General features: G+C 42.3%; 1 protein-coding gene across 2 annotated transcripts; it reads left to right on the forward strand.

The window, feature by feature from the left end:
- The first annotated feature begins 18,746 nt into the window (after nucleotides 1-18,746).
- SLC22A15 (solute carrier family 22 member 15) lies at nucleotides 18,747-60,054 on the forward strand. Of its 2 annotated transcripts, XM_055808271.1 has the most exons (12): nucleotides 18,747-18,945; nucleotides 33,354-33,566; nucleotides 36,687-36,819; nucleotides 37,830-37,994; nucleotides 38,988-39,117; nucleotides 40,899-41,114; nucleotides 42,432-42,572; nucleotides 43,343-43,428; nucleotides 45,519-45,639; nucleotides 46,595-46,667; nucleotides 47,639-47,827; nucleotides 50,823-60,054. In XM_055808271.1, exons 1-12 carry the CDS (start codon nucleotides 18,859-18,861, stop codon nucleotides 50,907-50,909), a joined length of 1,641 nt encoding a protein of 546 aa, XP_055664246.1. In that variant the 5' UTR covers nucleotides 18,747-18,858; the 3' UTR covers nucleotides 50,910-60,054. The 2 variants fall into 2 exon arrangements, with proteins under 2 accessions (XP_055664246.1, XP_055664247.1); XM_055808272.1 differs by lacking the exons at nucleotides 47,639-47,827; nucleotides 50,823-60,054 and adding an exon at nucleotides 46,779-47,615.
- Nucleotides 60,055-70,936: the final 10,882 nt, after the last annotated feature.

The raw sequence follows: 70,936 nt of genomic DNA on the forward strand, positions 1-70,936 counted from the left end.
CACATGCTTCATTTTCACTATACAACCAGGGCTTGCTTTGCCACTGGCTGTTCCTCTTCACATTGTCATAAAAAGTCTATAGATAGCTATAGATGCAGACCTTCATTGTTTCCTAGCTTGACAGTCAAGGCCAGCATAACTTTATACTTCAGTAGTCTCACAGATGGCACAAAGGGATCAATATCGAACTTTATCTTAGCCTCACAGGACTTTCACCTTCTTGAAATATTTTTCTACAGTGCTGGATAAGATTTACAATAACTTCTTCATCCTTACACATGGCGAGTATGTTCTGGCATTCCATCATGATCCTAGATCACAAAATAAGCAATAGCATCTCTTGTTCCCTGAGGTTTTCAAGCTGAAAGTTTTAAATAATCACTACTTGAAAAGAGTGTTTCCAGGTGCTACTAGGACCTGAGGGCACGAATTAGACTTTAATTGCCCTGCCCAGCTTTTATTAGGCTCTCCACCAACACACTCTCTGCCTGTAGGGCTAAGGAATCTGTATAAGCTCAGGGTGCAGGTGCCCAGGTCTAGCCTGAGCAGTGCCCTAGGTGTACCTCTGCCTCATCTGGCCTTACTGGAGGATTTTCCAGGCTGAATGCCAGACCTATGTTGCGAACAGCTTTGTTCCAACTCTTGGCTCTTACCCTGGCTCCTACTGCTCCTGATCAGGCTTCCTACCTGACATATCACTTCACATTATCTGGGACTGTCAGTGCACTGTAGCTGCTCTGTCCTGCTCAGGTACTGTGTTGAGGTCATCCCCAGTTCCCTGCCTCCCCTCTGCAGAGTAGCCTTTATCATGCTGCTCCTGGACAGGTATCATGTTGGTAGTCACGCACGTCCTGTCTGGTCGACTCTATGGCAATAAAAAGCAGTCAGTTTTCTGGCTGTTGTCAGGAGAAATAGCCCAATGTTGTTGTGGAAGATCCAAAGAGACAAGGATGTCATCATGCCTATAACCTTCAGGGAGATGTTGGCATCTAGATAAGCTTGCTTTAGTACACTGCACACATCAATACTGAAATTCTTTCCGCCGTTGTGGTTTTGCTCCTGACTTTTCTGAGGAAAACTTCCTTTGAATCCTTCCTGAGAGCAAGATGTGTTTAACCGTTTCAAGCACATAATAGGTTGTCATTTCTTGTACAGAATAATGCATTTCCTCCTATGAATTGCATTTGCCCTACACTGGCCAATGCATATCATCAGCACACGGATGTATTTCTCCCAGCTCATTTTCCTCCTTATCATTTTTGTTAGTACTACACAGCAGCTGGGTCTGCAGTCCAGCAGAAATCAAATTGGTGATTGATCTTAGAGCAGAGTTAGTACAATGGTAGCTGAACGGCACTGTTCAGAGATGTGCTTAGCATGTCTGAATCTCCCTGGCTCTGTTATTGCAGTACAGAAATCCTCTTCACTGGAAGTCTGTGTCATGTACCTTACCATCCATTACACAGCTGTGCTTTCCTTCTGCAGAAGGTACCCCACCGGGAGGTGAAATGGTGCCGTTTCTCCAACATCTTCCACACCTACTCGTGACCTGTGTATTATCCTCCTTGTCTCTTGAATTGATTCTGTGGGGTGTGCACTGGATTATGATTTATTAGTCAGCTTTCCTGCTTCATGAAAACTGTTAGCTCTGGCATTCTACTGTTGCAGACGGGTTTTTTTGGTGCTGTCTGTGGTTCGGTTCAGCAGCCCTTGCGACTCCCTGTGTCTGGGTCTGTGTTTCTGGGCAAAGTGGAGTTCTCTTGTTTCAGAGGTGGGTCACTTTTAGGGATCTTTAGTGAGTCTCCAAGCCAGTTTTGTTGTTATTGTTGCTTTAAGTATATGTTTCTTCTGCATTATGTTTGTATAATCATCAATGCATTGTAACTTCCCCAAAAGTAGCTCTCTGAACTCTGATTGCACTGGGGTCACTGTACTCACCAAATACATTGCAGGCTTCCCTACATCATGTGGGTGTGGGCATGTTTACCCACAACAAGTGTATCTCACTCCCTACTTAAACTTTTCTTCCAGTGAGATACGAAAGGGATAGCTTTAGCTTTGGTGTCCATGTGCCCCTTGACCAATGGTGTTAGCACCAAAGCAGGAACACTCCTTTCCAGGTTTGGGCACATGGTTTTGAGATTGTAAATAGAGTATCCCTGCAGCATTTCTGCAAGTTGCTTTATTTCTGTGTAGTCTCCTCCTTGCTGTGGATCTTCCATTTTGCCACATGCTCACTGGGTAAGAACCAGGAAGGGCTCCATCTATAAAAGAGAAGCCTCCTTAGAGATGAAGATGTCTTTTTGCAATGATATGGCAGCCAGCATTAAAATACACATGTGCACTGACTTACCAGTTCCTCCAGTGGTTCCTTCCCCCTTCAGCAGACTGCTACATCAGAAAAGATACCTTTTGTTGGATCCTCAAAATCACAGCAAAAATGGCCCAAGAAGCTGTGAGCTTTGAGCCCCAAACAGATGGATAGGTTTCAATGGCTGAAGCCTCCACTTTGTGTAGTTGTTACTTTGTTAGTGCTAAGCAGATGTGTGTGCAAATCCCTCCTGCTGGAAGCAATGTCTTTGATGCTTGATATCTAAACTATCCACTGGAGAAGGAGTCAATAGCCCAGGTCTAATAATGAACTATTGTCACCCATTTCTTCCGTGGTCTCTGGGTCCTCTGAGATGAAGCAATGGCTTTGGTATATTACCTGGCAGATAGAAATAAGATGTTGGCAGCTTCTCAAAGATGCCCTAGGCTACAGAAATAAAAATCTTCAACCTCTGCCCCTCAAGGACAACCCCTGAGGTTGAATGCTACAGCACATTTTGTAACAGGATCTAAAGACAAACTTGCTTATTAACAGATCATAGAAACATGCCTTGAAACCTGCTGATTCCTGACTTTTATCTGACCATAAATGCCACCCCTCTTGCTCAGCCCTGGGAAGCAGCTTGTGAGAAGTGGTGTGATTGACCTTCCCTGTTTACCCATCTGACTCTGTGCACTTGCATGACAGGCACCACCGAAAGCTTACAGGGGATGTGGCACCTCTTCTAGGCTAGAAAGAAATGTCTGTCATGGCTGGTGTGACTCCAGGGTGGCAATTCAAACGCAGGGACTACTACCCCTGTCCTGCTTTGACAAGCAACATTACAGGGTGTATGATCCAAAGAGCTGGCTGAGTCTCACATATAGGTCAGTGCCTTTGTTTAGACATTCAGCACACTTCTTCCAACTGCCTGGCAAAAGGAATGCGTTTGGAGGTGTAAATGATTTTGACAATTCAAGTGTTGCGTGTTAATACACTGATCAAAATGCTGAGAATTTTCAGGTCAGGGTGCATCTGTTCATCTCTGCAATCTTGTTAAGAGGTAAACTCTTACAGCCTGGGAGACACTGAGGAAACATGCAGGATTTTTCTGTTTGACAAGATTCTTTTCCAGTATTAACTAGTGCTGGATCTTCACCTCGGAAAGATTCCTGTCAGGGTCTTAAGCACTAAGCGGAGACCTGAGCAGATCAGTGTTAAATCGAATGGGACCTAAAAGGTCAGAAGTGCCTCCACACTTTCCCAGCACCAGCACTGATGAACGGCCAAAGCAGACAACCATTCATCAACACGACTAAATGAACGCAAGGAGTTTAGCCAACACTGAAAGAAAAGGCAGAGTCGCAGAGCCAATCTGCAGAGCTGCTGTTGCTTGTGAGGTTTGGGTCAGTTCCCTGCCTGTGCTACCAATTCCTTAGATAAACCTGGGTACTTCTGAGGCCAATGTGAAGTTTCCTGTTTTCTGCCAGTAACTTGGCTTTAAACTGTCATTGCCTCTTCTTCCCTTCTTAGGAAATAAGAATATTTCTCCTCACTAGGGAGGCTCTCTTTGGGCTTGTGCTGCCTAGGATGTAACAAAAAGCTAGATCTCCCCACCTGAGTGCAAGGCATCTTGCCTATCAAGAAATGTCCCTGGGAATAAACACTTCTGGTGAGTTGCTACACTTCATTCCTAACAAAGCAGAACAATTTGCATTACAAGTCAGTTGTTTTAGAAGACAATGGGCGAAATCTGGAGCTTGACACTTGGCTTTCACTCAGTCTGTCTTCTGTGGGAATTCTGTTGGTCTCCAGCCAAAGAACTGACTGAAGACAGCATAAGATGCACTAGTACTAGCAATGCATTTCTGCAGTGCTATTTGTCAAAAGACCTCAGAGTATATTTATTAACTAAGGTAGAGCCCAGGAAAATCAGTTGAAATCTTTGCATTGAGAGCCTTAAGTAGCTCTCAGATCAGTGACAAAATATGGAAATATGCAGGTTCTGGAAAATCATGACATGTAGGCAAGAAGAATAATCTATTTCCTTTGAGGGGTGGTGGGTGGGGATGGAGGCACAGAGGTGAAACAGCTTGTCTTGGTGCTGCTTGGATGATCTGAGACTGACACTAGGTAAATATGTATGTTTTAGGAAGTACTGACCATGGGGTGAGGATGTGCAGTTGATGTGAAATTGGCTAAAGTGCAAATTCTAATTGCTTCAAGAAATTTTTCAATCTAAAAGAAACCCCAAAACCTCATATGAATTTGGTATAGCATGAATTAACGACAAATTTCTTTTAATTGTATCCAAAAAGCTCTCTTGACTATTCTCTCTTCCATTTCTGCCTTCCTGCTCCTTTGGTGCCTGTGTAGCTGTTACGTTTTATTTACAGAGAATTGAAAATGGAATATAAACTCTTTCAGTGAGTCCAACTGGAACTCCAAAGAAATCAGAAATTGAGTGTGTACTTAAAACAGTCTTGCTTAGAGGCAATAATAATGGATGGACGGATGGGGTGGCAGCAGGTACATTCTGGCATGTGGGGTGGAAATACATTAGGCTACCCAAATGTGGCCCCAGCTTTTCCTGGCTTAGGGAAAAGTTTGATCCCCCAACCTGAAACCTAGGAACTGACTTCAAGTGCTGTGCTTTCTGCACAGGACTGACCTAGCTCTGATCACAGCTCTCAATTGACTCAGTTGACAAGTCTCTATTGACTTCCAAATAGCTGAAAAACTAGATCCCCATCTGAATCATGGAGCGTGGTTCCCCTTTTTGTATTAGAAATACAACTTAACTAGTGGCCAAGATGGGCCAGAACATGCCAGAGGGGAACATAGGACTCTGCTCAGACTACTAAAATCACAGCCAGTTTTGAAGAAGGGGCTGTTCAACTCCACCTCTAGTGTTGCATTCCCTTTCCCAGGATCTGTGCCATCCACACTGGCTGATGGTTGTTCTTCTGTCTGCCCCATGGTCAAATCTGGGCCCAGTTCCACCTCTTGACTGTTTGCTTGTTAGTCTAGCTGTGCATCCCTGTCAAAAATAGACCCACTATTTCCATTTTGACTTCTTCTCTTCCAATCTACATAGACATATATACAATATTTTCCACTTAACTTCTTTCTGCTTCTTTCTTTATTAGCAAATATGAAACTGGTCAGAAGTTTGGGTTGCAGTCCATATGGCACATATGATAAAGTTGTGCTAAGTGGCACTGTGGACTAATCGCTTCCCAACCACTCTACACTCATAAGGAGCAAAGACAGCTCTGCCTGTTTCCTTTCCTTGCAAATCTTTCCTTGCTTTTATTGGCAATGCTTCTGTTTTGGCAGCAACCGTTAAGTTTAGAGCTGGCAATCACAGGGCTTTTTGCATTCTCAGATGAAATGTAGGCAACATGTTTTCTAGGAAAACATCCTTCCTACACTTCATTAGTGCTTCTAACATTATTGTTCTTGGTACAGAAAGCAAACATTGGTAGCTTTCCCTCTTCCACCACTGTAACTGTAACTTGACAGGGTTGAACTGACATGAAGATTTTGACCAGGAAAAAAACGTCCAGTGAGGAAGTAACAAGCAAAGTCCCTCTCAGCGAGCCCAGAATGGCTGAGTCTTACACAAATGGACATCAAGGCTAAGAGCTGTAAGCTGGTTTTGAATGAGCTGGTAGGTCCACACTGTGCCATACAGAGATACTTGATTCAGGGTACTGGAAATGCTATGGTGTGTTAGCATCACTCTGTTCATGTCCCATGCATCCCTTTTAGCTCTGCAAACTGGTCCTTAGAAACACATTACACTGGAAGCAAAGCATGTCAAGTCCAAGAAGTTTGGTTTCTCTTTCCACTCAGTATAAAAAAATGTGGTGTGCATCTGAGGCATCAACTGGATCAGGATTCTTTGCTTAAGCACAGAGGCTTGTCCCTACAATCCCTGTTTAAAACCCTTCTGGCTTCCTGTGAATCTCACAAATAATTTAAAATCCAAATCCCTGAAGAGGCCTTATTTTTATCCTCCTAAATCTCTGTTGTCCTACCTTGTCTATCTTTATTGGGAGTCTTCTACTGCTGGCCCCCTCCCTGCCGGAAGGTTGCCAGCCCAGAGCATGCTATGCTCCAGTCCTTCCTCATCAAATATCCTGTTTCTCTGTTGACTACACTCTCTCACTTGCAGCAAGACCAGGGATAGTGTCAGTCCACAGCTATATGTGGAAAAAGATCTTTTAACTTCTTCGAGCATTGTTCCTGACTCCCCATGCATCTCATAGAGCTTACAAAGTCAGTTTAGCTCATGGTCTCCGCTCCCCTAAGCCTCCTACACTGATTTGTGAATTCTTGCTCCACGCCGACCCTTGGGAGATGTGGTAATCTAGGGTGGGATTCAATTCCAAATACCCCCACACAAGAATTTAAAAATAAACTGTAAGGCAATGAGGAAGTTAATCTCTGCTGAGAAGCTTGGAGCCCTTACTCTTGCCCACCCTGGGGTTAGGATGGATATCCCAGCCCCAGCGAAGAGTAACACAGCTGTTCACACTTGTGCTTCCTTCATCCCTCATAACACAGCCTCTGCCCCCATGACACAACGCACTTCAGTGATTGCAATCATTAAAGGCGTTGGAAATAGGGTCTCAGACTTATGCAAACTCCTGCCTCAGGTGTCATGACCAATGAACCGATCAAAAATGCCAGCTCGTTTTAGAATGCCATCCCTGAATTCATACCCGATGGCAGATCTGTCACACAGTAGCCAAACATGTTAATACAGCTGAAGCCTTTAGGTGCACTTGTACCCTCAAAACTCAGTGGAGTTGCTGTCATCCTCCAACTGTTCAGTGGCCTAGAAATTAGTTAGAAGTCTAAATGCAGCTGCTAATAAAGATACTGTCTTTCCATCTCAGAAAAAGCACCAGCTCCCTTTGCTACCAGATGTCCTCTTTGGCAGTTCGAGTTAACGGGGAGCTAAGTGATGGGGAATGAACCTGGTCTCCAAAAGGAGGCCTCAGGCCCCAAATGGCAGTAGTGCAAACAGCAGAAGGGAAGTTCTTCATTGCTACTGCCTACTGGGGCTTGGAGTTGATGTCAGTTCCTACTAACGTTGCTTGTCACCAGAATCCAGTAGGGCTGCTTGTGTGAACTGTCTCCTGCTCAGGAAACTTCTTCCCTTAGCTCCACACCGGTCTCCTGCAGACGGGTTTGGGGGTGGATGGGCAGAGTGATCCCAGGAAGAACTGCAGCGTCTGAGGCCAGCTGACAAATACAGCTTGTCGATGTCCAGATTTTTGGGGGGAGAAACGTATATCCTACCTTCTCTGCCTGCTTGCTACTATCAGAAAGAATTAGACTGGGAAACCAAACTCAGCTGGATGACTAGCCTCACCTTCACTGAGAAGTCTGTAGATATGAAGGCTATGTGTAGCTTGAATTCAGCACCGCCACCACCTTTGGCAGCAGAAGTGCTCTCCAGCTTTCATTTCATTTCGAGCAACAGTCCTAAATCAGATTGCTCCAAATGGACAGCTCTGGACTGAGCAAAGTGTTTTGGGAGATGTCCACAGAAAATCACACATCTGAATGTTTTATGCACTCTTTCCCTGTGTTTCCAGCTAAGGAGCTTTCCTCAGGAAGTTCTTCCCCTGTGCACTGTCCCAGAAGGACAGCAGGAGATCTAACAGTGCCTATCAAAGTTTATAAAACTTCAAGTGGCGTGGAGGATGTGAACTCTCTTCCACTTCACCAAATGAAGAACATGGCATTGACAGATGGTGGGTCGCAGGATAACAAAAGGAGGTCCTCTTTCAGAGAACATGCAGTTAGGCAGTGGAAATCCTTGCCACAGGGCACAGTGAACAAGAGTTGGCAGGACTTCCAGAGGGACCTGGGCAATGGATGCGAGCCTGTCCAGACCCACTAAGCATAAAGGCATTAGCTGTGGCTGAACCAGCTACACATTGCAAGAAGACTGGGCAAGAGGTCTGGGAAGTCTTGGGATACGTTTTCCCTCTTCCCTGTACTCTTCCCTTGATATCTGCAACTGGTCAGTGTTGGAGACACTACTGATCTTCGATCTTTTATCAGGCCCAGTATAGCTACGTGTATATGAAGTGCATATTAATGATACAGGTTAATGGGACTAGGTAGATCCCAGAATAAGCTCATTTCAAAGCTCAATAGCCCACCATGGCTAACATGGGTAAAGTACACCTTCCCTGTGGCCATAAAACGAATAATCATGAGAACAGAAGTGCAGACATTCATGGCCTTTGACTCTGGATCAAGGGGGACATCCAAACCCTCCCATGGAGCTGTGTAAGAACTGTGTAAGAGTCAAATCCACCCAGAACAGCAACACTAAGTTTTGGAGAGACCATCCACATTTTCAGCAGACCTACAAAGAACAGAATCTGGCCTGGAATGCATGCAGCAGGGTTGCCAAGTTCATTCAGGGAATCACCCACGATTTTCCGGGATAAACATATTAGGGGAATTAAGATCTCCCTTTACCATACAAATCCAGAAATACCAGAGATTTGGAATGTATTTTAAATTCCCCTGGAATGCATTGTGTCAGAAGAGCATGTATTTTTAACGTGGAGACATTCTTCTCCATTTTGGAGGACAAGGGTGACTTTCTTAGATTTTAGCATCATCCAGATTTTTTAAAAAGTCTTTGAATTTGCTGCACACAACACTTGGATTCTACCATTTATATTTTCTGGAAGCATTTCTCCCATTCAGCCTAAGCTAACTGGAGACAAATTTGCTTCTGTGCTACCGTCCAGAGACTTAACTAGGTATAAAAACACCGCATGCATTTACCTCCAGGAATACAGCTATGTGATTTAGACTTGGAATGGCTGCATTCTTTCTGCCCCTCTCTCGGGTTTTGCCATCATAAACAAATTTTGCAGCTATTCTGTACTGTTATGGCAATTTAATACTCCCCAGCAGTCTAGAAAATGTGACCATCATGGCTAAGTGACCAATATGCTGGTAAGCTTGGTACTTAGCATTGTCATGTGAAGGCAGTCCTCTATAGAGCAGCTGCTTCCCTCACCTCTGGTAGAAAAACATTCTTTGGCTTTGGTGGTATATTATAGCTCCATGCCTGTATATAGCATGGTACAGTGATGCGCGCAGTGATTGATAGCAATAGCAACTAAGAACTAGATCTTTACAAGTCTGAATGGCAAATTTGCGTATCTTTTGCTGGAAACATCTGACAAGTCTGCCTTCATATCCTGACAAAGATTAATCTAGGCTACAGCATTCAAATTTCAGACATGCGAGTGCAGTCATATTTAAATAGCATATTTAAGCAGGAAGATGTGCAAGTTGTAATGCTCTGTGCGATCCATGCTTCAGGAGCCTGATGCTTGAGTGCCGCTCTGTGTACGCACTTTGCAACCCACACTCGCCTAGCCACAGAACTAATTTGCAGCAATTAAATAAAATGCACGGTGAACTGGGGTTCTCCCTTGCTCCCCACCGCATTTTCCTGTTTCAGGGCTGAACTCGAGCAGACGCAGAGAATGCGCTGGGTGAGGGAGAAAACTCGCCACAGCCACATATGGGGGACATTTACACTCGCAACGATCCGCTCCCGACCGACACAAGGCCGGGGCCGGCTGCAAGCACACAGCCCCGCTCCCCGCCCCGTGGGGAGCCCACCGGCGCCGCGGGGAGACCCCGGCCCCGGCCCCGGCCCCGCGGGCGCGGCAGCGCTCGGCCGCTCCCTGCTGGCCCCGACCGGCGCCGCAGGCGCTCTTTGTTCCCGGGGCAGAGGGAACCACGGGCCGCTGTGGATTGATTATTGCCCCTCCCCCGCCCCTACCCGCCCTGGAAAGTGATTTCGGCAACTCCCTCGGTTCCCCCTTTTGCTGGTGGAGGGAATCCGCACTCCCGCGTTTGTTTCATCTGCGTTGGGACGCGGAGGGAGCCTCCCCCCAGCTCAGCGGGGCACGCTTTGCTTTCCTTCCACCCCGTTCTTCTTCCAGAAGTGCGAATTGCTGAGGATACTGAGCAGGAACGTGAGAAACTGTGCCCTGTACAAAAGATTACGCTAATCCCACCCAGCTGAGTTGCAAAACCCTGGTTTTGGGCCTATTTTAAGAATTATATCAATGGTTATGCTCAACTTTGGTGTCTGGGTGATTTAAGCTGGTGTTAAAGCTGGTTGTTAACTGCACAGTGAAAATGAGGTGAGACTGAAGTGTTTTGAACCTGTAAATTCCTTCCCTGACTCACCCGACAGCTACAAATGTTCAGACTATGAGCAGTGGGACAGCCAGCCTCCGTACAGATCCGACCTTCTCCAAAATCCAGATGTAGCCATGTTGTTTCCTTGTACAGCCAGCTGAACATTTTGAGCCCAGCTGGATGTCCATCCTTTTCTAGTCATTTGCAGGTTGTTCTGAACCAAATGTATAGGGAGGTCCCAGGTAAGACCTCGAGGCTTCCTGAGGTCCTTAGCACATAGGCAGTCAAGCATCTTTCCTGCTGTTAGGGCACTGTAATAGCACCAGCTATGACACCGTCTGCACTTTCACATGCAGGATACGTAACATCCTTTGCTATCACCTCTGCTGGAGAAAGTCCAAATCCACTCCATTTGAAAGCCTTCCTCAGGACCTCTTTCTACCTGAATGCCTGTGGAAATCTGCCAGCACGTATCAGCTGTAACAGGCAGTTCAGTGCCGGTGTATTTATCTCATTTCTATCATACCATTTGCCTCAGTGGCAAAACTTGTCTCCATGTGTTCTGCATCCAGCTAACTTGTGTATTCATTCGGATTCACATTCCTGCCTCCCTGTTTCACTGTCCCTCATTGCTCTCATTGACTCATGTCTTGCACCAGACTGTAAATTTCTGAGGCCAACAATCAACTCGGGAAAATAAATAGTATCGTGGATGGCTGAGAGATCCTTCTGAATGTAGGTGGGCAGGAGCTGCAGGGCAAAGGCAGCTGTTTTCTCTGGGATCCTGGGCTGGGTAGGGGGTTTGGTGTCTTTCTTTTCCCACTTATCAACTGGAATGTCTGAACACAAGGATAACTTGAAACCTCCCATTTCCTTGGGTAACGGAAAGTACTGAAATTCTCCGTTCCCACTGTGTAGCTAGCTGCACAAGCTTCAAAAGCATTCTTTGCTGTGAAACTCTGATTGTATGCACTATCCCTTCCTGTTATTATTGAGTGAGGGTCTTTCCTTGCTTACATTCTTTTGTAAATGCTCTTGCAGGATCCCAAGTTCACTTTGAGAACTACGGCTCTTTGGAGACACAAAGTCCACAAGACCTTTGCGTCTTGGGAACTCCCCCAAGCTGCAAACCTGTTTGCTGGAGAAATGCTGTACTGCTACCTATAGAAAACCACTCTGTGGCATCCTGATTATTGACATAATGAGTGTCCCCTGCCTCCCACATCTAAAGGTAAAAATACAGAATCCCATTACCCATGGATGCTTTCTCTTTTCTGTGCAGATGCCTAAGTTATGTTCAGTTCAGTAGATCACACTTCGGATAGCCCTGAGCTAGTGCCAGCCACTGCCCGGCAATCCATATAGTCTGTGCCAACCCATCAGGTCAGACAAGTAGGGCCTCATGAGACTTTCCATGTTGCTGCCACAGTGACCTTAGGTCTCCAAACTTCCGTTAATTTTGACTGTGAGCTTCTACCTGACACTTGGCAGCACCTGTCTGATGTCTGGCTGTCTTTGCACCTTCGTTTTTGATGGGTTTTCCTAAGTTATCTCACTTTTGCAAGGGCAGGAGAGAACCAAAAGCCTTATTTTGCAGTTTGGAGTTGCCGTTGAAGGACAGGTTACTCCTGTGATAATTTCGTGGGACCAAACATACTGAGCAGAATACCAGTATTGCACTACATGACACACCTCAGGTAGGAATAGCTGCTGAAATCCATGAAGTTGTCCTTTCTAAGGGCTTTTCATGTTTGGAGGGCTTAATGAGGAAGCTACCACCTGCCAAGCGCCTTCTCTGCCTCCAAACCCAGAGCACTGTTGCTTCTGCCAGAAAAACACCTTTAAGTGCTTTTGTGTACTTCTGTGGGATCTTCAGCAGTCTGCAGAATGAGAGAGGCAGTCCAAACAAATCATCTGTACACTGGTGATAAGGCAGAGAATGAAGGGTGTAAATGTCAAGATTATGAACACTACTCCAGCCAAATGATAACTGCTTGAAAGGAAAAGAGCCTATGAAGAACACATGGGTTCTCTCAATGGCAGTGTGGCACAACCGTTCAAGAGAACCATTCTGAGATACAAGCACTCACCTTTATGTTCAACATCGTTATCTCTGTGTCAGTCACTGCTGGGAGACCACAATGGCCAATGCTGCCTCTTAGGACTAATCTAGGTTTTTTGTATGTCTAGGCTTTTAGTATGTTTAAGCACAAAGTGTGGTTCCTAAACTCCTTTTCTCAGCCTGAAACCCCTGAAGGTGTTCGTGGTGAAACTGGAGCTCCCACTCCATGGGGGACACTGCAAGTAATGTCTAAGTGACGGGAAACTGAGCAGGGTCAGGACAGTAGTTACAGATGCTGTTGGCCAAGAAGGGTGTTGTCTGCAGATGTGCACCTTGGGGCATGACCAGGGGAGACATCTTGAGAGCAACTGTCCACTGTCAGAGATACGTAATGTGTGAGGACGCTCAGATCTCTGAACCTGAATCAGAGCTGGTTTCAACAGGGAACTGTCCATCTAGCAAGGGATAGGGAATCAGCTTGTAGCATCATTCACAGCACAGCCAGAAATTCAGCATCCTCAAGCCTCATTTAAAATTGAAAAGTGCCTCCAAAGGAATTGTTTGTTGCTTTGTTTGCAAAAAGTGCAAACGGCACATCAGAGAAGCAAAAATGCCTTGGTGGCTTGTTTGGCTGAACACTTAGTCAGGGTGTATTGTAATGAGCCATATGCTAGCTTTGCATAGTATTATGGAGTAAGCCAGCTGCAATGCGCAGCTGACTAATCTGGCTGGAAAAATCTTCATTTTCCATAACAGAAGGCCAGCAAAGGCAAGCATTCTGGCAGGTACCGTCAACCCCTCTCACTGCTCCTGTCATCTTGCTGTGGATCAGATGAAGCTAAGAGAGCAAGAAACCTCTGCTTCATTTTTGTCCTAAAGGAGAGACCCTCTTCAGCTCTAAGCTGGTTTAATGGTAACTTCTTTTATGAACCATAAGCACTTTGTACTCTTACGGAAGAGGTTCCCACCACTTCTTCTCGCAGCTGCCATTCTCATTGCCTCAGTCAGAGCTCCATCATTTGCCATTCAGCATTCAGCTCAGTTGATGCAGTGGAAACCTCCTGTGAGTTAAAGGGAAGGAAGTCAGGAGGGGATGAGAACCTGATGAAGTGCAAGATCACAAACATGGCTGTGCAGCAAGAGAGCAAATGTCCTTTTTGACCCAAATCCCATCTCCTGCTGTGGCCAAAACCTAATGCCTAGGCAGAAGTATAAGAAGAGAGGATAAATATTTCCTCCAGATATCAACTTTGAGCAATTTATCTTTCAGGGACTTTCTGGAGCCAGAGGTGTTTCCTCTTTGCATTAGATAAACCTCAGTGGACTTTTCTTCTGTGTATTTGTCGAGCTCTCACTTGAACCCACTTGATCTTCCGGCATCCATGGCAGCCTGGGCTAAAACGTTTCACAGCTTACAATGTCCACTGTTGGACAAGCTGTACCTTCCTGCACCAGAAACAGATCTTCAGACTTCAGCTGTGCTAAGTGCTGATCCAAGGATTTGTCTGGCCACCCTCTGAATAGGTGAGAAATCCCCACCTAGAAGGTGGGAACATCAATAGTCCTTTTAAGTTCTTTTTTCAAACTATTATTGGTTGTGTTTCCAAGGCAAAATTAACAGCCATGTCAGAATCTACTACAAATGAATACAGCAAATCAGGAAACAATGCTGATGAACCAGAATTAGGTTAGCTCTGATTTATTTTTTTAAAGAGAAGAACTTAGCTTAGGGTTACCCCTCTGCATTTACATGTATCTAGAGCTTTGAATGCTCTGGGCCATCATTACATACAGACAGAAAGGGGCTGATCATGTATAGAACTATTATTTCAGAAAGGCTGAAAAAGAAGCCATGAAGCTGTCTCACTTTTGGAGTGCCCATGTAAATGTGACATCTAAGCCTCTCAAGTGCAACAAAACCATGACGTGGTAGTAATGGGAGGTGGGGGGGTGGGGGGGATGTGGGAAAACCTCAGGGATACCATATTTGTGTCTGAGTTAGAAGCCTGAATCACTCTCATTAAAAGAAAAATTCCCCACAGACAGGATTGTTAAGACTATTCTTATTTGACATGGTTATTAATGAGGAGGAGGAGGGAGAAAATTGCACATTAATGAACTTCTCAGACAATAATACTCTGGGAAGATCTGAGGGCTCCAGTGAGGAAAGATCATTGGCCAAGTGGAGTGCAGTGCTATCATTATGTTGACAAAATGCTGAAACCTCTGAACATTGCATCCAATCCTTTCCAAAACTGCCAGCCTCACAGGGCAAATACTTTTCATTGTCAGTGAAAATCAGGAAGATGAAAAAGCCTGTTTTCTTCTAAATTCACCGTATGGTCATTGCAGAATGTGACATGAGGTACCTGCATGTTTGGAGTGTAGGGTGGCAGTTAGTGGTATTTTACTTCACTCAGCCACTTCTACCTCTCCTCCCCCTACGCTCCACCTGGGTTCCTTGCTTTATACCTCTGGTCAGTGTCCCATAGATACACTCCTGCCAAGTCCTATCCTTCAGGCTGACTCTGAAACAACACCCTTTCTGCCCAACACTCAGGTTTCACTGCAAAAAATGAAAAGCCAAATCCCTGCTAAAATCAGGCATTTTTGGTGGTGTGACCAAAATCTGTAAGAACGAAGTGGGAATGTGAGAGGCTCAGTCATAGCTGGGACGTGCTAACTACAGAATCATAAAATGGTTGAGGTTGGAAATGAGCTCTGGAGATCATCTAGATCATCACCTCTTCTGCTCACGCCTGGACCGTGTCCAGTTGGGTGCTGAGTTATCTCCACAGATGGGACACTCCATAGCCTATGTAGGCAACCTGTTCCAGTGTTTGACCACACCCACAGTAAAAATAAATAAATAAAATTATTGTATTCAAATCAAGTTTGTTGGTGGTTGTTTTCTTTTAAATGTGTGCCCATTGCCTCTGGCCCTGTTGGTAGGCACCACTGAGAAGAGTCTGGGCTCCTCTCTTCATTCCTTCCCATCAGACATTATTTACAGGTTGGGAAGTTCTTCCCTGAACCTTCCCTGCTGCAGGCTGAACACTCCTGGCTCTCTCAGCCTCTCCTCACATGACAGATACTCCAGTCCATCATCTTCATGGTCCTCCACTGGACTTTGCTTGGGAAGCACCTGCACAAGAGGAGACAGCTCCCCAGTAGCTGTTTTCCCCAGACGCAGGGCATTGCTGCATGCTACAGATATGCCTAAAGCCAACCCAGTAACCTCGGTACAGTCAGGACTGGAGGCTACGGGAGTCAGAAGTGTTATCTCAGCAGAGTGATGGCAGGGGCAGAGCAAGAGCATCATCTGGAAGGCAGCAACATGTGGAGATGAATACAGCAGAGCACTGCCAGTCCTAATTGCTGCGCACGCAGCAGGCAGAGCCTGTAGCTTGGGTGGCTGTAAGGAAGCAGGGAACATTGGAAGGAAAACTCCCAGGCAGGTGTGCTGGAGGTCCCAAGCAAGAGCAAGGACAGAAGTGCCAAGGGGCTGAAGGGAGCACGGGGATTTGGAGTCAGCACCCTCCCTGACAGGGAGTAAGTGCTATCACCTTCCCCTGCCTCTGCTCACTTTGACTCCAGAGCCGCAGGGGGGCTGGGAGCTGGTGTCAACAGCAGCAGCTCTGCCTGGTGCTGGGCAAGATGGAATAAAGCTGTGGTTGCCCTCGAGTGTGGCTGAACTGACTGGGTGGGAAGGGTGCAGGGGAGAGGAATGCTGGGCTCCTGAGCACCAGGACACCTCCTCTGCGTCTTAGCCGAGTAATAAAATAAGTGCGGTTGGGTGAACACCAGAAAGGTCCTGACATTTCAGAAATCCTTCGCTGTTTTGCCTTTAATCAATCTGTACTAAGCCTCAAATACAAAAAGAAGTGCTTAGGGCAAAGGTGAATTTCATATTAAGAGTAAATTGCTTTGATGCTTGTCAATTTGCTGAGATTTTTACAGCAAGGAAATAGTATTATTTCCCAGGCTCCTGGCATGGTCCTAAAGGTCACATCTTGTCATATAACCCTCTTCCTTTCTCTCCAGCTGTTGTTCACATGATAAAAGCTGCAAGTATAAAGATGTTGCTGCTGCTTTTTGGTACCACCAGGTAAAAAAAAAAAAAAAAAAAAAGTCTCAGTTGTTTCATGTTCTTGGAGCTTTATTGTAAAGTGGAATGAAAATGGACCGTGAAAAGCTCATTGCCACTTTGCATTGATATTATTTCACACATGTATTTATCTTCCTTCCTACTCAGCTGAGTTCACATTTCTTCACAAACCAGTCCCATTACTTCTAAGTGAGAACTTCTACCACATGTTCACAATGAAGGCTCTCCAAATAAATGGCAAATGCTTTTCATAAAACACATTACAACTACAGTTTCATGAAGACTGCTGTAACAGAGAGGCATGTCCTCACTAGGCATTAAATCAAGAACAGTGAGATCTGCATAGGTCCAGAACTGAACTCGTGACACCTACGTGTCTCACATCAAATCTGGTTTTTTTCAGCTACCAGCAGGTATGCTATTAAGTATAATTACAGAATATTCCACAGTTGAGATATGACAGCATTTAGGGCCCTGTGTGAATTTATAGAACTTAAGCGACATGTACTACATGGGTACAGCCTCTCAGGCACAGGGCTAACACTATTCAATGCAGGTGCAAACCCACTGAGCACAGACTGTAACTTAGCGTGCTCTTACGATGAAATTGGATTTGAGTTACGCTGCTGCATGGAGAGTGCCATAAAACCCAGAACCACCTTGCTTGCAGGTACCCAGAGAAGCCTTCTTGCCAAGCCTGTGGGGCCAGTGCGCTGCCTTGGCGTAACCAAGGGTCCAGGGGTAATGCCTCTTTCCCCTTCCCATTTCCAACTATGACCAGAGGTGCTGCACCTCATGAGGAAGACCACTCCCCTCCACCTAGGGCCCATCTCCCCAGTCATGTGCTTGCTTGCTGTAAGCAGCCCAGCCATCCAAGCCACCTCCACGCCTCACACACCCTTGGCAAACTCCCTCAGTCCTCTCACCCGTCCTTCATAGCCACCACATCCCACTTCACCTCACACACCCCTCAGACACCCCTCACAAAGAGAAAGCACAAGACCCTTCACAGAGAGTGACAAAGACCCCTCACAGCGAAAGCACAGGCACAAGAGATCCCTCACAGATGGCGAGCCCTCACAGCATAAGACCCCTCACAGACAGCATGATCCCTCAGAGAGCGAGAGCAAGTGCAAACCCTCGCAGTGAGACCCCTCACACAGACACCCCTCAGAGTGTGACCCTCAGAGCACAAGCAACACATCAGAGCACACAAGCGGGTGCAAGAGACCCCTCACAGAAAGCGAGTGTGTGAGAGACCCCTCACAGAAAGTGCGAGCCCTCACAGAGAGTAAGCACAACCCCTCACAGAGACACTCCTCATAGAGCGTGACCCCTCAGAGCACGCGAGCGGGTGCAAGAGACCCCTCACAGAGCACGCGTGCCCTCAGATAGCAAGAGCAAGCGTGACCCCTCAGAGACACCCTTCATAGAGTGCGATCCCTTAAGTGCATAAGTGGCCCCTCACAAAGCATGACGGACCCCTCACAGATTGAATCTTCAGTGAGAGATCCCTCACAGAGAGGGCGTGGGTGCAAGAGACCCCTCACAGAGGGCGAGCTCTTACAGAGCAAGAGCGAGCACGACCCCTCACAGTGAGTGTGCAAGAGACCCCTCACAGATAGCACAAGCCCTGAGAAAGTGAGAGCAAGCGCAACCCCTCACAGAGTGAGACCCCTAACAGAGACATCCCTCAGAGAGCGTGAGCGACCCCTCAGAGACAGCACGGATGCAAGAGACCCCTCACTGAGAGGGCGCGGGCTCAAGATCCCCCACAGAGAGCGCGACCCCTCACGGACAGTGAGTGCGTGAGAGACCTCTCAGAGAGCCTGACCCCTCACAGAGCTGCCTCGCCCCCCCGCCTCTCCCCGCGCCGGCAGCCGGCAGCAGCCCCAACCGCGCGCGAGCCGCCTAACTCGGGAGACGCGCGCGGGCGCCACACGCCCCCACCGGCACCGCGGCGGCCGCTGCACTTCCGCTTCCCCCGGCGCGCGCCCGGGAAGGAGGGGGGCTGCGCGTGCGCTCTGGGCGGGCCGCTTCCCGGGCGCCTGCGCGTGAGCGCCGCCTCGCGCCTCCCGCCCTTTCCTCCTCCACCTCCTCGGCGAGGGCCCGGCCGCTGCTCCGCGCCCCGCCCCGGGCCGGGGATGCGCTGCGTGGCGGGCGAGGAGCGGGATGGAGGTGGAGGAGGCGTTCCCGTTGGTGGGGCAGATGGGGCCCTACCAGGTGTATCTGTGCGTCCTGCTGGCCGTGCTTCTCCAGGTGAGCCCCCCCCCCCCCCCCCCCCCTTCCGTGGGGTGCAGCGCCCGGCTTGCATGAGGGAGGCAGTGGCGGCGGGGGATGCTCCCACCCGCTCAGTGTGGGTGCTTTGGGCAGGTGGTGGCTCGGGTGGCTGGGTGGGTGTGCCTGGGGTGGGTGCTGCCTGGGGTGCAGATTGGTGCTGGAGGTTTTCTGCTGAGGGCTGCTGGTGGCAGGAACTGGTTTTCTGCGGTTTGCTGTGCCGCTGGCGCGGAGGTGACCTCTGTGCAAAGGCACGGTGAACTTCTGCAGGGTGAATTTGGGGCAGACGGCTGGTGCTGTCTGTGCCGTGGTGCCTGGGGAGTCGTGTGCCTCGTGTCACTGGGTGAGCAAACTGGGAGTATTCAGTCTGTCAGGTGAAGGGCTTGTTGAAGTGAAATTAAACAGATTTCCATGAGCTGGGTTGGAAGACAGTGACTTCTGTCAGAGACTGTGCTGGGAATCTGACACAACCTAGGGTTAATGGCCTAGGCTAGTCATTTCTAGATTGCGTGGCTTGTTTGTGGTGGAAATGTTTGAATAGGTACAGGTGGTCACTGATACCTCTGTGTGCAGAAGCTGTCATCTAATCAGCTGATAGGCTATGGTTGCTTATGGTACTTTGATTTGCCTTAACTCTTGGAATGTAGGGGCAGTGGCTCTGCATTAGGTATTTGAACGAGGCTTTACATTTTGGGTAGTCAGGTTTGTATTCTGTGAGATAAAAAACTGGACTGCCCTTAAGTTTCATGATTAAAATGGAGCTCAAAGTAACAGCGGTATGCTCTAGTATTAGAGGCTGCATGACCAGGTGATGTGCTCTGCAACCAGGTGTGTTGTCTTCACTCCAGCTTTGCTTCATCTTTGTGCCTATTCCTGTGGAGGTGGAGAGGAGAGATGAGGTTAATATGTGCACCTTCACAGTCAGGCCTAGACATAAAGTATAGTTTGAATCTGACAGAACTTTGGTTTACTCTATGCTAACTTCAGAAATTTAATTTTAGTGAATTCAGCTAGGCTGACAAATGCTGGGTTACAGCCACTGTGGAAACTTAGCAGCTGCAGGAGGGGAGAGGAGAACTTAAGTATCCTCCTGCCTCTGCTGCCCAGTATTTTATAGTGATCAAGAACTTCTAGTCATGAGCTGTGAGACTGAAGATGTCTTCTCCTGGCAGCTAGGGGACTGGCAGAAGTGTCAAGAAGCTGTATGAGAGGACCAAAGAAAATTCAAATGCCCGGTCCTGTCAGCTGGGATATCTGTACTTGGTTGCAAAGCTATGATGATGAACAGCAAAAAATTTGCAGGTCTCTGTTCTTTGTGTTGTTTCTCTTTGACTGATTTAGTTTATTAATCCTTTAAAGTTAGACATTGCTCAGAGTTTGTTCTGCTGGCTGACCAGCTTTGTATGCTCACTGAAGATCAGGAATTTAGGAAGAAATAGTTATTTTTTTCTTCTGGTGCCAGTCATGCTCTGGAACAATCTACAAGTGGTCTGTATTCCTACAGTTTTGAGTAGTATAGGTCAGCTGTTCTGTAATGCTTTTGTTTGTTTGTTTTCTTTTTAATGAATTAACTTGCATTTCTCATGGGAGAAGTAAACAAAGATTTTACAAATCTGGAAGCTAATCAGAATAACTAAAGAAAAAAGGTAGCTGGTTTGCAGGACTTGTTTTTTGTTTTTGTTTTTTTTTTTTTTCTTCTCATATTATTGTTAATTCTTGAACTTTACCAATGAGGATCGTCCCCTGACTGGTATGTTTTCTTTGCTTCCTATCATGCCAGGCACAGGAGTTTGTAAGGGATTTAGATGTGAAGCTTGTTGTCTTTCAATCCATAAATTGATTCAGACTTGTACAACTGGTTCCTGCTTGGGTGGTTGATTGCTTTCTGTGTTCCTTTACTGATGCCAAGTTATGTAATGTGTCACTGGGATGTGCAAGAGCAAGACTGAAGGCAGGTTCCACGGCCACTGTTAGTCGTTTGTCTGGTTTATCGTCAAGTCTTTGGAGGATGGACTCAAGGGTAAGTAATGTAGAGGGTGTGTGATGTAGATTTAGGCAATCATGGGCTCCTTTAGTGGATTTGCTGCAGCATCAGGCTGCAGAATGAGAACTCCTGCTAGTCTATGTCACTGGCTCTGCCATGGACTGAGTATGCCATTTTATTGCTTGTTTCCCTGTCCCTTCCCATGTGCTCCCTCAGTTGGCTTGTATTTTTGCATTGGCCTATTGATATAAAAAATAATTTTACATTCTTAAAGATAAGACTACCACATGGGTGAAAAATATTTTTGTCTTTGCTGTGTCAAGTCCCTTAATCTCTGATGCTAATATACTGAAATTAAACTCTTGTTTTTCCTGCCCCATAAGATGCCCAGCAGATGTTCGTGCTTTCCTTATAGGCATTTGTGCTTTTTTATGTCTGCATGTTTCTTATCTCTTGAGTTTTCTACTTATATTTTTTGTCATCATAGTGCTTTTGTCATATAAATTTCTACAGTGGACTGTTTCTACCATGCAGCCTTACTGACATGCCAATGTATCTGGTCTCTGAATTCTAATTACAACCATAGTTTAGTCAGAGAACTTTTTTGAGGCAAGCTGTACCAAATATTTGTGTCTGTATGGATGAGACTTTCCACATGATAGTAAACTTCCCTGTGGGCTTGAGCGAACTGGTAACTCAACCTGTGTAACGCACTTACTGACACTCTTGGGAAAAAACCTCCAGGCTGCTTGTAGTTGAAAAAATATTTTTGTATGTCATCAGTGTAAAACTAGATTAAGTGTAAGTCTTGTGGGCTGCTTCTTTCATTTTCTTCACTGATCTGTATTATTTCTCTGCTACCTGCTGCTGTTACTCATTACCTTGTTGAGCTGTTACTGTATTAAGATATGCCTGGCTTATTCCCTACCAACTTCATAGGACTTTGCAAGATTTTTTAGGAATGTTTTATAGCAGTGGCTGGTAACTTTATAATGGAGTGACAACAGCTAATGTAGAGAAACATTTTCTTTTTTTTCCAAAATCTGTGGAATTACGCAAAGACCAAACTTACCCAACGAGTGTGGGGATAGTCTAATGATGTGACTTTGAGTCTTGCGTTTTCAGTGAACCTTTAAGAGAATGAGGGAGGAATAGAGGGAGCTGATGACTCTTAAAATACTTAGGGCTCTGAACTAAAAGCAATTGCTTGACACTTACTGATTACTAAAAAGGTGCTCACTACCTTTTGAAGAGTTTATATTGAAGCATTATTAAAGAATGATGTCTTCTGATGTTTGTTCAGTGTGTGTAGCAATGTTAGATAAAATCTCACATCTTGATCCGATGCTTGAAAGCATGCAAGCATATTTTAAAAAAAAGTTTCTTGGTCCCTTGTGACCCAAAATACATGGTTGGAAGAGGCTCTGTCTTTGTTGGTGAATCTGAGCTATGTGATAGCCCAAGTCCAAACTGAATTTGCAGAAATCTGAGAACAGGAGTGTGTTCCTACTGGATCTCTAGTAAAAGGCTTCTTAAAACATGTTAAGAGTTTAAAAGGGAGGTCTTGTTTGCACAGCTGAAAAAGTCTTTGCCTAAAGTAATGAGTAATGTGCATTACACAGCAGTATGGATAATTACCAAGGGTGGTGTTTCCATCCATCTTAGGGAGAACGGTTAAGATGGTAACATCAAGTTCCTTGAATAATAATTATTTTAAGGCAAAGACATTCTTGATGTAGTGCAGCTGTAATGAGTGGTGCTGCTAACATCTCTTCGCTGTTGGCAGCAAGTCATGTATGACTTCTGCAATTAGAACATCCCAATGCAGAAAGCTGCTCTTTAATCAGCTCATCTGCACAAATGTTTTGAGGGAAAGCATATTCTGGGACATGTGGCTTAAGTAAGGCAGACTCATTCCAAATCTTTAGAAATACATCAAAAGCAGTAGTGTCTGCCTTTGGATAGGATACAGTTGTGATCCCATATAAAGCCTTCTTTAACTCTGTTCCTTGACATTTCTGATATATCCCCTGTACACGTTCTACCTCCTTAATAGCATGAGATGTTACTTTGTAGTTGTAGTGACAGTAATGAAATACTTTGTCAGTGCATCTTCTTTTAATACTTATATCTGCTTGAGTCTATTAAGCTGCTGTTTGAACTAGCCAGAAATGACCATAAATTGGACAGCTTACTCCCAGTCCTTGATGAGGTATACCATTAGAACTTTATCTGAATAGAAAGTACAAAAAATCTGAAAAGTAATGAAGAATTTAAAATGAAAGAAAGAGATGGGAATTACACAAATTGCCTTACAATTGCTAGCGTAGGGTGCTGAAGGCATTCCAGGGGCTTCATGACAGGTGTGCTGTTTACTGAAAGTTACTTGGACATAGTTCAACTGTAAGTATCTGTAAGGTATGTAAGCAAGGTGGCAGATATAAAAAAGATTTGCAGAATTGCTGTGTAACCTTCCTTCACTTTGATTATCTCACTGTTTGCCTTTTTTCTTTATGTCTATGGGAAAAGAAAGAGTTTTAAGTCCCTCAGATTGTCAAGAAAGCAGTTGTGGAATGTATGTCAAATGTGCGGCCACTTACATGGGAGGGGCGGTTTCAAATGTGGCATGAATACAAACATAAAAAGTAGGGGCCCAAATTCTTATTTCTTAAAGTAAGGTTCTTATTTCCACATCTTTTTGTGCATTGTATCTTACTCAGAACATGCTTATGCTAGAGGATGGTGTTGCTTTCTTTGCAGAAATTATGAAGGCTTTTAAAGTAGTTGCATCACTGAATATAAGTCCTTGTTCTGGTATAGCTTGGGAAAAAAATAAGCTAGGTGGATGTAATTATGTAAGCTAATCACACAAAGTACTCATTTAGCTAAGAATATTTCTGCCTGAAAGTCAGTGGAACTTTGAGGTGAAGACCATTCCTACCATTTGCTCCAGTTGAGTGGAGGGAGTCTTTTAAAGAAAAAGAAGTAGTTATTTTTTCACTTATTACATTTCATTTCAATGATTCAGATGCTAACCGAGATTCCTTGGTCCTTTAGTGGCCTTCTGTGAAAAAAACAGCTGCCAGAAGAATCTAATACAGTCAAGACCAGTGTGGTCTGGCTTTCTATAATTACTTCTTTCAGATCCTTAACTGTTCCATAAAAGAAACAGTCACATATTTTCTGATATTATAGTGATGTATATCACCTTATAAAAGTGAATGCAGCTGCTGCAGACATCATGCTATATTCTTTAGAAAACCTGAAATAACAATGCTGAGTTTTGACGTGCTTCATTAGCAGTGAGGTCCTTAACTCTCAGAAATAATGCAGAAGTCTAAATTCTAATAACTGTTTCCTTGCCGATTAATTTTAAATAGCTAAATTGCTACTGTTTTTTCCAGAAGCAATCCTGAGTGGAAGAGTCTCATGAATACCTTATCAGCTGCCTACATCCCAGTCTTCCCTCAAAATTATGTTGTGTCTTAATTCAAACCAGTGCATCCACATAGCTAAGCCTTAAATTTATGCAGGGGGAAAAGTGTGGTCAGAGTATGATAAGTATGGTCAAAGTATGGTCAGAGCAAGCTTGAGGTATTAGAAGAAACATGAGCCGTAGCTTTTGGGACCTTCCTTTTAGCTGCACTTAAACTGCAAAGCACATGTAATTGAGCTCATTTAGGTGATTCTAAGGGTCATTCACAATTGCTGTGTCTTGCTCTTTTAATGATCACTACACTCACTCTGACAGGGAAACCAGGCATTCTGTATGTATGTAGCTATATAAACACATCTAGCCAGCTTTTGCAATTTAACTTACAAGGTGACTTCAGTTTCTTGCAGTTCAGTCCTAGAAGATGTCTGTTCAATGTGCTGTTGTAAAGACTTAGCAGAGTTACTGCTGATGGGCATAGCAAAAAGCATAAATTTTGGGAGAACCACAGTAGACATTCTGAAAGCCTGGCAACAGAGGGAAGGAAGCAGATTGTTCTACCTATTAAAAAAAAACAAAACACAACAGCAGACAAATGAAACTTTTTTTTAAAAGCAAAGGTTACGTGCTGTGTAAAGAGCGAAGTTGTCAGAAGGAACTCACTCTGGGGCTCTACTCTAGCTATGGCTGAATGCCTTGTTTTTGCAATGTCTTTTTAACAACTGGGAGTGGAAGGTGCCTGGGAGGCACTGTGTCAGTGGTGATTGGCATCTTTATATGTAGTGTGGGTAAAACATATGGGGACATGTTTTCAGATTATTAACAAGAAAGTTTTAGAATATTTTGTGCAATGGGATGGTATTTGGATTCAGCGGGAGCTGAAGCAATCCCATCTTCTGCTATTAATCAAGATGGCTTTCAGCCTGGCAAACTGTTGAGACAATTCATCTAGCCAGTCTGTCCTCTGAGCACCTTCAGAAGATGAGCCGGGGGGTTAGCAGGCATAATTTTACCAGACAGCAAAGAGTATGGAATAAAAATACTTGTATTGACACACTATCTCCCTTTGCTGCTTCCCTGCCCATATGTACACACAGTCTAGCTTCCCATATTTCATAGGCAATAAGTTGCCTGTATTTTTCCACTAGCAAGTCACATCATCAAGTCTCTCCTCACTGACACTTCCTCCATTTTAGAGACTAATTTCCTTTTCTCTCAAGTGATAGAACCGGTAGATGTATAATTGAACTCAGAATAATTGTTTCCAACTTGCACATAACTGTTGCTCTTTATTTCTGACCCAAATAAAGTTTTGTGCTCTCAAATGTTGTTTGTTTGACTGGAGTGGTTAATGTAACTACTTCTATTTATAGGTAATGTAGTGCTTCATGTGCGTTGTTTGCATTAAGTAAAACCTTGGCTGGTACTTGGAAAAAGCAAGCATAGTGGGACTGAAGTCCCTCTGGAGCAATAGCATCTGTCTTCTAGGTCTTTTCTGTTTGCAGTATGACCTCTGATGAAGTTTGGGGCTTAACCTGGTTAAACATTGTATTTCTGTTCACCTGTTCTTTTTCCTAATCCTGGTGGGCTTGGGGGGGAAAGGGTGTTAAGAATTTGCCTTGGAAGGCACAATGAAGCTTTTGAGATCCTTGGGTAAGGAAAGCTGAAGACAGTTGCGTGTATGCCCTATTACTGCTTTCCATTTGTGGTATGCTCTTCAGTTATTGGTGTCTTAAAAATACTTAGAGAAAGACCAGAGCTCTTCAGTCTTTTTGAATTTCCACCCCCCTACAGACTTCCCACTGAAGATGTTAAATCCTTGTACAGTAAATCTAAGACTGCTGGCAGCTTTGTGTTTCTTCATTATTTTTCCCAGAACTTTAAGAAGTAATTCAGGGACTTCTGAGGCCTGTAGGCTGTACATTGAAAAATCGCTGGTTTAGCAAGTTCCACCAGAAAATTAGAAAAAAACCCTGTTTTCAGTTCTGGCTCATCGTGTTGCTCTGAAATAGCAGTAAACCAAAAGCTTTTGTAATTAAAAAAACCAAACCCCAAAACAAAACACGAGTAGATCCAATTGCTTATCCTGCAGGCAAGTCCTTAAAATGAATAAATGAATGAAAGCAGCTTATATAAATGTCAGCAATGTCTTTTAGTCTGGATACTTAAATAGCAGAAACTTCTGAAGTAATCAGTGTGTGCTTTTATTATGTCTTTTTACCAAGTTAAATGCTGTAGTCATTTGGTAGTGAGGAAGTCCAGGCACAGCTGAGAATGGGCTTTTCTCATACTCTTAGCAGAACTGGCTCTGTGAGATTAAGACACTCGCCCAATATTCTTTGGCAGTGTCCCAAACCAGCGTCTAAGGTGAGGACTTTGGTCTCTTACGATACTGATATTGGCTGTCATTTGGCTATGTTGATAGCCAAAGCAGGCTGGGAGACACGGAGAGAAAGAAGGATAAAGATGAAATGCAAACAAAAGAATAATCCTGTTTGTGGAGGCAGGACTAAATTCTGCCTGATACTTGTCAGCCCACAATTCCTGCTTTTTTTGTTACCGGGAGTTGCTGACTTTTTTTGTCATGTTATCATATAACGCCATTGAGACTGTTCAGTCCTGGGCTGGTTTTTAGTATATTGATAAAGTGGAATAGTAACTTCTGGCACTTTTTTGCTTTGTTCTCCTCTAAGTCCTTCTTCACATAATAGTGGAGTGGCACTTCTGATGTGGTATTGATGAAACTGTATAGCTGGTATTCAACTGGGGAGTCTTGGCACTTTACACATTAATGTAATTTAACTTTCTGGAATACTCCTGTTAAAGTAGAGGTAGTATTTATAATGGGTTTTGTAATTTTTGTTCTTGGTTCTTGTTTATTGGCTTGGTTCTCTAACTTATCAGTGTGTGAGCATTTTTAGCAGAGAGGAACTGCAAGTTTACATATAGATATTTTAATATGGCACCTAAGCTTTCTTTCGTCCTTTTGATTCTAAAGGCAGAAAGTTAATACTTCCAACTTGCATGTTCAGAGGCCATTCAACCTGTGATGCTGAGGGTGACTATTTCCTTTGCTCAGGGTGATCCGGTTGTAGCAGTGGCAAGTCCTGTCTCAGCCCTTTGAGATGCAGGCTGTGAGGCCATGCTAGGTAACTATGTTTGCTTCTTCTAAGTGGTGTTGCACGTACTCCAGCATACTACAAAAATGAAAATTGTTTAGGCTATAGTGCCTGAAGCAGTTCTGGACTCATGGTTTCGGTCTACCCAGCATGCAGTTGGCTGCTGTGCTAACTGTTTAAATATATAGTAAAACTACTGTTCATTTCTGTCACTGAACTTGATGCTTTGTAGGGCAAGGCTGTGAGTTTTTTTTCGGGGTGGTGTACTTTGTAACATGCCAGAAGCATTGTAGCATCTGCTTCTCCAGTCTAGGTCTTTAGCAAATTCTAGGTCTCCTTGGTATCCTGTGCATTGCCTCTACCTCCTATGCTTTTTTTTTTTTTTGGGGGGGGGGGAAGTATTTATGGTAATTTTTAATGATTCTGTGTTAGGTAGGACACTAGCTGTTAATTTATCCAACAGACTTACATCACAGTAGAGGAATCCTACTGAGCTGTTCTTAATCTTGTAAATTTTCATCTGTCCCGGAGCAAACCATATAGATAACTGTCTTGCAAGATTTTGCTTCAGTACAAGACTGACTTCTTAACAGCAAACTCATTGTCTGTATTTATAGCACTGTGGAGAAATCCAGCTTGCTAGAAAGTGATAGCAACCTGTTTCATGATGGCAAGTTTTCTTGATTGTTCTGATGTTTGGGAGAATGGGGTGGTGGAAGAGTAGAAGAAGAATGCTTTTGGCACAGTTTAAGGAAATATGCGTATTCAGAGTTAAAACTCACTCATGATCTTGTGTGAAGAATATTGTTTTGTTCTTGGAGAACATTTTGTGGAACTTTGTTTTGATTTTTGTTTCAAGCATCTTCATTCCACCCTCTGTTTTGCTCTCCAGTTATAAGCAGACTCTGACATGCCCTCTGTCTTGGGTTTATTGGCAGTAACTGAGAAATATCAAATGGTATCAGTTTACTTAAGATACTGGATCTCTAGGATGGCACTAGTGAAAAAAGTGCAGAGCTGAAAATACCTCACTAAATTTTGCTGGTAAAGATCACTTCTGCATGTTGGCAGAAAAAGGGGAGGTTCATTTTATTGTGATAGACTACGAAATAATTATTAAAGCAACTTGAGCTGAAGAGTTGAAGGTTTAGGTACGTGTCCTGCAGTCCTATCACCAATGCTGTAATGGGTTTTGTCATTGTTAGGTAGGCACGAGTACAGGTCCAAGACATGTGCAGCGTTCCTGTGGCTCTGACAGGCAAAGGTGTGTGCACGGGAGTTAGCTGCCACTTGGTCTGTCTTTGCAGAAAACTTGTACAATGAAGCTATTTGCTCTTGAGACTCAAATATTTGCCTGTGCTGATGGGGAGTGACGTGTCCCTTGTCTGTGCGTGCGCTGTTTGGTGGCAGCAGTTGCCTGGCTGATCAGCACGTGCTGGCCGGCCAGTCTGAGCAGAAGGAGCACCAAACCCCTACTGCTGCCATTGCCCATCCAAATGATACTGAGCATGAAACAGAATTGCGGCGTGTGTCTGTTTGGCTGTTTCAAACAGAGAAGAAGGGGAAGCTAAGGGGACATTTTCCACAGACCTGTGGGAAATGAGGCTCTGAGTGTTGTGGTTTGCTGTACAGTGTTAGATTTCGCTGTAGATGTTAAAGAATTTCTGGAATAAAGTTAGGTGTGGTTTTGGACAGACTTTGGACTTTTTTCTGTGGATTCTTGAGGTCTACATTTTAAGGTTGAAAAAACGAAACTGGGTAGATTTTCTCAGTTTCTCTACAGAAATCCTAAGTTCTTTCAAAATGTGTGTTGATCCTCTCATTGACACAGGTAATAATCCAACAGTGGTTACATTCTTCATAGGGAATGTTTCCTGCCAGAGTGGGGCTGGGGTTGTCAAGTGTCTGAGAGATTACATCATGTTCTGCGCACTGTGATTCTTGCTTTGTAACTAAAACAGCCTTTCCTTCTGTCTTACATTCATTGTACAACCAAGAGGGGAAAGGTACTTTGGTAGAAGAGCGTGTTCTCAGCAGCCGATAATTTTGCAGCAGGAAGACGTTTTAGGGCTTTTCTAAGTAAGAGTTGGGGGGGTGGGGTGGGCGGGGCATGGGACATCGTGTGAATTTCAAGACAGATCGCTCTTTTGAAATAACTCAGAACAGATGAGATCATCAGACTTTTAAAAAATCAGGTGACCCTCCAGCTTTTCAGCTGCTTGTCATGGGTTCAGGAGAAATAAGTCTAATCCTAAAATGTAACCGTCTCTTCATCACGGGCTTCTACCAGAGCAAGGTCATTTGTTGTTCTTCCTTAATTTCTGTCTTTCCTCAAGGTACAGTTTTTTTCATGTTTCTGTATTTGAAAGGTCAGAAGTTAGTGGCTTACTCATTATCTTGGTCAGCAGTGAATGCTTCAGCTGATACTTGTCTGGAATGACCAGGCTGGTTGTGAATTGCTGATGAGCTGATTAAAAAGGTTGAAGAAACTTCACAGAATTTAAGTCTTGCTTTTGTTTTTCATTTTTGCTTCATAATAGGTAAATTATGAAGTCTAAAAGTTTCATAAATTATTTTTGTGGGTGTGTTCGTTATACACAAATGAAACTATTGAAGTTCTTCCTTGTCCCTTACTAGTCTTACAAGAGATTCTACATTTTTTGTGGAAATAATTTATTATCAAAATGAGCACCAAGAAAGCTGGTCACGGCATTCCAGGCATTTCTGTTAATGTTAATTTCAAAATGTTATTTTGAAGTTAGTTTCAAAACCTGTTAATGAAATAGCTATAAATGGCTAACTAAAATCTTTTCTGCGTAGCAGAGAAAGTGAAAGTTTACAGGTTATTAAGGTGTTGCCTTTTACCAAATCTCCTTACACCATAGACTTTTAATCTAGACAGACTATAAAATTTTAACATACAAAGAATACAAACAAACAGGTGAAACTTGGACCAAACTAACGCAACTCAGCATTTCATCATCGGTGACTATGAGCTGGTGCCTCCTCCCCCGTGCTTGGTACTCATCTTGATTAACACAGATCAGTGCAAGGAATTCAATAGGGAACTGTTAACATCCACACAGAGCCAATTAAAATGTTTTATGAATAGAAGGTATACATTAAATGACATAAATTTGACTTGACTTGGGTTACAGAACAAATGAAAAATGAAGGGCTTTGTTTGCCACAGTGCCTATATTGTAGCCATTTTACATCTTATAAAGTCAGTGTATATATTTATATTTGCTTTAATAGTGTTTTATATTGATTTATATTTAATATATATTTTAATATTTTAAATTGCATAAATATAAATATTAATATTTTATATTTGATAGTGTTTATTTGTTTATAATGATTACTAGTCTACACAACTATGTTGCTAAGTGCAAGCATTTAGAATTCTTAAGGGGGGAATCTGCAGATTCATTTAACACAAACTCCTGCCTCTTACTGGAATGATATAACTGTATTTTTAATTTCTTTAACTTTAGAGTTTGTTTCATCATTTTTTAAGACTGCTTCTAGAAAATGTTTCTGATCTTCAGAATTATAAATGAATTTTTGGGGTGTTTGGTGGGGTTTCTTTTTGTTTTTGCAATGAAATGAAGAGGGCTTACCTGTTACCCAAAGTACAATGCAGATGAGCTCTAGGAAATACAGTCTTATGTCAGCAGTGACTCCAGTGAACATGAAAATAGAACAATAGTATTTGGTAACATCAAAATGTGTCTCCATTTTCATGTATTTTTCTTATTCAACAGATCAATTGGAAGTGTTTCTATCTTTGTTACATCCTTGCTTGCTGCAGCTACTAGGATGCTTAAGACTGATTTTTTTTTTTTTTTTTAATTGAAAAAATATCCATAGTGTTTCATTGTACCTGCAATCACTTATTTTTTGACTTAGTTTTCTGTAGCTGGGGTGGGTTTCACCTAGAGGAAAAATCAAAAGGGTTATGCTTTCTTTCTCTAAACCAAATGCCTTGAGGATTTCATTTCCTGAACTACTTCAAAAATATGTTTTGTTATTTCACAAGACAAAAGCAAGGATGTTATCACTTAGTCCTAACACGGAATTGTCTGAGTGAGTCAAGGTACAGGGATGCACCACAGATTGTGACCTATAATTCTCATTTCTCGGCAATTTCAAAACCTCTCAATATTGTTGAGAGTACTGTATCCACACATCCCTAGCAATGTGGCCACTCAGGTTTTTAACACCTGTTTCCCTATATAATGTAAGTCATTGCCTTCTTCCCCAGATGAAGTCTTTTACTTTTCATTGTTGTCTGTCTGGAAGTTGTTCTGTAGCTTAAATAATAACATAGTCAACAGACTGTGGTTTTTCTTCTAAATGGCTTTTGATATTCAACAATTTTATATTAAAAAATGGAAAGAGGATGATTTTTTAAAAAATACTTATTTACCTCCTGCTGCTGTGGCAGCAGTATATCATGTAGAATGCAAAAAGGAGCTGGTGAAAAGAAAATGCTTTCTGTTAATACCTTGGGGTCTCTGTGTTAATTTAGTAGTAAATCTCATTTAAATCTGGGTGTAACTGACTGCTCAGCTGTTGTACAGAACGAAATAGGGTTACCTGGTGTTGCGTGCATCTGAATTCAGAGGTCTTCAGACTTTTTTTTTTTTGTGCCTATCTATGGTCTTCTGAGTTTTGAGAATTACTTGTGTAGCAGCCTTCTGAGAGAACACAGCTCCTGCAGGTACATTCTTCAAGAGCAGAGGGAGGGGATGCTGAGAGCAGAGCAAGGACTGTATTCAGGATGTGACTGAAGTGGGGTTTCAGGAATGGAGTGACACATGCCTCGTGTCCACAGCATGGCCAAGGGGTTGTTATTCATGGAGGAAGTAGTAGGCGGGAGAAGCAACAGGATCTCTTTTGTTCAGGAGCTACTGTGCTGCGTTACTGTCCCTTAGTGAGGGCTTGAGACAAAAAGCAGTTTTATTTGGAGAGCAGGGGATCTTTGTGTTGTTGCCAGCAACTTGTGTTGTTTCTCAGAAGACTTTTTCATACATCTTCTGTTCCAGAATTCATGGCACTTCTATGTTCAAACAGGTCTAAGAACCCTGGGCTTTAAGATGGAGTTGTAATGTAGCCTGTTAAAGCAGTGGCCTGTGAATGTTCTGAGCAAGCAGCAGTGACCCAGCTCTAGACCACACTTGAAATGTCTGTGTTTTCAGCAGTTTTATTAATTCTTTCCTAAACAAAGCCAGCTGTTAATCACTGTATTTAAATCTCTTGTATAAATGTGTAGAGTTGTAAGAAGATGCTTATGTACATTCACGTGTGCTTCTATATTTTTTTTTTTTTTAAGACTAAAACAGGTTCACGGAAGATTAAAAATAGAAAAGAATTAATTGTGGTAAAACTAGGATAGATTAAATATGAAACAGTGAAGAGGAGATCTATTCCAAATATCCAATTAGAGGAATGAACAACACAGGTGAAGTGAGAGGATATAATAAATATATTTGCATTAAAGAATAGTTTTATTGTGTCATTAGCAGTACTACCAACTGTTCATGCATCCAGGAGGTGCACTTGCTATGTGTGGGAGCTGGGGGGGCTCTGGCTGAGGGAGGGGTGTCAGGAGGGAAACTTCTCTCAAATAATCAACAGATTAAAAAGTGCAAGAACCACTGTGTTGAAGTTGTGGTTTAGTGTGTGATATTTGGTAGATGGGGGCTACATGTGCTGTCTTATAGTGGTAGAAGGCAAATATTAAAAAGGAATATTTTTTAATACCGACTTGATCCAGCTGCAGAGGAAACATTGCTTGGGTTATGTTTAGCAACCTTTACTTTTATTTTTTTTTTTTCTTTTGTGCCAGCTCTATGCGGCCACTGAAGCCATCCTCATCGCATTGGTGGGCGCAACTCCTCCTTACCACTGGGATCTCCAAGAGCTCTCAGCAAATCAGAGCCATAGCAACCAGTCAGTGAGCGAGCAGAGAGCTTTTGGGGAATGGCTTCTGAACGCCAATGGCAGTGAGGTGCATAAGCACGTACACTTCAGCAGCAGCTTCACATCAATAGTCTCTGAGGTAAGTCGGAAATGTGTTTTGCTGCCTTGTGTCTGATCTTACCGAGTCGGTTGCAGGGAGCTGGTTGTACTGCTGCTTTCTTCCATACTAATGCATGTTTTGATTAACAAATGAAACAGGTGCTACCTCCAAGTAGAGAACAGGTAATCTGCTCATATCTTTACTGGCAACAAAAACTAGCTTTATTTCGCTGTGCAGACTCTGACCAAAGTTCTGCTCTAAAACTTCCCACCTTTTCCATGTGGAAGTTATGTATTGGATCCTGTAGCCTGGTTCCACAATTGAGCCGGAATCGTGCTGTCCATTGTACTAATGTGCTCAAAATCCTTTATGGACCCTGAGCTCGCTCTGGCCACCTCTTGAGATTCCCTTGCTAAGGTCAAATGCATATAGTGCATCCATCATGCAGCTAGCCAGCAGTGGAGGAACTGGAGGGAAAGTAGCTTCTGCAGTCTTTGTAACTGCAGATAGGGGGAAGACATGGGCACTAGGGAGTCAGGTGGACAAAGCAACTCCCCCATCCCATCCCAAACCAAGCTTTAGCTTTATTGGTGTGGTCTCTGTGTTTTCTAAGTGTCTTCTTTCATGGGTCTAGCCACAATCCCTACAGAAATTATTCCAGCCTCTGCACTGATGTGTGCAACACCTGCCCTTCCTGGGGCCTTCAGTATCTGTTAATGTCAAATTGTTCCGTGCGAGAGCCCTGTCTGAGTGCATCTGCTAAAAGACCTGAATTTAGAGCTGTACAGTTGAGTCAAGTGTAGTACCACCTGATAATTCATGGCTATTGTCCAGAGGTATTAATGCTATCTGAATTACTCCTCCAAAGCACTTTATTGGTTATGAGCATATTAATGTAAGCTGCCAGTTTTGGAATAGTACCAAACAGTTGTGTACAACAGGCATTTCCTCTTATTCTGGTAATAAAGAGGATATGAGTACTTATGCCACTATTTAAATTAAAATCGTAATGAACAGTGGGGTTTTGTAAGTGTTATTGAAAGCTCAGTAAGGTTTTCAGACTTTCTCTGGACTTTTTTGCTTTTCAGTTTATCCAAGAGTCTTTCATTCTCTTAAACTTGACAAGTCAGACATTTGTGGACCTTAGCAGTGTTTTAGGACATAAATTTTATGAAGATTCTTATGCATTTTACTTGCATAAATAAATTGAGGTAAAGAACAAAGTTTACTTGAAAAATACAAAACTAAAAAACCCACAAAACTTAACAAAAACCAACAAACCTCAAACAAAAACAAACAAAAAAAAAACCCCAGGCAACTTGTAGATTCTGCTTTGTAGTTCTTTTAACATATTTCTCAGTAAAGACCCATGTGTATAAAATCTTGTTAGCTCTCCTGTTTCCCACTGTTAAAGTATAATTTTTTTCAAAATTTCTTAGCTGAATGTGTGGTATATTTGGAAGTTGAATTGCATGCTAAATAGAAAGATTTTAGTGTGACTTGGGGGGGGGGTATGTCATCACTGTCTACTTTCTTTATTGATGTGTAAAGAAGCTTTTTCTATGCTTGAGGAGGATGTTTTTAATGCTTATCTTGTAGCATCACTTACTACTACCATGACCATTGCAAATTTGCACTGAAAAATACTCTGATGTAAATACATGTAACATACATGTACATACATGTACCATGCTTTATACAAGGGAAAAGCCTTGAGTCCTTTAAAGGGCTTCTTAGCTGTTGAGATTAATTTGCAGAACAAATTTTGCTTCGCAACCAAATTATCCCTTAATCCCTGAATGATTCAGAAAGCATCTAATGTCACTGAGTTTCAGTGTTGGCAGCTTTTTAAATTTTTATACCAAAAGTCAGGGTATGATTCTTGTAGCTCTTATAAAACAAACTGACCATGTTATTTCAAGATAAAATTAATCTCATGTGCTATTATAATACAAATGGATTTTTCTGGGAATTGTCTTTAAAATCTGGAGAAGCTTCAAAAACTGATTTGTGGTCATGTGGTTAGTTTTAGAATTGAATTTTGTCAGTCTTGATGTTTTATGGGCACATTACCTACCATATCCGTAAACACCTCGCCGTTAAAGTGACAATTCAAAATGAAGCATATACTGAGAATAAGTAAGTTGTTTTCTTGGAGCTTCTGAATGATTTTGTTTTGTTAGCTCCCCTAATCTTGGTGAGGTTTAATTGCATGGCTCTGTTCTCGTGGTGAGGTAGTTTATAACTGAGCTTTGAAATAATATAAGCTTTGCTAGAAAGGATATCTAATGGGATTTTGGTAGAGGAAGAGAAGATTATGAGGAGAAGATTAGAGTGTTATTGCTGGGATAATGACATAATCACCAGCTTACCAGCACAGGAAGAAAAGTTGGGTGTCACTAATAGGAAACATTATCTCAAGATGCAAGAGGAGTAGAAAAAGAACAGATGTGGAGTTTTTAGAATACAAAAGGAAATAACTTTTGAGCAGTGAGGGCATGGCTTATTTTCATTCTGCTTTTTTTTTGGTGGGGAAAAAATCTCCTGTCAGGTTCAAATTGAGACATTAAGTCTGTTAGAATGAAAACATATAAAGGTCACTTTTGTATTTGGAATTAAAAGAACTGGAAATGACAGGAAGTACACTGTAAAAAAGATGAGTATTTGCAATACCAGAAAACCTGTCTAACCAAAGTGTTTCTCAGTGACAAGACAGTTCTTGGAGGAGCATATGCAGGATTCTCTTTGGACGTAAACCACAATTTTTATTTTTGCATAGTATGCCTACACACTGTGGGTGACATGTATCAAGAGATAGTACTGAGTCTTTTTAAGCTAACAGACTTATGTGAAAAAAAGCAATAAAAGAGAGAGTGGGAGAAGACTGCAAAACCTACAATACTCTATGAGGGATCTGTCCCTGGTTTCAGAATCAACGACTGCATGTGATTTGGGGGAACGATGCAATTGGTTACTACCACCTGGTGAGTCTGGGAGACAGCAGTCGTGTTTTGGTGACCTGATGCTTAGGAGATGTATGTAAAGTTTGATCACTCTTAAAATATGTGTCATGCCCCTCCAGCTATTGGCTCTTGGTGAACTGCTGAACTTCTTGTATTCTGGTTAATTCACCTTTATTTGTTTTTCCCCTCCATCCAGTGGTTTTTAATTGGCAACACATCATACAAAGTCAGTGCTGCCAGTTCTTTCTACTTCAGTGGTGTGTTTATTGGAGCCATCTCCTTTGGGCAGCTCTCTGATCGCTTCGGGAGGAAGAAAGTCTATCTTACAGGTAACATCTAACGAAATGAATGAAGTAGTGGTGTTGTGCCTCTGAAGATCAATGGCAAGAGCTCAGTTTCTGCTGAGAGCTTGATACATAGCAGTGATGTGCTTTGAGTTTTATTTTTCTGTTTTGCCCTTCCAGTATTCTTCAGGAATATAAGTAGTGACAAATTAATATTTGACTTTTCAATCACCATCTGAATATCTGGGAGATGTTCTGGATTTAGGAATTGTACTGTAAGGGTTTTACACTCATTCATGTCATGCTCATGGGATCTCCACAGGTTGCAATTAATATTTCTAGTAATTTGTTAGCAGTGTTCTTACATATATAACCTGCTAGGAATTTGTTGCACTTTTTATCTCCTGTCTGCGTGATTTAATTTTTATATATTTGTGATCCTCATAGTGTTTTAAAGCTCGTAAGCTTTTTTACTGTCTCCGGATCAAACAACACTTGGAACTTCATTTTTTGTCTGTGTATTTATAAATTTGTATGTCAATGGATGAGCATGTAGAATTAAAAAACTTGATTATTTTTTGTTTTTAAAAGGAACAATCTCATTCAAAGCAGATAAAGGTGGGCCTGCTACACAGTGCAAACTCCCCATGTACTGTCCCCTGGTAACATTTCTCTAGCTTGTATAGGGCACTTTCCAAGAATGAGGGGAGGTATTTGGTCAGGTATGTAATCTGTGGCTCCTGTACAGGGATGAATATTAAGCCATCTTAACTGGAGCCAGACAGTAGTTCTAAGTATGTGAAAACATTGTCTGCTGTGAACTGAATTTGAAGGTTTAGTACTGCATATTACATATCAGAAACCACTCCTTTTGTGTGTCCCCTTTCATGGTACTGACTTCAGGTACTTAAACTTCTGCCCAAACCTGCATTGTAGTTGTTGACTATGATTACTTAGGATGGATCCTAGTGAACGTGAAGTAAAGATACTGATAAAATGCTTCTGCTTTTCTTTAGGTGCTCCTCTGAAATGAAACCTTTTGTCTCGTTTTCCAGGTTTTGCTCTTGACATCTTGTTTGCCATTGCAAATGGATTCTCACCCTCATATGAATTCTTCGCCGTCTCTCGCTTCTTGGTAGGGATGATGAATGGTGGGATGTCACTGGTGGCCTTTGTTCTGCTGAATGAGTGTGTGGGTACTGCATACTGGGCGTTAGCAGGTAAAGTTTGAGTGCTAGTGTTTTTATTGTCAGAATTTATAAATTTCAGTCTCGTGCATCACTTGAGACACCCCAAAGCTAGCACCATAGCAGTTGCAAATTTTACTCTGCTTCAAGATCTTTATGTAATATGAACCTTAGACAAGCACAGTAGATGACTTAGGGCCATTCAGATCTCTGCATCACTCAAGCTGACAAAGGTCTAGTTGAAACGTCCCCTGTGAATATTACACAGTTAAATATTCGTCCAAGGTTCATGATAGCTGAGCTCTATCCATCGGAATTTTGCACTCTGCTAAACAGAGCTTAGTATTTGTACACTAAATAGAAATCCTTTCATTTCTGGCAGTTCTCAAAAAAAATTAATAGATTTAAGCGTCTTATCTTCCCATTATATAAAAACCTTTTTTATATGTTAAAAAAACCAAAAATTGCCCCATGTAGTAATCAACTTTAGAATTTACAACAAAAGATACAGACACCTTAACTGTCTCGGTTGCCAGTGTTGAAGCTGTCCTTCAGGTATGATGTGTATAAATTGCACTGTTACAGCTCTGAGACCTGGCTTGCCCACCTGTGACAAGTGCCAAAGTGCTATGCTGAGACTGTTTTAAAACAGAGTATCTTAGAAATTGTGAGAGCTACAAATGAATACTATGTATTCCTAAAAATACCAGTTTTCCAATGCTTTGGGTTTTTTATATTTATTTTTATACATGGAAAGCTGAAACATACTTTTGGAATTACAAGACTTAACTGTTCATGGGGGCTTTTGTTGAGCAGGATGTAGAAAAGTGCATTTTGGTCTTGTGTTGATCTTTGCAATTAGATGTAATACTGCTGCCCTGCATGGGAAAACGGTAGAATATTCTTTGGTCAGATGTGTTGCTGGGTGAATATTTCTTAATGAAGTGTTCTGTCTGTTCCCATGTGTTGAGAGTTAGTAATGTTCCTTCAAGGTGTGATAATGTTTTGTTTTTAATTGTGTGTTAGGATCTATTGGTGGCTTGTTCTTTGCTGTGGGAATTGCCCAGTATGCTTTATTAGGGTACTTCATTCGTTCCTGGAGGACTCTGGCTGTTGTGGTTAACCTGGAAGGAACAATCGTCTTTCTTCTCTCTCTGTAAGTTATTTTTTCAAACCGAGTTTCATCAAGAAAGGTGTCAATAAATAAATTTTAAAAAAACATACACCACCACCACCACCACCCCCCCCCCCCCCAAAAAAAACCCCAACACACACACACAAAACACCCAAGAAAAAAACCTAGGGAACAAACCAAACAGCTAAGTCAAAGTGCCTTTTGAGGATGGAACGAAATGGTGTAACTAAGGTATTTCTCTCAACCCCATGTAGACACCTCACGTTCTGTGCTTTCTTTAAATAGCAGTGCTGCAGTATTGGAAAATATAAGTGTACATGGTATTGTATATGCATTAGTACTGTAGATAGGAACACAGCAGAGTGTTGTAGAAGCATATCCTTGTCTTTAACCGGTGTATGCAGATGATCTAAACTCTTGTCTGGTGTGCTAGAAGACACTATATATGCATGTGAAAAGGTACAGAAATGTTTTTTGCAGTTAAGTGATAACATGATGTTTCTCTTATACTTGTGCTTACACAGAAGGAACAGCTTCAGAATTACTTGCACATACAGTCTTAAAGGTGACATGCAAAATGGGCAGCTTCCTTTTATTTTTCAAGTGTGATTAGGAAAGAATAGGAAGAAGGCTTCTTTAGATCAATATAGTAGGGGTTTTGTGTTTGTAGGCTTTTGCACTGAAAGCTATATGATGCAGCATGCTCTTCTTATATACTTCCTGACAGCAGAATCCCAGTAACTGAAAGAAGATAAATTTGCTGTTTAGATTTAGGGCTTTTTTCCTTCCAACATCTATTTAACTTCAGTAACCAACTTTCTGAATAAAGGTCTTTGCTAAAGAGTCAACACACCCTTTCAAAGGAAGCATCAGAACTCAGGGAAAGGTCTTAGAGGCTGTTCATGGGTGAAAGGCAGAGATGACACTTCTGATATTTCAAAACTTAGTGATGTTTGGGGGTTTTGGGGAAAAAAATTGTAACTTTCATATTGGTATGTACAGTTTCTCAAAGTGCTTTATGCTTAGAACTTCAGAGCTGTGCTCAGAGGCCTGTCTTACTGTAAGAAAGGATATTTTCTTATTCCAAATTTCACGCTGCCTGCCTCCCTCCCACATTACTTAAAAATTACTCTGTGCAGAAAATGCTACCAGATTTTTTTTCTATCATGAGGAAGAAAACATGTTCCTTTCTAAGCTGTTTTCTTTTATAAAAGCACAGATTCACTTTCCTTTATGTTTTAAATAAAAATGTCATTTCTTATCAGAGGCAAAAATCTTAAAAAGCTTCTGGCAAAAGACTAAATCTTATATTAGTTCTGGGAATCTGAAAATAATAGAACATTTGTTTTGAAGGCTGTGTCGGAGTTACAAACCTATAATGTGAACAGTGCATGTGGGGAGCAAGAGTATGACTTTGCACAGCCTCTGCCTTCCTGTCTACAGGAGAGAACTTGAGAAAAATTTGGAAAATGCGAAATGGTGTTACAAAAACATCCTGTTACTTGTAGTCATGTGGTGTCTCCTTAATTCTGAATTCTCTGAAGACAGGATCCTAATGGTATACTGTGACTTGTAGTTTTGTGTATCTATGTAATATTCAATGTAATGCTTAGTATTTAAATTACATACAATGTTCCCTTTCAACATGTTTTGTCTCTGTTTCAATAAGTGAGTTTTATACCTGAAGGGTTGTTTGAAAAACTCTTTGTTATACCAAAATGTATTTCAGCCTTATTTATGTGGACAAGTCCAGCCTCATAGACAAGAAGTGCCCTAAAGCTGTCTGTGTTTGTGTGTTTCAGATTCATTCCAGAGTCCCCCCGCTGGCTCTATTCACAAGGCCGGCTGAATGAAGCAGAAGATGCCCTCTACCTCATTGCGAAGAGGAACCGCAAGCAAAAGTGCACTTTTTCATTAAAACTCCCAGCAGAGAGGAGCTCCAGAGAGGCTGGCAGCTTCTTGGATCTGTTCCGATATAAGATTCTCTTGGGACGCACCTTGATCATGATGTTTACCTGGTACTTGAAATACTTTGTAGGCTTTGTGCTGCTGTTGTCTTTTTAAGTCTTTGAGAGAAGATGTTGCTGAGAATTGGCCCATCCTGCAGATTGTGCTTGGTCTCAGCCTGTGGTGTTAGGGACACTGTACCTAAAAAGGTTCCTTGTATTATAGCATTTCCTTAGTGCATTTGTAACATGAAGCCATTTTTACAGTCTAGTTCTTAGGTGTTTTATCTATGCGCTTCTGTCATGCTTTCTCAATCTCAGAATAGTTCAGAACTACCCCTTCTTTTCTGACCCTCGAAGGCAGCTGAGGTCAGTCATGCGGTCCTCCTCTTTGGCCCAGTGCTTTGTCAGTACTTTAAGTCACATGAGTTATTCATTGTTTTGTGTGTAAGGAGCCCATTAACAGGTGGGTGGCCTACCTTGTCTGAGTGTGTTTATTTTCTTAAGAGAAAGTGCTGCCAGTGGTAGTAAGGAGCAGGAACCCATGATGCGACCTCTTGTCACTAGCAGAAATTTAACTCCAAAAGTGTCTTGTCTTGTTTTCCATAGCTCTGCTGCCCCTGAGGTTATTTGGTGCTACTTGGAAATAAACCTTGTGTATGACATGGTATGGGGGTCCTCTGGCATTACCATTCATTCAGTTGCTTTTATAATGCATGTATTTGGGGAAGAGGTATTGATTAAGAAAAAAAAAAAAAAAGGTATTTTGTCAGCAGACAACACAGAGCTGTTTTCCTGTTCTTTTCCAGATGCTTACTGCAAAATAGTTGATTATTCTTTTTTTGTTCCTTAAATGAGAATTGCTGATTTCCTGCAGAATGAATTGGTGGCCTGTTCCATTCTTCTCTGTAAGGATAACAGTCAGGGTTACAAAAGAAAAGTAAAAAAATCAGAATTGGAAAATTAATAAAACTGGACCAGGATTTAGAAATTAGAAGGTGGAAGTGTCATCTGAACTGTTTGAGAAAGGGTTTACACACAGTTGGAAAAATATGGATAAAAGTGAAATCTGATAAAAACAAAAAGGACCAAGATATCATTTGTCAAGTCAGATACTATAATCATGTTCTTATTTTAACTTTATTCTGGTTTATGCACATTCTTCTTAAGTGTAGTCTGAAGTTTAACTGAGTAGTAAGTCAGGAATTGGCTCTATGCAGAGACAAAATGGTTTCTTTACCTAGAAAACATCATATGCTTGTAGAGAAACATTTTAGACCTATCTTCGGAAACACTAAATGTAGTTTTTAGTGTATTGTGCCAGACCAGTGCTTTGATTTGGCAGGCAAAGCAGCAGCTCTGATTTTATTCTTTCTCTGTCTTTTGCAGGTTTGTGTGCAGCTTGGTTTACTATGGTCTTACCCTTAATGTGGGCGACTTAGGTGGAAGTATTTATGCCAATTTAGCCCTTTCAGGGTTGATAGAAATCCCAGCATACCCAATCTGTATTTATTTGATTAACCAGAAATGGTAAGTATGAAATTTATTAACCCATTCAGGGGGTTGTTATAATTTTTCTTAAAGATAATTTCTTGTATATTGCATCTCCTAGTTTATATCTGCTGTGTGGGGCTTCCTGCTTCAATTTGAAATTGCTATTGCTATATCTTTATTTCAAATAACAATTTAACTTGTTCTCAGTAGCTGCCTTGTTAATGAGACATCTAAATTTGGCTCAGAGATGAGGCTGGTCCCCAGGTCAGTTGAACCGAGCGGTGCTGACTCCGTGCTAACACAAGATGGCATTCTCCCCACCTCTCTCTCCTGATCCCCATTCTCACTGCTAGGTCAGAGCTGTTGCAACTAAACGCAACAGAAGCTGTGTGGTTTCATGGAATAGTTGCTGTGTGCGCTAGTATGTGAGCAGAGCTCTTGATTCAGATATTTAGCCGTTTCCTGAGCCATGATACTCTGGACAATGTCTTTCACTTTTTGTAGAATTCACCTCTCAATCTCTTCTCTACGTATCTCCTGAGGAGCTTTACAAATGTGCACACACAGTGGGAAGCAAATCAAAAATCCTAGAAACTGTCAGCCACTGCATAAAGACTTCTTAGTGCTCATTTTATTAAGAGTGCAGTAGAAGCTTGTTTAAAAACAGTGTGAGAGGAAGTATTTGTGGGAGATGGCATTCAGAATTTCCAACCGCAGATAAAGAGACAACGTGAATTTAGAGGACTCGTTGCTCTGCAAGCTACAGATCTAATGCAGAATAAAGCTTTGTTATCCTTGCACATCAGGTTTGGTCGGAAGCGAACATTGAGTACATTTCTGTTCCTGGGAGGATTGGCTTGTCTTATTGTCATGTTTCTTCCTAAAAAGAAAGGTAAATATTTCCTTTTGTCTCTGGAGTATGTGATAAGAATTGGTAAACACAGCATCCTATGGCCTAAGAATTTGTTGGTTGCCAGTAGATTAGGCTCATAGCCCATATGAGTCTCAATTTTTGAAGCCAGAGAAGCCACAACTCACTAAAAGGATAAGCAGCAACCTTTCTCAGACCTTAAGGAAAGGTGGAAAGGTAGAAAGGTTTAGTATTGAACTTTTGTCTTTGGATTCTGCCCTTTATATCTGATCACATCAATCACTCCTCTCTAGTGCTTCTGACTTACTCCAAGAAACATCATTCTTTGGGATTATCTTCATTAGCCAAATGATATGTCAGTGTAAGTAGTACCTGTGCAACTTATATGTGTCTCTCCAAGCGAAATACCAATGTCAAAAGATCCTAAGATTCGATTCTTGTGGCAAGTTTCCATCTTTTCCTCACTGCTGTGTAATGTTCAAGACTGGTGTGATTGTAGTGTTAGTAATGTGGCTGCATTATAGTTCAGAGGGCATTCTGAAAATCTTCTCAAGCAAGGGGTCTTTAAAAGAAGTGAAATAAAATGTCTTTTCTGTAAAGACACACTAATGCTCATTTCTTCATTTTTGGAAATTTTTCAAAATGATAGAAGCAGAATTGCACAGTGAGCAATTCTTCCTTTAAATATTAGGTACATGAATTCATCTCAGCTTGTAAGATTTGTGCATGTATAACACCTGTCATAAGGAGGGAAAATGTTTCAAATATTTGAAGCATGATTCAAAAAGATTAAACATTTATGATGAGAGAGTGTGTAAGTTGCTCTAGATGGCAATTAATCTAATAGGTAAAACTTTCTTTAAAGGGGTGCAACTCAGTTTTCCAGAAGTATTCCAAATCCTAGAGCCTGGATGCTCAGGTTTTCTGGTTAAGCTGGTACCAGTCACCAAGCAGTTTCTGCATATCAAAGTATAACATGTGAAAATGAGAGCTTTTCAGAGGATAGGACTGCAGGACCCCAGGAAATCAGCTGCATGCTGAACCACCAAAGTCAGCCAGGAGCAAAGTGGCTTAGGAAGCAGAATGGCTGACTGGCCAGGAGCCACCTGTCTCTGCCTGTGATTTGCCCAAAGCAGTAAAGGCTTATGCTGTGGGCTTCCTTGGTAGGCAATTAATGCATGTTCTGACGTGCCTGGTGAAGAAGCACTGGCTGTTCTGACAAAACTGAGCTGGATGGAAAACTTGGTATGATTCTTTACAGCATCTTCCTGTCTTTTGTGTTTCTTTCAGAGTAATAACATTAGAAGCGTGCTATCTTGCATACTAGGAATTGACACTGAATAGGGCTCTTTTTACTAAACAAACTTGCTCACTTTTTCAAAAGACATCAATTATTCTTTTCCTCAACTTAGCAATGGGACTACTTTAGTATTTTATTAGTGGTAGACTCATAAAATATTGAGGTTTAGTTTCAGCCTTTACTATGTTTATAGGGTTTTTTATCTTACATATCTAGAATTTGATGTTGTGGTAGAATGCAGGATTTTAGTGTTTTAAAGATGTCATTTATTGTAATGCTGAGGAAAAGGAAAGGAAAACTCAGTTTCTCTTTTTTTTCTAGCCTTGAGCAATAATTCCATTCTGTAGTCTCTGGAACTGTTCAGTCATTCAACTCAGTTTATTTCTGTTGGATTATATTGAATAGAATGGAAACAATTTTGGGCTAGTAGCAAGTCTGCCATGAATTTAAAATCCATTTTTTTCAGTTATTTTTTTCAAGTGTGTTATGTGGGGAATAATTTTCCTCTTTGTACAAATTTGATTGCACAGATAAAGGTAATAAATCTGTAGACAGAATATAAATTATGTTGTGTGATTTCTGCCCTTGCTGCCTAAAAGAAAGCTCCTTGGATTCTCTGCAGTTTTGAGAGTTCTCCTGAAGGTACAGATCACCCCTGACAAATACTGTCCTTTAAAGGAAAAATGCTTGGCTGTCATAGCAGGTTCTTCAGAGGATTCCTTTTCAGTCCATACTGTTGTGTGATTGAAATTATTATGGAGATGTATTTGAGTGCTCGAAAGCCTTACAAGAGTCACGTTTTCTCTGTCAGATACTGGAGTGTTTGCTGTGGTGAATAGTCGCTCTCTGTCTTTGCTGGGGAAACTGACAATCAGTGCTGCATTTAACATTGTCTACATCTACACATCAGAACTTTATCCCACAGTGATCAGGTAACGCAAATCTAAGGTCTTCATTTTTCTAGTTCTCTTACTTCTTCACCTTTTACTTCTCTGTTACTTCTTTCTATTAACTATACCTTTTCATATGAGATTTTTCAGTTATATATAATGATCAGCTGTAGCCTTATATGCTAAATTTCTTCCCTTATCCTCTTCTCACTACTTCCCTCAAATATGCAGTGTTCTCTTCAGACTAACTGTATTCTTTGTGTAACAGTAAATAGTTTGGCTGCTTGGTATGCTCACAGCCCTCTCCACTTATAAGGATTACAATAGTATTTCTGGTATCTCTTTATTGAGTGATATCTGTAACTTTTTCAATGCTTTATAAATGAGACAACTCTATTAAATGTTCATACTTGCTTAACCAGCAACACTGAAGATGACTGGTCAGTAAGCTTTGGAAAAAATAACTTGATGCTTCATGTGCCATAGGGAGGCAGCAGTAAGGTTTCACTCATTAGAGGCAGAAGTACCCTGTGCTTGTGCTGACAGGGTAGACAAAAGCCTCGATTACATGGGTGCAATTTTTAATAGATATTTTAACCAGGTATTATTGTTGATGATCAGCCACCTGTGAAATTATACCGTGGTGTTTTTCACAGGAGGGCAAATCTACTGATAAATAGGATTTGGATAAAGGAATTTAGCTAAAGCTTTAGGCAGAGACAAGATGCATTAACTGAAATTGTACTTTCATTGCCTCTCTATGTGCATATGTGTTAGAATTCTGAACGTGGAGGGGATTTTTTGCTTCTCTTTAAGCCCAAAGCATATGTTTTAATTCCTGTCTTGGGGTGCTTTCAGTTATGTTTGACTTTTCTTCAATAGTTAATGTGGTCAGGGTCATGATGGAGGGTTTTTTCCTTGCTCAGTGGCACTTTTCAAAAGTTGTAATTTCTCCTGTGCAGATGTCACTGATCAATGATTTTTGTTTTCTTCTTAGGAATGTTGGAATGGGTGCCTGCTCCATGTTTTCCCGTGTTGGTGGAATCATTGCTCCTTTCGTCCCTTCATTGGTTTGTCTGAACTTCTCACTGTTATGTATATTTTTGTTTTGTGTCTCTGATATATCATCAGAGGCTTACAGAAGTGGGAATATTTTATATAACATATGTATACAAACTAAGGTATACCTCAGACTGGGAACCAACTGGTTGAGTAGCAGCCTTGCTGGAAGAGACCTGAGTATGAAAATGGATGACAAGTAAAATGGGAGCTAGCAGCATCCTCTCATCACAAACAGGCAAAGTTCACACTGAGCTACATCAGACCCAGTCTGGGTATGTGGCCCACAGATTACATTCCCACCCAGTTCTAGAGGGATGTTAAAAAATCTGGGGAGGGCCCAGTGGAAGGTAACCAAGAGGTCATGGGCCTAGAGCACATGGCTCCAGATGAAAACTTGAGGGAATGTTGCTACTTTGATTCTCCCAGCAGTGTTCAGCAGGGGTCTATGACCACAAGTTTTGGCTTGGGGGTTAGATAGGAAATTTGGAAAATAGTCTTGAGAGGCTTAATGAGCCCTGGAACAGGCTACTTGGGGGGGAAATCTCCATCCTTGGGAGTTTTTTCAATACTTGGTTACACAAAGCTCTGATTGACCTGGTCTAGTGTTGGCTGTAGTCATGCTCAGAGTCAGTGGGTGACCTCAATCCAACTAGCACATTTGCAATTCTGTGATATCTGTTCCCTGCTACAAAGTGATGTTGCATTTGTTAAAAAGTCCATGTTATGGACAAGAATTGAGTATACATTCAGCAGGCATTTCTTTTAAAGTCCATCTAAAAACCTGTGTGGATCTAATAGTATTGATCAGGTACAACTGACAATATTAGTTAAAAAAAAACCTAGTAGGACTGGTAACTTTTATGCTAAATAAGAACACAAATACTTCCCAGATGGAATGGTTGTAAGGGTGAAGTGCTTTAACATGCAGTATGAACTAGAGGGAACCAATCTCAACCTAACTTTCTGTTCTATTTTCCAGAAATCTGTACAGTGGTCTCTGCCTTACATTGTGTTTGGAGCGACTGGTCTTTTGTCTGGGCTCTTAAGTTTGTTGTTGCCAGAGACCTTAAACAGTCCTTTGCTAGAAACTATTTCAGACCTGCAAGTGTGTTCGTACTGGAGGCTGGGTGACGAAGCCATGTCATTACAAGCCCTAGATGGCTCACAGGTATGTTCATTTTTTTTTCCTAGTACTTTTCTGTTGTGTTTATTTCAACTGTCAGCTTGAATATGCCACTCTAGATAGATTTGGATAGTGATTCTTGGCCTGTGGAGGACAGGCCCCAAGGAGGTACAGAAGATAGTTAGTGACCTTACCCATTGCATCTGAAATGTCTGGAAATGCAGGCTGAAACATAGCTGGGTTAGTTCATCCCTTTAAGGCCAAAGCTTACAATTTCTTCCTTTGGCATAAAGGACTTGGTGGTGTCTAGTCTAATCTAAGACGGATTGCTGCAGCATGCTCTGTGCAAAGCTGACCATTGAAGTCTGAGAAGCCTTAGATGTTAAAGAACACAGAAGCCTGTTCGTGAGGGGCTGTTCTGAAAGGTAGCACACTGTACTTCTGCTCTGGCTGTTCTGCAGTGTTGATGGTTAGATCTATCCTAGAGAGACTTTAAATGGGCTCAAGCTAGGCTGACCTCTGAGATCTGTCCCGCTGTTGATTCTGGGAAACGAGGTTCATTGAAAATGTTGGAACTACAAAATTCCTAGGCATAAGCATAAATAAATGTTTTCTATTGAGATTTCCTTGGAACGTTGTTTTTTCATGCTTCCTTTTGTCCACCTCCTCTTGAGCTGTGTACATCTTGCAGTCACGCAGAGGTTTTTTCACATGGCTGCTTCTCTGTGAATTGAGTGGGGTTAGAGAGAAGTAGCTAGAGAGCTGGAAGTGGGTGTTTTGAATTTGGGTAAGGTTTTAATGTTTAAATCCTAGTCCCAAAATTTTAAGTGTCAATGGACTAACAAAAGTTGAGTAAGTGATGAGTTGCCCTTCAAGTAGAAAGTTAGTTGTCCCATTACGCAGAGATAAGATGGGATCTTTATACCATCTTTTACTTTCATTTGATTAATTTTTGGTCAAGCAGTCTGAGATTCACAACTTCGTGTTATTCATAAACTTATTTTCACACAAATCAGGAGGCAGAGTAACATTTGTTTCTAGGATGAGAACAGTTGTTTCCTTTCAAAGGCTTCAACATGTTGCCTTGTTTACCAATTTTAGCTGTAGTGATTTTTGACAGGACAGCACAGTTCGCTGACAAAAACACCCTTGAAGAAAGCTTGAAAGAGGCAGTTCTGTAATAATTAATTTTATGCTGTAGCTACTTTACATGCACGTTTTATAAACATTTTTACCCATACTGGGTAATATGTTATGGCACCACATTCTTGAAGACAACACAAATCCATCATATACACTTATATCAAGTTTACACCAGCTGTTATTTTGGTAATTATGTCATTATTACATCTTAACTGTGCAGATGGCTTACTAACAAAAAGCAGTTCTAGCAAATAGTGCAGGTGTTACAGCTTAGAAGAGAGAAAGTCGCATTTTTATTTTCCTTTCTAACAAAGTAAGGTCAGTATTGCCCTTTGAGGTGACAAGTGTTTGTCAGTATTTGCACAACTTGATTCACTTATGTCAAGCAGCCTTCTCAGGTTTAAATCTTCCCTGCTTGCACTTCTGTATGCTTCTTAAAAATCGCAACCTGAACAGGATCCACAAAAGAAAATAAAGGAATGGATGGATTAAAATTATTGAATCCAAATGAAAAAAAAAGTCATTGGTTCAGGCCTGAAGTAATCCTGTAACTGCAGTGAAGTTGTATCTGGAATGTCTGTGACACATTAGGGGTTTATTTTAAAGCCCACAAAGCACTGATAAAATGGAAAGCTGTTAAACATTAACCTTATTTGACAAGGCCATGGAGAGGTCTTATGAAGCTGCTATAAGAAAGATGTAGAATTTAGTTGCATACCCTGAATTCCGCCTGTGGAATCCATTGTCCTTTTGTACCACTTTCAAGATAACATGTTCTGGTTGCCCAGAATGTATGTTAACAGGGACAAAACCTCCAAGAATGTGACATTCAAGTTGGGCAGCATCCAGTGATAGCCTGACTTTCCTCAAATAATTTTAGAAATCCAGAAAAAAGCATAACATAATTCCCTTTATATCTTCTGACATGTCTTAGTGCTCAAACTGTTTGAAATTCCTTTGCAGTTAACGCACATTGCTGTAGCAAAACTCTGAAGACAGATCTAAAGCTACAGATTTTGCTTGCGTGGTACTGTCAGTCAGGAACATGATTTCCATTTCTCTATTTTTCACCCTTCTTCACATATGACTAGGCAGGCAGAAGTCTTAGGGTGGATACAAGCATACTGGAAAAAAGTCCTAAATACTCAAACTAGATGGAGTTTATACTAGCAAGAGAATCTTTTTAACTGGAATGATTTGTATCAGTTCTAATGGAAAAATGCTACACTGGCCAAATAAAAATCAATTAGCTGTAATAGTTGAATGTAATTTGGGTATGTGATATAAATTCTGTTTTTTAAAAGGACACTGGCTGAGGTAGGTATACTTATGATGAGGAGTTTAGTTTCCGAACATAGAAAATGGTAATTTCCACCCCCCCACCCCCCCCTTTCCATAACACCTTTATTTGGTATTTCAGGGGATCTTTTTAATTGAACTTGCATAGGAAAATGCCCATGCTACACATGGAGAAGTAATAATTCAGGGTGGAGAAGCTTTTTAACTTATCAAGTAATCTGTGTGTTCTGGAAACAGAGGTTCAGTAGCTCACCACAGAGTAGGGGCCTCAGACTTACTTTAGGAGAGCTGAGTAGATTATCACTTCAGAACCATTCTAGCCAGGCTGTCTCCTGCATGTATTCTCTAGTGTACTGATGGAGCAGAGAAAGTCCATCCACTAGAAGCCCATGTCTTTTAAAGAGATTTTGAGGAACTGAGGACACAAATTTTAATTCACCTAGCGTCTTTTACAGGGCTTTAATACAGTGATTTGACCTGTCTCATCTTACTTTTCCTCTACCAGCATTCCAACAGAGGTGTAATGGCTTATGCTTACATATTTTGAGGTTGACTTAGTGTTTTCTGTGCTAACTGATGGCTTCATTTTTGTTTCTAGTCTGGAGACAAAGACAGTTCTTCGGGGAGTGGAAGTGAAGATGAGGAGTTTTATGATGCTGATGAAGAGACTCATATGATCAAGTAATGAAAAGAAGAAACACTGGCCTATTTTATGCCTTTTCTTACTTGTCCAGTCAGACCAGCTGTAAGTCGAATGCTGGGGATCTCACCTGTCAGGGAATGTAATTGGGCGAGTGCCTGTGTCTTTTCCTGACCAGGAGAGGGTTTTGAGTACTGTTCAGTCTAATTACACCGCTGATGCTCTCCATATGAGACAGCTGTTCAAATTCTTGTGGTTCAGAATAACAGTGCACAGACCGAAGCTGAAGCCAAGTGAGACAGCAAGGGTGGGATTAAGTATTTGCCTAGGAAATTACCTAGGCTTAGACAGATTTGGACTGTTCATCAATGCACATGGTTGTATTTTATTTTCAAGGTGGTTGATTTTTGATTCCGTATAAATCGATAAGCTTGAAAACATCCACTGTTGTTTTCTGTAGGGTGAAAGCGGTCACAGAATGTGCTGTATGAAACCCTGGTGGGAACAGAGTTCTGAAATTGTATGTTAAAATGGCTTCTGCATATTGAACTGGGGGAGAGGCAACTACGAACATAAGGTTCTTGTCTGTGCGTACAGACACCTGTGTGGAGAGTTACAGGGTGCAGCTGATTAGTCATGTGCCGTGCATTAACGTAGTGATAATTGAATGCTGGGAGGAAGGACTATGGAAAAGAGCAAATATAAAACCTGCAGATGTAAAGGACATTACTGATATTTTTTTTTTTTCCTTCTTTTCATCCACCAAGCATCTTCTTGGGCTGTCTTATACATATATTTGCCACATGTTCCTCACATCTCAGCACTGCTGTTTATAGCTTTAAGTCTTTTACCTTGTCCTCACTTTGCCATAAGTATAGAAGCTCAGCAACTTCTCTGTGCAGTGAAATAATTCTGTGAAGGATATAATTTCGTGGGTGGGGCATAGGTGAGGTATTTATCACATACTGTGTTTGTGAGGTGTGTGTTAGAATATATAGCTCATTTTTGTGGACCTGTCTATCTTTATTTCTGGAAGAAACTTAACTCTGAAGTGGTAAGAGGAACTGTGTGTTGCTGTTACACTTCGGGGGTTATTGCCAGGAAGCTGCTAGTATTTATTTATAAATCTTGTGTGTAGATAAAGTTCTCGGTTTTTTTTCTTTTTAAAAAAAAGGCTAACCTCTTTGAGGCAGCATTTGGTTACTTGATGTTGTTTCTTAACCGGTGTGTGCTCAAGCACTTGGTTACTTGACCTTCTTGAAGGCAACTTTCTTCTGCTGTTTACACTGAACTTCGTGTAAGTGCTTCATCAGAGGGATAGGGAATCTTGAAATATGAAACATGAACATATGAAATGTTACAGCTACAAAGATGAGGCCTTACAAGGATTCAGTTTTCTTGATTACATTGTCATCTTCATCCTCTGATCTGTGGCTTTCTATTTATTAAGATTGATTTCTATAAAATATTTATTAGTCTTTATACTTGGAGTTCCTAGCAAAGTGCCACACAATGGCAGCAAGTGTATTGTCAGGCTCACTAGCCATTTTTAGGGATGTTGGACTAAAAAAAAAAAGCTGGATTAAAAAAAAATGGAAAAGCTGACTGCTGAATATTTTCTGGTTAAACTGAGAAGCTTCTTTACTCTGAAAGAAGGTGAAAGTAAATGCATCTGAATTCTGTACCTAGCTGCGTGAACTTTGTTTGCTGGGAACTGTAATGCTGAGCAAAGTGCAGCTACCCTGGTTGGTGCAGAGAGCAGCCCAGAGACAGCAGATGCCCACGTGCAGTAATCCCACTTGGCCTGAACTTCATCCAGGCATTGACTGTGAGCAAAGTTGGGAACTTCAGTCCCTATGGACAATGTATCAATATTGTTGTAATTTTTGCCTGTTACGAGCTTCACTAGAAGAATTCCAGCCTGCAGTCTGCACTTTGTTTTTTCCAGATTGTTGAATAGTTGTAGATGTGGCAAAGCACTTTTAAACACAGCTGCATAGTCTTTCTGCCTTATTTGGTCCTTTTGTATGCAAGAAAATTACTCCAAATAAGACACTTGGAAATACTTTAAAAAAAAATATTCTTTTCCTAGTTTTGCATTCACATTTTGAATTATGGACAGCTGGAAAAATTACTTTTTGTTGCTGATGGCTTTTAAATAAAACCTGCTTGCTTAGAAGCAAACAGTGATAAGCCTGGTGGTATTAACAAACTGCTAAGACCCAACAGGTTTTTTAGGTGTGTGCTGCCTCTGTCCCTCTTTGGATGGTAGATGGAGTAAGTCATCTGGGAGGCAGACAGGAGCTGTTGGGTTTCCTCCCTCCATAGTTTCACAGTTGTTGCTGCTGGCACCCCTCGTTATGCCACACCTCAACATAATTTTCATTAGAAAGGTAGGATGCTGTAATGGTTCAGGTGGAGGAGATCACTCTTTGCAGGACCTGAGCTGGATTTTGTGACAGTCACCAACTTTTAATTAAACTTACCTCTCCACTCATGCACTCTTGTATCATAAGTATACGTGTGTAAAATTGCAAAACCAAGAGTGAAAATAACATGAGCAGGTTTTTTTCCATAAAAGTTGCTGCTCTTTTTTTAACCTTAAATATGTTCTGTGTTTGCACCTTTGGAGTTTTACAGGGCAGCATCCTTTTTTTGTCAACCATAGGAACTCTCTATTGTTACTTTCCCTGCCCAGTTAATTCAGAAGTTTTATAGGAGAGAATCCATTCAGGAGGAGCTCAGCAATGTAATATCAGGCTTCTTAAAATTACTTGGTCTAGTAATTCCTAGATTAGGAAGTCCTAATCCATTAGGTGCATTAAGCTTCTTTTCATAGAGGTTTGTTTTATACAAACTCGCTTTCTAGTACAGAAATGTGCAGGTTCACTTTTTTCTTACTCATGGAGTGTAATGCTTTATAGTATTGAGATACTTGTGCTACATATAATGTTCACTGGGGAGAGATGCTGTACAGTGTTATGTAGCCTACGTGGTCAGCGTTTTCTGTATCTAGATAGAGCGTTATTGCTAAGCAAAAGTTCTTCAGCTGAGCAGTACCTGCTCTTATGTGTGTCACAGCCATGTTACTTGAAAGCCCGAATCAGAAGGTCAGAGAGAACTTGTGATGTTGAAGTTATGTGTAAGCAGTGTATGTAGACCCAATTAATAAATCTCAGTGTTTCAGCAGTACGTTTGCCCTGAGGAGCTACTGCAGAGCAGAGGCTGAGGCAGCACTAGATACACCACAGCGTAAAACATATGTTGTGATGCTGAGCCCGAGACTTGGATCCTTGCTATAGTTGAGTGAAGGATGACAACCTTATCCCACATTTTTTGCTAGACTAGCTTTGTATACTAAGCAGCCTGCACTGTTAACTGCTTTTTGTGTTGTGCAGGCACTACAATACCTAACCCACAGGATGGGAATTCCTTCCCTGGACTCCTTTTGGTTTTGGAGCTGTCATTTTTTTTTTTCCAGCCAGCTCACTTAGTGGGATTATGCTAGAGATTAAAGAGGCTTTCCCATGGTGCTGATTAATCAGATTTTAGTACTGTCTCAGCAGAATCCCAAACATACCTCACCTGTCTGGGGACCTCACAAGTGATCCTTGAATACAGCTAAAAGTGAGGGAGAGTGACAGGTCATGTGAGTCAGCATGGAGGAGAATTAGCTGGAGGGAGTTGAAAGAGTAGAGGATTCAGCAAAAAAACTTTAGGGCAAGGGTAAGTGAAAACACAAGATAGTAACCATTGGGTGGAAGTGCCCTTCTTGCTGCTTGTGTTGGCTTGCAGCTTCTCCTTTCAGAGCTAGCATTGGTTCCAAAATGTCCTACTGGGGTCGGCAGTTTCATAATTTCCTTTTAACATAGACTTTGTTCAGCGCTACTATAGTGATGAAACATTTGGATCAATATAAAATGTGGCACACTTCAGTTTTCTTTTGGACTCAGCTTTTCTATGAAATGGCATGTCTACTTAAATCATTAACGTTTATAAAACCCTCTTTGGGAGAATGCTGTCCAACTGGTCATCACTTATTTGCCAGCTTCCCTTTAGAAAGATAGGAAGATCACAATTATTTGGTTCACTTTTTTCACACAACTTCTTGTGAAGTGATACCTCAGCCTTTTAAAACAGTTTTAGTACCTGGCTGGTTTTGATAGGCTGAAGAGAATAGAAAAAGAAAGTGATTAAACAAATTAACTTGTCAAAACTACTTCCTCTGAAAACAAAGTTAGTACTCTCCATTTAAGGATTAGAAAAGTGCTGCTCAGACTCCCTGTTGCACCAGAAACTTAGAAGGTTAAAGGAGGGCCACAGGTGACCTGATGTTCAGGTCAGGTTGCTGAGTGAAGAACATGTCCACATCTCTCCAGAGACACCAAATTAACGTGGAGCAGACTGTAGCTAGTTGCCACCTTTGTTACAGCCAAGGCTTTAAGGATTGCTGCCACATGCTCACCTGGTTACAGTGTGAAATCCATGCCAGGGTTTCCAGACTGTATGGATGTACTGAGGTTAGCAGAATATCCCTTGCAGAACTGTGGGGAATGCAGTTGAGCAGTACATTTTCCAGTCTGTTTAACCTAAACATATAAAAGCGGTTTGCAAGAGAATGTTTTTGTTGTACTGAGAAAAAAGGGAAAGTGAGGAACCAACCTACTTTTCCGAGAGTGTGTTAATGGAAACGTTTGAGCTAACACTTTTCTTCCCAAGTCTTCTGTGTAATCACCAAATGCAAGTTTGGTTAGTATTCCTTTGTTCTAGCTGAAGGATGGTGTGCTATGCAAACCTTTTCCTACCCTCTTAGAGCTTCTTTCATCATGCTCTTTGACACGGCTGAATCCAGGCATCTGTGCATGTAAGTTGTGAGCCATACAGTAAATCTGTCAAAAAAGCCCGAGAGCAGTGCTGTCACTTGATGGCGGAAGATAGTCTGGCCTGACACACTTAATGCCAGTGTCAGAAATGTCTATATTCAGCTGTTTACCAAACAGGAGGCTTAGGATGTAGCTGTGTTTTGAGTCTTACTGCTTGTATCTTACTACAAGATGTATTAAGTGCAAGAAAGATACCTACACACACAAAAAAACCAACCTCTGTGACAGATCTAAATGTAGAACTGGAGGGTGAACAAATTTATACAAAATTTTTTTCCGTGCTATGTATTTTTATTGTCTTGTCCAGTCTGTTGTAGCCTTCAGATTTTCCAGGTGCTAGGTCTAACAGCTGGGTAAAACGTTCACCCTGACAGTTTGAATTTACTGAACATGCTCATCTTATTTTTGGTACTACTTGCTGTTTCTGTCATTCTGAGAAGGGCTCCTGTATTGCCTAATGGGGAGCAGATTTTTCTGTTCTGATTTGAAGTGCCTGTTTTATAAAAGTCATCTTTAATTTCCTCAGCCAACTTGATAGGGGACTGTGTGTAAAGTAACATCATAGAATTGTATTACATAAGTGCCAAAGACAGTTTTTCTGGAAAGCAATGGTCCAAAACTAGTTCTAGCTGCATTCATTTGGAATTCTTCCACGCAACCTGCTACAACTGATGTTTACAAGCATCTCTGGAGCTTTAGGGGACAGAAAGAGTTACCTTTGCGTGTCTTTCATTGCTCAGTTCACTTAAGTAGCTTTTCTTTCTGAGAAACCAAATAAATTAAATGAAGGATTTAAATAAAGCGTAGGTTTTGTAGAATGTGCAGAGTTTATACCATGTAGCCATTATCGAGAAATCTGCAGAGCCTGTTTGCTTCAGAGTTGCAAATGTCAAAGCTTATTCTGAGACTGATAAAACCTGGGTTTAAAACTGCACATTGGAATTTGTTAGTTCATTCACCAGCCTTACAAATTAGCATTGCTAATAACAGCTCGCCTGGAGCTTCAGAGTATCTAGCACTTTTCTATAAAAATGCACAGTCTGAGGCATTGCTAAATAATAACATCTAAAGTTTAAATCCCTATTACAACTAAAATTCACTGCAAGTCAGCCCTGTTGTGGCTGCTTCTTTGCCAGTAAATAGGCAGGTTTGGGCAGCAAGAGCTGGCTGTCCCCAGAAGAATGGTTTAAAAAAATATATATCTTTCTCCAGTGTGTGGGCAGAGCGAAGTAGGACCATGGGGTGTCAGGGTCCTGTTGTACACGGCAAGCTTATAGGGTGGAATATATTTAAATAAGTAGTTGTCCACTCTCATTTACAAAAGCAAAAGGGTAGTAGATGAAACAGGTCTTTTACAGCTTCCCGTCAACATATCTGAGGTGACCGTATTATACCTACTTTTATCAGGAGGCAGGAAAAAGTATGGTGGTAAGAATACCTTTGCCAATATTGAAAGTTATATTTACTTAAAGATGACCCATGAGAGGTATCTGGCACATCTGTGTTCAAACAACATGTTTTTAAATGATGAAAATTTGATTGGGAGACAGGCATTTCTGGTGTTTGTAGGAAAAAAATAATCAGTGTTGATGAAAATTGTTACAGAGCAGACAACTGCTGGGTGATTTCTGATGAAAGAATGTATTGTGGTTGCTGTGATTTCAAGTATGCCTCTAAAAGACTAGTTTTGAGTATTTAATCCTTGTCACTCTCCAAAGTCTAATCCAAATTTTATTTTCTTCTTGTTAAAATTTAATTGGTACTTCTATTGCACTACCTTTCCTTCCTGAATCTAATGAGTCTGATTTTTAAGCTACCTCTTTATGTTGAGCTTTTTTGTCAATTTTGTATTTAATTAATTTTTCAGAAGGTAGAAAATATTTCCTTTGTTTATTTATGTAGGAGTCAATGACTTAAGGACCACAAGTCCTCCTTCTGTTTAAAGTTTTTTCTTAAAGGCCTTTTAAATTTAGTTAAAAGACTTAAGCTTTTGAAGGAGCAGAATAATTACACACTTAGAACATGGATTCTCCTGTGTGTACTGTTTGTTTTTTAGAAGGGCCTGAAAGCCCTTGGTTTTATACTAATCTCAGTTGAGGACCTGACTTTTGAGGCAATAAAGTTTTGAGTTGGGGAGTTTTAATCAATTTAATTTATTGGCAGTTAAGGAGCTTTTAAGTGCTGGTTTTGGAACTGGAAGAAAACCTAAAGAAAACACTGCTGCTTTCTTCCAGACAATGCTTTTCGCTCTCTCGCCCCCATGCCACCCCCCACCCCAAGGTGGTCTCCAGTTCCTTGGCTGTGTGCTATGCTCGGGCCCTTCAGCAAGGCAGCGGGTAGGACAGGGGACTGGGATCAGTCTGTTGCGCTTGCTGCTGTTCTGCTGCTCCTTGTTTCTTACTCTGCTTTCGTGGGGTTTCTTCACCAGCCGCCAATCCCTTTAGAGTTGTAGCTTCTTCTGAGTCTACTCTCAGCCTCTGCTCAGGCTATGATTTTTCCTTTGGCATTTCTCCTGCTCAGCTGTCTCTCCTTCCCGCTCCTCTTGTGCTGGCATGGTCCCATCCTTTTTTCCTCCCACTGCTATAGCACTGTAATCTCTTTCTTGGCATTTATTGCCCTTTCTTAAACATGCCCTTGCAGAAGTGACAGAAACTCCTCTGGCAGTGTTGGAGTACAGTGGGTCAGTGCCCTCTGTGCCCAAGAGGCGCAGGAGGATCCATCTGAAGATCACTTTTTTTACTGTGAGGGTCACTGAGCACTAACACAGGTTGCCTGGGGAAGTTAATGGAGTTTCCACGCGTGGAAGTATTCAGAAGGTTTGTGGACATAGTCCTAGGCAGCCTGCTCTAGTAGGTGGCCCTGCTTGAACAGAGTGGTTGGACTAGATGACCTCCAGAGGTCCCTTCAAACATCAGCCGTTCTGTGATTCCTGTGCCGCCTGTTGTTGAGCTGGCTGGGACCCGCACGGGGCAGTCACTGGCCTCTTCCCACACAAGACACCCCACAGCCCCTCTCTACCAAAACCCTGACAGTTATGCTCGATACATGACGGTGTAGGGGTTTCTTGCAAGTAAAGGCCTTATAGTTTGGGCTGACAGTTTTTGTGAGTTGTAATTGGTACTGTGTTCCCTTTCTGTGTTAGTGTTGTTGTAGGTCAAATAAATGAAACTCCTAAGGACATAATCAGACATGTGTAGCCAAGTTCTGTGTCTGTTTACATTTGCATCCCTGCTGATTTCAGAAGACAGAACTTAGATCTCCACTTGACCAGAGGAGCAGCCAAAGGGGTAAACTACTTTTTCTGCTCAACCCTTCATCATGAAAACAAACCTTTGTATAGTCTCTATATCCTTTAGACTTTGTATTGTTTCCTCATGCCAGATTAATTTGAACCAACCGTCAAAAAGTCCTTGGCAGTTGAGAGTTACTTGAGTAGGAGGAAAGTAGAAATTGGGGGGGGAATAGATTCACTGCTTCAAACAAAAATCAAGTTCTATATGGTTGGTGTGTGTTATTTTTAAATATTTTATTTGGATTACTTGAATACTGAGTGTTATGAGCCTTCCCATGTTAAACTGAGGACTGATACGTTTCAGAAGAACTTTAACTGTATTAGTGTGTTGCTGTTAACTCAGAGTTATACCGCCGAATGTTTTTAGAATACTTGACCTGAGAAGTCACAACTAAAGACAGCATAAGCTTTTCCACAACAGACCTTTTCTGGTGGTATATCCATATGTTCTGTGAACAGCTGTTGGATTCATCTTTTTAAGATGTTCTTTGCCATGAGTGAAGGACCATAACAACTGTTGAAATATTCAGAACAATTGCACTTACCTGTTCTGTTTTCTTAATGTGTTTCCTATGCATACTGCCTTACCTGTATGTACTGTACTTCACTGAAGGTACAAAAAGTAAATATCAGGTTCTTAATTTATAAAATGTAAATGAGTTCTAAAAATAATTCTGTAATAGTACATATTTTCCAGTGATATCTGTCTTCTAAGAGAAGGGTGGTGGTGGTAATCCAGGTGAATTTAGTCAAGAGTTAATATTGGTGGTCTTCACAGTCTCACTTAATTTCTGAATGATTTTGATCATTTGAAATACATTTTTTTCTTTTAAGATTTTTTTTTAGAGGCTAACCTATGTTAGTAAGCCAACTTTAAGGTGATTTGTAACAGCTCTGATACTGCCTCTGACTCATACAGTTCATATAATGTCTTTGTAACTTATTTTGTGCCTTTTCTTCCCCTGACACACAATCTCTCAATAAAAACAAGCTCTTTTGCAACACTGCAAACCTATTTTATTGTCCTGGTTTTTTTACTTGCCTGACCCTTTTGTTTTGTTTTCTGGAGGGGGCTGAAGGTCTCATAATAGAATAGATATTTATAATGGACTCTGCAGAAGAAAATTGACAAGGTGGAAAGCAGGTCATTTTGGAACGGCAGTGCTACAAAGCGCCTGGGAAACTGGGACTGTCAGTACTAATCAATATATTCCACCATATCTATCACAAATCATTTCTAACAAAAACCAGCACCAGTGGAATGCGAGAATCAATTTACTACTGGCTCCAGTTGTGCTGATTGATGTTGAAAGACTGGAAACACTTTGGGGGGTTTAGGAATAGCAAAGTGTCTGTGGTGCTGTTACTAATATTTGTCTGGGGGAGTTCCCACGAGCCCTGGTTGGCACTATAACACCCCTCCTTTGAAGCGCTGTGGCAAATGCACAAAAACATGGTCCCTGTCCTCGGCTGGGGCTTCTGCCTAAATATCTTGGCGGGGAATGGCAGAATTTGAACATTTGTCTTCATTACCTGGAAATGAGGTGATAAATAGCTTGACTGCATTTCCTGTCCCCTGTCCAGTGACAAGAAAATATTGTTGAACCTGAAAAAAAGTGACTATGTGAGATGGGGATCAGTGCTCTTTTTTTAAACTGCTGGGTACCAGAGCTTTCATACCTCTGCGTATGCTTTAAAAAAAGATAAATTAAAGATTCTCCATGATTAGGCAGTCCTTTGAGCAGATGCCAAAGCACTGCATTGATCAGTATTTTAAAGTGTACATTCTGAAGGAGGCAGGTGGTCTGCATGATAGGTAACATTACCAGGCCTTGTGTTCTGTTGCATTTTACTTTTCGACACCGTGGAGCTAAGAAGATCAATCCGGCCAGCCGCCCTGTTCACACTGCTGGGCACAGACCACGGCAAAAGTCACCCTTTGCTCTTGGCTGGCTTACTGCAAAAGAGAAATACAGCTATCTTAAGTATCTTTTTGGATTAATCTGTCATGCTTTCCAGAATCTCCTGAAGCTTTAAACAAGGTATTTTGAAGTCTTTTGAATGCCACGTGTTTTCAGCAGCAGCCTTTCTAGGGTGAGTAATTGGAATATATGAAGCATACACAAGCATCCAAAATCACTTGTTCATCCCTTGATCTGAAGATACCAGACAAAGGCCATCTTTTGTTCTTGTCGTTTTCTGATTCCGTGAGCCCTACTCTTATTCCTGGTGCTTGAGATACTTAGGATTTTACTTTAGTTTTCACTTTCGCTGCTGTTTCACCATGGAGGTGATGATTGACGGCCCCATTTTTCAGATGTGTGGGTATGTGCTCAGCATAGTTCCACCCGTAGCCATTCAGATTTGTTGTTCTCTCCTCTCTAATACGTTCCCACTCCCTGCTGCAGGGAACTAGTGGCCTGAAAGACTTTGGTTGTTCCCTGCATCAGCATAAGGAGCGTTTCTGTGAGCCACTGCTGGGTATGGCAGTATGAGCTCCCGTATCCACGGGCTGATGTACATGGACGCACCTTTCTTTTGAAACTGTTCACTTGGGCTGGTCTTAAATGCAGCTTTAAACTGGCTGTATCTTGCTGCAACTGGAGCCGGTTTGACGACCAGGCCGTTGCCTCAGACTCTTTGTTGGACCGAGATAAGGAAAAACAGGGTGAGAGACCGAGAGTGGGGGAAGGGGCCACAAATTGAAGGGACGTTGGCTCATATGGCTCTGAGATTATTTTTTTATTTAGGGGGTGGGGATGGTTTGTCTTTGGTGGTTTGGTGGGTTTTTTGAGTCATTGTAGCTTTAAGCTTTGCTTTGTTGTGATGCTTCTGCCATCAGTAATTTTTCATACTGAGAAGAGGAAGACGCCTCTGAACTCTTCAGATGGGAGGTGTGGAGCTAAAGTGCCGTCCCTGGAAAGCTGGGACATTTTGAGAAATGTGCTTGTCCCTTACCCAGTGACTGGTGCGGAATGGCAGTAGTAAGCGTTGCCTACCAGCTGCCAAGCAGCTATCAGGCAGAATTCCTCAGTTCTTCCAAACTGCGCCAGGCTGAAATTTCACTACAGTTACCTTACTTCTGCTGGGCTCAGACTGTCTCCAGGCGGTGTGGTTCTGAGAGAGACTCAACCCTGCCTTCTCCAGCATCGTCATCTTGTGTCTTGTTGGTTACACAGAGACAAGACAAATACTTGTTCTGAAATTCTCTCTGTCTTGGCAAATAAAGGTCTCTAATCCTGATTTATGGCTTAAGAGCACCTTCAATGAACAATCCTTGCTGCAAGGAGGAGGGAGGAACCTCAATTTATTGATCCGACTCTGTAACAACAGGTAATATAATGTCACACTTGGAAAAGTGGTTCTTGAGTGACTTATTCTTGCCCTTTGTTTTGCTAGTAAAGATGACAAAGATGCAACTGATCAGATTTGCCTCCATCTTGGGGAGGGAGGAGGTAATATGCACCAGAAAAGTTGTAGCATTTCATCACATTTTCCCTTCCTCATGTCTGCTGCTGAAAGGTAGCTAAGATATGAAAATCCTGCAATCTGTTCTGCAGCTCAAAGTGGGCACTTTTGTTCATTTCTCCGCACTGTGTATAATCTATGCAGCAGCTTGGCAAAACTACAATGGGGGATGTTACAAGGACTCATTGAAGGGAAGGCTGATGGAGCCATGCAGATGGGATTACTTGGAAGATTGCAAATCCAGAAACAATTAAAAGTCTAGTTCATCTTTATTTTGATTCAGCTATGGTTTGAGCCATGGACCAGATCCCAAAGCTGGAGTGCTCTAATGTGTTTCGAGGGGGGGGTGGTGTTATTTTTTTTTTTAGGACTGTTGTTAGCTCTTAGACACTGTGTCTTACAGTATGAGACTCCTGATCTTCCAGCTGCTCTGCTTACCAGCCGTGCCAGGACAAGGTGATGCCTTTGCTAATGCTGTCATGGAGCTGTCTGCTGGGTGTGCTTAATGCAGAGAAACAAGCGTAAGCAGCATGCAGGCACTTTGTGGAAGCAAAAACTACTGAAGAAGGGATTTGTTCAGTGCAGGGTAATTCCTCTCTTGATCAACTACTTTTCCCGAGAGCTCCTGCAAGCTTTGCCCCCTCCTAAAGCTATCAATAATACTTGGATTTGATAGAAATCTTCTACCTCATTTTGGATGGTGGGTGACCAGATAGCAGAAGCTACCTCTGCATGAGTCCTAGCAACTGAGTGACAGTTTCTCCTTCTTCCCCAAGTATGAGGTGCTACCTTGCAAATGCTGGGCTTAAGTAAACGTAGAAGCTGTTAGAGGAGGTATTCTGTCCATGGTTACATCAAGGAGCCAAATGCAGGTTAGCGCAGAGCTCCCTTGTGTGACAGGAGAGTGGTGGGGCTCCATCCTTCGGCATGCCGGTACTGCCCTTTGGGAAGATCTGCCCTGCCAACTGGAGCCTACAATGCTGCTTTTTTTTTTTTTTTTTTCCATGGTGCTGGTTTCCTGCTCTGCAGTCACCATTCTTTTTCTGTAATAGTGGAAGTGGCCACTTGTACTTCATACTATTCATTTTTCTGATTTAAAACTGATTTTAAACCTGCAGCAAGGCACCTTGCCAGCCGTGTTGCGTATCCTGACCCACGGATAGGGTTGCAGTGGGTACCAAATGCCCACCCTGCTGTATACTGCTTCCTACATAGCGATGAGAGCCTTGTGCTTGCACAGGCCTTATTTTGTTTGAGTCAAGCTCTCTTTCTGGTTTGTTTGATATTAATTTTGAAATGTTTGATTAACAACTTGTTAAAGGAAGTGGAGAAAAATCCTCTGAAGCCTCTGCAAGCCCTGTCAGTGCATACGCTAGCGATGCAGTGATTAGGATGGAAGCTTTGAATGCTACAGCTGAAATTGGCACCAGCTCTGGGTAAGTCACCTTCTCTCACCAAAGTCTGTTGCTTTCTTGAACCCTCCACCCCCACCCCCACTCCCACATATAAAGTGGCTGAGTTTGCCAGATCACAGGTTATGTTCAATTAGTGTTTATAATGATGATGCTGGGCAAGGTGCATCTCTGTTACAGCTGGCACAGAGATGTTGTAGAGAAACTGAAAATTTCTAGGAAATCAGTTTTTAATGCTTTGATCCTTGCACGATACGTAGGGAGGGCGAGCTTTGGGGGTGGCATGGCTTTCAGAAACAGTACACACAAGGGCAGGAGAAAGCAGTGCTTGCACAGTGGTCTTTTCTCAGGGATATTGGATTGTTTGAATCGAGGGTCCATTATCTTCTCTAAAATTCTGAGTTACAGCTGAGGTCATTTGGTCTGCTAGCCTTTGGGTTGTTAGAAGGCAGCGAATGTAGTAGAAGCTCACTCAGATGAGATCTTTGTTGTCCCTGATAGCAGAAACTGGACTAAATGACCTATGGATGCTGTTCTGCATCCTCTTCCCTTCTCACCCTAACTGAGCATGGTGGAAAAGCAGTCCTGCGCTCTCCTCCTAGACAACTAATAGCTTTATTCACCTTGTTTCCCCTCCAAAATACACACACGCCCACCTGCCTGCCCTCCCCTCCCTCCACGAAAGGCCAAGGAGCAGAGATGGCTTGCTCCTCCATGAATTAGCCTGGCCAAGCAACTTGTTCTGCATATTCCCAGCGCTTTTATTCCAGGGTTGTTTCTCCTCCCCCACTCCCGCTTTCAGTGCCCTGAATCTGCATTTAACTAGTTCTAGCCCTAAAGATCTACCCTGTGTCCTAGCACTGCCTGGAGCAGATGCAGCGCAAATGATTGATCCTCTCCCGTTGGCGATTTGGCTTTGACTGCACAAACCAGCCAATAAAGCCGAAAGGGCCAGGCAGCTGGTCACGAGGATTCGCTTGTAGCTGCAAAGTTTTAGGCTCAAAGAGAGGAGGAAGTGTTTGCTCGAAGAATGCAATTGCATTCCTCCTCCTTTCTCCCGCCGCCTGCTCTCGATGATGACAAGTTTTTAGAAGTTGCTGTCTGAAAGAAGAGACGTGAGTGTGCCAGGCACGGCTTGGACGGGAGGCTGACACCTCGTTTTCCAGCGACTGAAGCCGGAGTGTGTAGCAATGGAGGTCATGACCTGATCTGTGTAGAAATGCTCTGAGAAGGCTTCGCTGAAGCCCCTGTTGAGATTCTCTCTCAGACAAGTCTGCTTCTCACTGGTTTGTCCACTGAATCTCTTGATCTGCTTTGCGGTACATACAGCACACTTCTAATGAAGAGCGTCGCTTTTCTTCTGCTGGCACTCTCATTCTCATCTGTATAGTAATTACTCTCTTACAGCAACTGTTCCCCTTGGGGCCCTTGCATCGTAAAGACTCAATGATTCCCTCCTCCCCTCCTTTCTTCCCACCCAAAGCATGCACTCGTCTGGCCCCTTCCCTGTGTTTTTCTTGAGACACTTCTACAGTTATAGTGACAAAACCTTCCTTTATCCCTTCAAATTCTGTTTTTCATCCTCTCCTCAATGCCATGTTAGCCCTGGAACACAACACAGCGTCCAAGCGGACATACCCTAGGGATCACCTGTAAGTTTGATATCTGTTACAGCATGCATGAGATGGCACAAGCTGCGAAGGTTGACCAGACAGCTTTGACAGCAGATGGGCCATACCACTAAGATTGTCCAAACCCACGGTTGCTTTAGTATGTTCAAGCTCTTGCAGAATGTGGTTGTCCAGTCCTTTCTACTGTGTTTGTGGTTTGGGTTTTTTTAATCCCATTCCCCCCCATACAAATATATCTCCCAGCAATCAGAAGTAGCTCCTGAGACCTGGGGTCTTTGGGTCTGGAGACCTTTCTCAACAGCTCGCTAAAGCTGACCTGTTCGGCAATAATTACATTTTCATCAAGAGAAACCAATAGATTTTATGGGTACATAGCTGTCAGTGGCCTGTGAGATATGAGACCTAGTTTCTAGTTCTGGCTCCAGTGAACACTTGTACATTTTTTACTAGTCAGTCATGGGATGAAGCACATGAACAGGGATGCTGGTCTGTCTTCTCTCTCCCAAGCGAGTTTGTGCTGGAGTGACTACTCTCACTTAGCACTGGTGATTTATTTAATTTGCTTTGAACTGCCATAGACTCAGCAGTAAGTTCTGAATTGGGTCAATTTGCGCACAACGTCAAAGTGTAAAAAATAATACAAGCTAACATTGTTTGTGTTCTGGAGGGCAGCCACGGAAAAAATACCTGCTCCTGGAAATGCTGTGGTCCAGTCTGATTCAGCTCCTCATACAGACAAAGCATCACTGCAAGCAAGCTTCTTGTTTTGGCTCTTGTAAATCTCGGCTGTGGTCTGTCTGTCCCAGAGTTATTGTGCCTCTAGATTTAAAGTCCTTTTCTTGACAGCTGAAAATGATCAGTCTACCAAGAGCTGAGCAAATCTATGCTGAGATCAAAAATGAGGCAGCTTTCTCTCACCTGCCAAGACTTCCAGTGCTAAATGTTTTTCCAGTTGCACTGTGGTCTGCCAAGCATCATGTTTTCTCCAGACACCTTTCTTCTAACCATGTGTTTAAATCAGTGAGAGCTTCTTGGGATTGAGTATTTCCTTTTTGGCATTCAGGCCATTTACCTAGGCATATAAATACAAGTGCTGGAAGGCTCCTGTTTTCGTGAATGCTGGCCACAGGTGGTTTTTCAGGATGGTGGGGCATCCTGATTGAAACAATAGATCAGTAGTTGTAGTTCAGTGATGGATAAAACATAGTGGTGGAGGAAAAATATCATTTGCAGACGCTTGGAAATGGTCCAGAGGGATATTTCATGTTTAAATCATGATGCACTGCACTTGTACTATTTCAGTGAATGTCCAGAGGACAACGCATGAATTTAGAACTCAAAATACCAATTTTCCTGCCCAACATCTCGGCTAACTCTCCCGGGAGCCTCAGAGTCAATGCAGGGAGGGATCCCAGCTTCCTGCCCCCCCATCACCCTCTGAGCTGACCATTATGAACTTGGAAACCTCCACACTCTCTGAACAGCTCGCCACACCGGGTGCGTGATTTTGGCAATGCTGGAAGCCTTGCTGTATGATTTATGTTTGCTGTCCAGTGGCTTGCTTCTTAACTATAGCTGCAAAACTGGCTGGATTCTTATGGATTTGCTAGTTGAGGCTGGTGAGTGGTGAGTAGCAGCATCATAAGCTCAGCAGTTTTCAGAATTTCCTGCATCCTCAGCTCGTGATCCTGGAGTGATTGCATTCTTTGGAAATGCTATGCTGCAGCCTGAAAAGATTCAGGTTGTAAATAATTTTGGATTTCAAAACTCTTCCCAGGTTAAGAGAACTCATTTCTAGCAAAAACTAACTGCTTTTTTCTGACATGTTTCGTCTGGCCATGAATGGAAAAAAGTATCAGGCTTGATAAACCACTGGACCTGATCCAATGCTATGCTTAGTTTGGAAGGGATATAAACCTTTAACTTACTTGATATGAAGTGCAGGTCCAAGGCTGATGTGAGAACGTGTGGCAGTGAGAACAAGCAGCACAGGCAGTTGGAGCATTTTTGAGCCTGCCAAGTATTCATTGGTAAGGGGTGGGAATGAGTGGAGAAACATTTCAATTTGGCATCCCTATGCGATTCGGATGCTGTCACAGTGAATTAGCAGCACTTTTTTTCCTGTGGTCCATCCTAGGCTTTTGTCATTGAAGCATCGCTTTTGCCTGGATGTACTTGTTAAAAGACAAAGTGGGAATAAAAAAAACCCAATTCACAGAAGTGTCCCAAAAAAGGCTGATGATGTTATGCCAGTATCCTCTGAACGGAGAGTCTGAACAGTACTGAACCATCACTACCAAAGACTGTTGCAGCATAAATGTTACAGGGGATTCAAGCTACAATTACTCATTTTGTACAGTCACTTAATCCACTAATGGGGAGAAATGGGGCAACAGTTTAAGAAGGCAAGAGAACTGTCAGAGATTATTAAATCTACTAGAATGATTTGTTTTGGTAGTCTCTCTTGACCCAAGTACATGCTTCAGCTAATGCAACAGACTTAATGCCTCTGGTAATTAGAGCAAGAAGTGATGGGTCATCATTAGCAACTGCAAATTAAGGGTTATATTTCATCTGGAAGGCAGCGTCTTCAATGGGGTTTATTTGTTGCCACTGCAGATCATCTGTGAGTCACAAGTGGTACACTGGACTGACTCATTTGTGTGATTTAGTAGAGGCTTTTTAATACATGCTTACTGTTCCGTATGAGTAGTTTTTCTAAATAGTTGCCAAACAGAAAAAGGCACAATATTGGACTTCCCTATACAGTTAATACTACTGCTCTTATTTACATGAGATCAGCCATTTTTTATTGTTGTACCGTTCACAGTTCGGATTATTTTTGACTGTAGGTTTGAAATATATTTGTCGTATCTGTGAACCTGGAGAGTGAAGAAAGGAAAGCCAGGCAAGCATGGAAAGCATCAGTAATTGGCAGCTTCAGAAGATCCAAGAGCCAATCTAATAACCTTCAAGGTATATATTCACAGAATACCTTTATGTGGGTTTCACAGATCCACAATCACGTGAAGTTCTGGGTATTGCCAAAGGCACGAATAGGGATGATATATCACAGATTCAGTATTTTTGCAGATACTAGGAAATCCCTAAATCCTCTTAGAAGAATACTGATAAGCCAACGAAGGCACAGGTACAGAGGCAATTAGCCACAAACTGAACTCCATTGCAAGGTGGGTGTAAGGTGGGCACTAAAATACTAGGCTATGGGGTGGGTACTGAAATAAAATAAGGGGTTGTGTGTGGGGGGGTGTGTGTGTGATACAGCTGAGTCACTGCAGATGAACTTAGATCAGCTGAATGGGAACACATGGCCCTGGCTGCTACTCCATGAAGCCACGTTCTGCGGCAGGGCATGGCCCCCCTGTGCAGCGGGTGTGGGGAAGGAGTGTGTAAGCTGCTCAAAAAGCAACAGTTAGCAAACGCTGTCCTTCAATGAACAAAATACGCCTGGTGCTGGAGAAAGGAGGAGGGTTTAAGTGGCAAGAGGGATGTTCTTTCCTTCTGTGCTTCTCAAAGAGTGAGGAACAAAGAAATGGGCTTTTTTCTCTCCACCTGGCTGGTGTGCCTGGGGCATTAAGCTGTAGGCTCAGAGGAAATATTTTCTCAGGTGATCGTGTTTATCAGCCTTTGGACCTTGGGTCCATCTTGGGTTTTCTCCATTTATCATCTTACTTTCCTATAGAAGAACTATCAGGATAGATGCTCCCTGGGAGGGAGCACGGGTTTACTTCTGTAGTTTTGGTGGTCAACTGGAGAAAAGAAAGAAAAAAAGAGACAATCTAGAAATCCTGAGCTTTGACTGGGGAGAGCTGCAAAAGCTGTGACTGTTGGCTGAAGTTAGATGAAGGTTTCACTGCAACAGCGCTGCATCAGCTCAGCAGATCTGGCTGAAGGAGCCTGGATTCTTCCCAGTTTGAGCCTATGTCCTCCTTTATCTCCACAGACATTCCTCTCTGCACTGCCCTTGCTCTGTATTATTCTTTTCTGATGCAGATTTTCCCCACAGTAATATTCCTTCCTCACCCATGGCCATCTGCCTCTACTTTTTCCCCTGTGTTCTGCGCTGTCTGGTCCTCACGTGAGAGTCCTTACGATGTCTGTTCTCATCAGTGAGCCCAAGGCTGGCTGCTGCCTCCCGTACCACCGCGCTGCTTTTCCCTTACAGAAGGGCCTCTTGCCACTTCCAGCCTGCACTCTATTTTGCTGCTGGTGTAAGGGCTTTTTATAGGCAACACCATTTTCTGTCGGTCAAAGAGTGCTTTTCTCATCCTATCAGTAGCGTAATAAAATCCACAGGTACTCGGTGCAGTTGTCCGTCTGCTATCATCTCCTGCATCCAGTTCTTGCAATGGTTCTTCTTTCTTTCTCTGAATTCATTGAAGTCCAAGGAAATTAGGAAGCAGCAGGTTCTTACAGGTGAAGCAAGGAGTTGTCAGAGCTGAGAAAAGCCTGTGGTTGGTGTTACTTTTTGTTGCCTTTTCCTCTGCCATCTCCCCTTCCACCTCCTTAATAGGGACAGGGAGAGTTATTTTTTCTCTTTTGTCTCTTCAGATGGCAGGAGCAGGTAGGAACTGTTGCTCATATCCTGGACTTCGGCATAAACTTGGACTCGAGCTTAAATATGCTTGAACATCAATCAAAAAGATGGTCCTTGTCCAAGGCTTTATGCCACCTTCCCTCGCTACAAAGAGGGGGAGCTGGCCTTCTTGGGGAAGTGTTTCCCAATAGAAAAGGATTATAAACATAAGTTGTGTTGTTGTACACAAGAAAAGTGACCAAACCCACTTCTTCATCTGTCTGCCAGCACCTGTGACTCTGGACAGCTGTTGTGAGGAGAGACCTCAGGGGTGCGTGACAGAGAGACCCTCAATCTCTCTTTGCTTCCTAACACGCCTCTGAGGTTCTGGGCATTAACGTACGGTATCAGGAGTGTCAAGAAAATTGCCTTCTGTACGTACAGCTAGCTGCCTGAAGGGACACAAGGGAGTCGGTGTTTTAGGGACACCCTTTTACCAGAGCCCAACCATTTAGAAGGTTCATTCTCCTGCCTTATATACTCTGCTTGGACCTAACCCCAGCCAGCCTGCCCCTACATCCTTCCAAACCCGTTGTCCAGGTTCGTAAAAGGTTTGCTTTGCAGATTCGGGGGAGTCAGATGTCCTGCAGGTATTGGTACTCCACTAACGTACTTAGTATTTTACTAAGGACCATCGTGCAGGATGACGAGCACTGAGTGCCTGCCCTGAGGTAGCACCTGGCGCCTGCCCAAGTGCCACCTGCACTCGCCAGCTGCTGCTGAGGTCATAAATCAGTCAAGGGACATCAACGTTCGGTTTCCAGGGGGAAACAACGATTTTACTCAAAA

Source organism: Falco peregrinus, chromosome 6 (genome assembly GCF_023634155.1).
Source record: "Falco peregrinus isolate bFalPer1 chromosome 6, bFalPer1.pri, whole genome shotgun sequence".
Lineage (NCBI taxonomy): Eukaryota > Metazoa > Chordata > Aves > Falconiformes > Falconidae > Falco > Falco peregrinus.

What these genes read in the sequence shown, in the direction of transcription:
- SLC22A15 (XM_055808271.1), top strand. Translation starts at nt 18,859, where the DNA reads ATGGAGGTGGAGGAGGCGTTCCCGTTGGTGGGGCAGATGGGGCCCTAC. An exon ending in TGCATACTGGGCGTTAGCAG is followed by an intron (nt 37,995 to 38,987) that starts GTAAAGTTTGAG and finishes ATTGTGTGTTAG; the next exon opens with GATCTATTGGTGGCTTGTTC. An exon ending in GTTTCTTCCTAAAAAGAAAG is followed by an intron (nt 43,429 to 45,518) that starts GTAAATATTTCC and finishes TTTCTCTGTCAG; the next exon opens with ATACTGGAGTGTTTGCTGTG.